The 72,089-nt window shown below is 37.9% G+C and overlaps 4 protein-coding genes across 5 annotated transcripts in view; 1 reads left to right on the top strand and 3 right to left on the bottom strand.

Moving 5' to 3' along the window:
• LOC145784737 (zinc finger MYM-type protein 1-like) overlaps positions 1 to 7,400 on the bottom strand; it is an 8,876-nt gene extending 1,476 nt beyond the window's left edge. Inside the window, exon 1 of the mRNA XM_082596590.1 lies at positions 5,697 to 7,400. Coding sequence (XP_082452716.1) covers positions 5,697 to 7,400 — 1,704 coding nt within the window. The remainder of the gene's footprint in view (positions 1 to 5,696) is intronic.
• A 10,601-nt stretch (positions 7,401 to 18,001) lies between these two features.
• On the top strand, positions 18,002 to 26,570 carry LOC145784271 (uncharacterized). The gene is made up of 4 exons (XM_082596059.1): positions 18,002 to 18,241; positions 23,115 to 23,228; positions 24,712 to 24,828; positions 25,485 to 26,570. The coding sequence occupies exons 1-4, from the start codon at positions 18,030 to 18,032 to the stop codon at positions 26,494 to 26,496; spliced, it is 1,455 nt and encodes a 484-aa protein (XP_082452185.1). The 5' UTR covers positions 18,002 to 18,029; the 3' UTR covers positions 26,497 to 26,570.
• Positions 26,571 to 27,317: 747 nt separating this feature from the next.
• On the bottom strand, positions 27,318 to 56,736 carry LOC145784272 (coiled-coil domain-containing protein 85C-like). Of its 2 annotated transcripts, XM_082596061.1 has the most exons (7): positions 56,485 to 56,736; positions 54,942 to 55,419; positions 44,427 to 44,512; positions 43,887 to 44,054; positions 36,832 to 36,918; positions 30,992 to 31,099; positions 27,318 to 29,712 (listed from the first exon to the last, which is right to left on the bottom strand). In XM_082596061.1, exons 1-7 carry the CDS (start codon positions 56,707 to 56,709, stop codon positions 29,632 to 29,634), a joined length of 1,233 nt encoding a protein of 410 aa, XP_082452187.1. In that variant the 5' UTR covers positions 56,710 to 56,736; the 3' UTR covers positions 27,318 to 29,631. The 2 variants fall into 2 exon arrangements, with proteins under 2 accessions (XP_082452187.1, XP_082452188.1); XM_082596062.1 differs by lacking the exon at positions 36,832 to 36,918.
• An 8,505-nt stretch (positions 56,737 to 65,241) lies between these two features.
• Positions 65,242 to 66,257, bottom strand: LOC145784736 (uncharacterized). Its single transcript, XM_082596589.1, has 2 exons — positions 66,117 to 66,257; positions 65,242 to 66,024 (listed from the first exon to the last, which is right to left on the bottom strand). The coding sequence occupies exons 1-2, from the start codon at positions 66,255 to 66,257 to the stop codon at positions 65,242 to 65,244; spliced, it is 924 nt and encodes a 307-aa protein (XP_082452715.1).
• Positions 66,258 to 72,089: the final 5,832 nt, after the last annotated feature.

Here is a 72,089-nt window from a genome sequence, read left to right as displayed (position 1 = left end):
CAATAAGCTCGAAATATAGCTTGTTTTACGTCCACACTACAATGTTTGACAAACGAAGGCACATTATTAGCGGCACAATACAAAGCTCTGATTTGTCTTTTTACATCACTATTGTCACACAACATGTACCGGAACCGTAATCAATAAGCACACCAAGATATTTGGCTGACTGCACAAACTCAACGTGTTGACCTTGAAGGGTCACAACAGAATCACATTCTAAGTTCATGCGTTTGTTACTGAAGCAAATGGAATATGTCTTTGATGCATTAAACATAATATCATGAAATTTGGCATATTTGGAGCAAAGTGACAAAATAGCTTCGAGACCTTTCAAACTCCGGGCAAAACAACACATACCGCTAGCAAACATTAGCTTGTTTAAACATGCACGACCGATGCAGCAGCCTATTGATAATGCATTTAGTCGCTTTGTTAAGTCATCTACATAAACAGCAAAAAGATAAGAGCTTAGGATTCCACCCTGTCTGACGCCGTGAGTAACTGTACATAAATCAGGGAAGGTAGATCCCCATTGTTGTATTCGCATGTGCTGGTTGCGGAACCAGTAACTTACTTACATGCGAATTCTACTGTACAGTACAAGGTATAGTTTGTGACGGTATCTTTTCTTGCAACATCAAGTCGATATCTTTTCTTGCTTTCAGTTTGTAATAGAGAAGGAAATCCTGATACGCACTCACTCAGACGCGAAAAGAAATAAGAATGTGAAGAGCTTTTCTGTTGTTGCTGAAAAGAATCTTTCTAATCCAGAACTGTGGAAATATAAATTCCTCCCATAAACTTTTTAAATCCCTCCTTGGTTTCTTACGTTTAAGTATCACAGTGGTACTCGGATACTGCATTCATGATTGCGATATCCATCCAACTTTCAAAGTTTTTGAATTCACTCCAAATCCAGAAAAATTAGTAAGATGACATGCGTGTCAAGTTATTAGCATGTAGGCCTACTACATCTATGACAAAAATAGAGAAAATGTTAATGCATATTGAAATTGTACAGCAGAACAAAAACGAACCAAACTTTTATTAAAATTCACTGCACAAGAAAAATTGTTTCTTTTGTAAGTCCTGTACGTTTCGTTCATTAGAGCAGCCCTATTGCCTAGCTTACAATTATGAACAGTTGAACAGTTTTGTGACCTGCATACATTAATTTAACAAACAATAAGAAAATTACTTGCCACATATACTGTACAAAAACTGTATGTATGACAATAAAAGCTTAATCTGCTGCTCAGCTTTCGTATCAACTCTAGCTAATTAGGCTGATCAATCTTAAAATTTACAGTTAATCAACAATGGTTTAGCAGCCTAATGTTTTTTTGTTAGTGCTGAATGCAGATACTAGTAAATATTAAACTGCTACTATATTTGCTTGTTTTTATTTATAAGGAGTCCTTGTAATTACATGGCACCCACCCTGCACCTTCAACTTATCGAGTCGAGGTTTCACCTACTCTGCGGCAAAAATTACAAGCCCTAAACGGTCAGAGTTTCACCAATTTCATTGAAATACAAGTTTGTCTATTTTTTGTAAATGAACAAAATAGCAAGTTCTGTGAGATTTTTCCAAGTAAACTGGTTAGATTTCCAAAACAATCCAATTCAAATCCACCGGCATATCAATGTGAAAACTCTTATCTAAATCCAATAATGTGCCAAATTTCCACTGTATTCGACTCCGAAAATCTGCTTTCAGTTCACCTTAGGAACAACTGATTTAAGGCATCTACATGTGTCGATTATTTATTAATCAACACAATAAAATAAATCTCAATATATATGTTATCTTTGTAATTTGTGCTGTGCTAAACATGCAAATGAAAGTGATCAACTGTGCATGTGAAGACCATGAAAGCTTTCAAGTGAGTGAGAAACATGCTGCGCTCAACTGCTACAATGACTCTTTCATAAACACAAAACATTAAGCTACTTAAAAATAAAATCCATCCGCCTGTTTTTAGACGGAATGGCCCGTTTCGGCGAGTCCGATTCGGCGAGTCCGATTCGACTAGTCCGATTCGGCGAGTTCCCTATTCGGCGAGAGCCTTTTTCGGCGAGTGCCCTATTCGGCGAGTTTTTGAAATTTTTAAAAGGAAATTATCGGGTACCGTAGCCTAATTACAATTGCCGTTTTTACATCGTTTTAACGTCGCTAAACGTTGAAATCGTGCAGAAAGGAATAAAAATAAAATGTTTGAACTATTAAATTAAAATTCGTCATATCAGTTCAGTTAGTTTTATTTCTGACCATCATATCAAAAACAATACACGTCAACATAGCAAAGGTCGAGAAAAATGTAGAAGCGACAAAACGCGAAGTTAAAACGTGCTTGTGACCGAAGTAAGTTATTGAGTTGAAAGAAATTTGGCACGGTCGCAACACCTTCGGAAAAATTTAAGATATGAAGGGTAAATAAAACAAAGACAATGTTACAAAAAAAATCATGTTTATGTCTATAAGTTAGTACTTTTGAATAGTTAAAATGATTAGTTTGGATCAACAAATGTGTGACCTACAGCTTAGATTGAAAGGAAATTATCGGGTACCGTAGCCTAGTTATCCCGACCAGCAAAAATTTGTTCCAAGAACCCAGTTAGCCTAACAGTTCATTTTTACATTGCAGTAACAGAATAAAAAGGCTAACCAAATGTGTGGCCTATCGTTTTAACGTCGCTAAACGTTGAAATCGTGTAGAAAAGAAAACTTTGCTGACTAGGATACGTTGAAACTGAAAAACATTCACAGAAGCCCTACGATACGTTGCATTTTTAAGATAATGTATCCAGACGTTGAATCAATGTACAAATGAAATGTTATGCTAAATGGGTTCTTGGAACAATTCGAAAGGCTTCTGTGAATGTTTCTCAGCTTCAACGTATCCTAGTCAGCAAAGTTCTCTTTTCTACACGATTTCAACATTTAGCGACGTTAAAACGATGTAAAAACGGCAATTTTTGCTGGTCGGGATAACTGGGCTACGGCACCCGATAATTTCCTTTCAATCCAAGCTGTAGGCGGCCTACAGTAGGCCACACATTTGGTTAGCCTTTTTATTCTGTTACTACAATGTAAAAATGAACTGTTAGGCTAACTGGGTTCTTGGAACAAATCGAAAGGCTTCTGTGAATGTTTCTCAGTTTCAAAGTATCCTAGTCAGCAAAAGCTCCCTTTTCTACTCGATTTCAACGTTTAGCGACGTTAACACGATAGGCCACACATTTGGTTAGCCTTTTCATTCTGTTACTACAATGTAAAAATGAACTGTGTTCTTGGAACAAATTTTTGCTGGTCGGGATAACTAGGCTACGGTACCCGATAATTTCCTTTCAATCCAAGCTGTAGGCCACACATTTGTTGATCCAAACTAATCATTTTAACTATTCAAAAGTACTAACTTATAGACATAAACAAAATTTATTTTATTTTTTTTTGTAACATTTTCTTTATTTTATTTTCCCTTCATATCTTAAATTTTTCTGAAGGTGTTGCGACCGTGCCAAATTTCTTTCCATAGGCGCCGACTTTTCAAAAAACCTTGGGGGGCGAGAAAGGTGATGACGTCATAACCATAACGCTATTTTACTCAATTAAAATAGTCTTTGATTAAGCTTAGTGTCTTGTTTATATTAACAAATAGGTCCCAAACTGAATTTATTAGAAGCGCTGCTTGAAAGGATTAGTTTTACGCATGCAGTACGCCTAGTCGTAAAAATTTTGATATTGTTAGCTCATAATTGGAACTGTTGGAAAACAAGCCGATTCATTTCCTTTTCGTGCGAGTGAATAACAACGATCAAGACAGTGAAGTTATCGAAATAAAACGCAAAAAATCATGATCTCAAGCAGAGTGAAAACCCGCTATCAGTTTTATTAACGTCGTTTCGCTAATTACTTTCAAAGCGTTAACAACTGCGAAGTGTTTTCTCTTCTGTTTTTTATCGAAAGTCTTTATAGTCTTTTATTGAATACAGTAGGCTATACTCGAGCGTGGCCTAGACTCGAGTAAAGGTCGAGATGTTCGCAAGTGATTTTCACCTCAAAAAGACAAGTTCAACTAACACGGGACAAGCTGTTGTCTCCAGCTCGGCAATTTTCAAAATGAACGCACTAAAAATCATTGTCGATGTAGATTACGTAAGTGTGAAATCGCGTCGGCCTAAGTAAAACTTTTGAATACGTTTATTTGCAGTGATTCAAACTTAATTTTCAAATTCAATGATTTCTTGTCAATTCTAAACTTTATGCACTTGTTGAGCAATATGCAAAGCTCACGAGACAAAACAGAAAGAGGAGATCATTTTTTTATTTTTGCGTGTAGGATATAATCGTTATTATTTTCACGTAACATTCCATGATCGTTGAAGTCGATGTCAAACCTTAGCGGCCGCATAAAACAATGATGTCAGGTTAGCTAGGTGATAATAGCGGTAAGAGACGTCGTTAATGCAGGCAATATCTGCGACCAAGACCATTAAACACCTTTTCTTTTATCGGTTTTCGATTTAATTCTCACACATTGCGAAGAAAACAATGCGTTCTGTTGAATCATAATTGTCTCACAGCGGGAAGGCCTCGTTGAAAATAGCGCGTCTAATTTAGCTGGTTTACTTAATATTGCAGTGAATAGTTACGTGACTATTCCAGCAGTGCAAGTTACTCTACCATCTACTTTGAAACTTCCATACCGTATGAGAAAGCCATGCGATCAGCTGCTGTTTTGCGGGCAAGAGCAACGTAGGCTTTTCTTGCTTTCGGCATTCTTTAAGACCGTTTAAATTATCTAAATCTCTTTCACGAAGTGTTTTATCTTTGAAACACCACTTGTCATCACCATTTTTGTTGCCCTTCAACCATAAATTTACGGGGGGCGCCGCCCCCTGGAAGTCGGCGCGTATGTTTCTTTCAACTCAATAACTTACTTCGGTCACAAGCACGTTTCAACGTTCGTGTTTTGTCGCTTCTACCTTTTTCTACGCCTTTGCTATGTTGACGTGTATTGTTTTTCATATGATGGTCAGAAATAAAAACAACTGAACTGACATGACGAATTGTAATTTAATAGTTTAAACATTTAATTTTTATTCCTTTCTGCACGATTTCAACGTTTAGCGACGTTAAAACGATGTAAAAACGGCAATTGTAATTACGCTACGGTATCCGATAATTTCCTTTCACAAATTTCAAAAACTCGCCGAATAGGGCACTCGCCGAAAAAGGCTCTCGCCGAATAGGGAACTCGCCGAATCGGACTAGTCGAATCGGACTCGCCGAATCGGACTCGCCGAATAGTAGCAGACCCGTTTTTAGAAGTGGCAAACAAATCAATCACTTGTTTATTAAAATCTTTTGTTTCAGATATCAATCGATTTTCAATTGAGAGCATTGCCAGTGCACTTAATCTTTCATTTGTCATAGAATTACGCAAAAATGTCTTTATTCTTTTCAGCGTTGAAAAGCTTCTTTCACTTTCAGCAGTAGTCATTGGCGTAGTTATCAAAATTTTTACCAGGTTTGTCACTTCACAAAACGTTGCAGTCAAATTAAATGACATAAATGATTGCAATAATCCTGTGAGGCTTTTAAATGATGCTAAATCAGAACGATTGTAAAGAACTTCCAATTCGCTTCTTAACTTATGTTTATCGAGAACTGGATATAAAGATGTTACCTTGTTCAAAACAGCAGCAGGAAACTGCTTTGAAAACAGAGTAAAGTTATTTACATCAAACAGCCTGCTAGCTTCTAAGTGGCCAGTAAATCGAAAACGCTCTTGACACTGGAAAAGAATTACATCACACACCGCTTTAGCCTCAGTGCTTCTTTCAAGATCAGTTCTTGATCTGCGAGATTCATATTTATCAGTGTCTATGTCATCACATATTTCTCTAACTTTCTGAATGTTTGCCTTAAAGGTTGTCACACAGTCAAAAACTTTCACTGAATCAATATTTCTTGTCTGAAGCTGCTTGTAGAGAATTTCAACATGTGGCATAATTTTTGTGAAAAACTTCAACCAAAACATAAATTCTGGATCATTGAGCATCCTTTTCAAACCAATAGCAGCAGAAACTGTCTCAGTTGAACGGCTGGTTGCTAACTGGCTGAAACATTCCATGAGCTCCTCTCTCAACTCATAAACCATATTCACAGTTCGTGTTTTGAAGTTCCACCGTGTAGAAGAAGGTGTAGGTATCCGTCGCTTAGTAGTAATATTTTCTAAAGTCGACATTCTCAAGGAAGACTTTGAAAAAAAACTTGGAATTCCAGCAAGACTAGCAAAAAAAATTCTGACTCTAGCATTTTGCGATGCTGCTTTCTCAACAATGAGATTGAGTTGGTGAGCATAACAGTGAAGAAAATATGCATTGCTGTACACTTCTTTTATTCGAGCTTGAACACCTGTCTTAACTCCGCTAAGTGCAGCTGCACCATCATATGTTTGAGCAACTAATTTATTAGGTTCACTTCCAATTAAAGGTCTCAGTTCATCTAATAAGAGATTGAATAAGGTTGCTGAAGTCAGATCAACAGGGTTGAAAAACCCCCAAAATCTTTCCACTGGTGTGCCTTCTTTCTCATATCTGAATGTAATAACCATTTGGGATTTTTCAGAAATATCTGTTGTTTCATCTGTCATTATAGCCAAAAATTTTGCACATTTTATCTCATATTCTATTTGCTGTCTGCAAACTTGGAAAATTGCATCTAGAATATCATTTTGGATGGTTTTTGAAGTGCCTTTAAATATGTCATTTGATTCAATGTGGGATTTCAGAGCAGAATCAAATTTAGTTACTAAATCAACCAAGCCACGAAACACTCCTGGGTTTAACGAGATAGCAGTTTCATTGTGACCTCTCAGAGGAAGTTCAAAATTCCCACAAAACTTAATAAGATCAACTAATTTTGATAGAGTTTCTCGATTTTTTGTAACCTTTTCATTGTGTCGAGCAATAACAATCTGAAATCCAGTATTCAACTGAGTGACAATATTCACTTGTCCCAAATAGGAAAGGTCTATGACATTGTTTACGTGTTTTGAGGAACTTTCATGGTTTTTAATGCTTCTTTGCAAATGAGATAAATCTTTTATTCCCATTTGGGTCCATGCTGTTTCGCCACCAAATAACAGACAAGGAAAACAGTATAAAGCATTGGTTTCATTACACCCAGTGAGCCAATCATGCTTTTTATAAATATCAGAATTAAACTTTCTGGTATACTGTTTTCCATTGCTTGAACCAGCAGCTGCAGCTTCGATTATCAAATCTGGACTGTGTCTTCCTTTGGTTTTAATCTGTACTTTCTCAGCCAATGTTAACTGTGAAAATTTAATGCTTTTTAAATATGCTACAGTATTGTATTCTGCCATCTCAAAAAAAAACACATATTCAAATTCAATTGGGCTTACAACACATAGGCCTACAAGTTAAAATGCCCTTCGCTGTACTAGTAGGCCTACCATACTTACTGTTGTTACATATGTTTGGCGAGAGGCTCATTTTCAGATACATACACAATATCTGTACCGGTTTGTAGATCAATGTATCATTACAGATTTATTTTTTCAGGTTTTCATTAAATTTTATATGAAAGGCAGCTCGCCTCAGTCATAGAGCTGAACAGTTTGGCCACAAAGTTCAAGTGTGTCCTGTCTCTAAGTAATTGCCCAATCGGCTCACTCGCCCTAGCAGTTTGGGATATGCGCCTATGCCCATTGCCAGACTATCCACAGTAGGCCATACATAATACATACTTTTAATTTTATACTTTTTTTCCAAAAAGCTGTACTGTAGCCAAGCCAACCTGGTTGGTTTGGTGCTGACTCAAGGTTGCCAGATGTTTTAAAATTCCCAGTCAAATTTCTGCTGAAAAGTAGCCCTCACAGGAGATAAAACAAGCCCAAAAGTAGCCCCAAATATGACAAAATTCCGCAAAAAAAAAAATGGTTAAAATGGAACGAAACCAAACCAAAAAGACCGTAACTACTAAAATTTTCCCGCGACTCCAAAACAAATCTAATCCAATTCCGCAGAAAAATCGCGGAACTGGCAACCCGCGGTGCTGTCCTGACACAGGGTAGCCACTTTAACAAGTCGAAATTCTGCCACTGAAATTGATTAGAATGCAACCGCCAACCAATCAGAACATGTTATAAGAGGCTACCGTCCAATTGTGATCCTTCTCGCACTCATCCAGAGAGTTAATGCTTGTTTTGAACTTTATTTGGTAATTACAGAAGAAAAAGAGCAATAGCAGTAGTGGGAATCGAACCCGCGTCAATGAAATGACTACTTTCTAGCCTTAACCCTAACCCCTAAGCCAACCATAGACATCTGAAGCCAACCAGCTGACAAAAAATCCATCACTTAATTTGCTTTCTATCATCTTCTTTTCGCCATTTTTTTACGTCACTTAAACCGTAGCTTGTGATTGGTTGGCGGTTTCATTCTAATCAATTTCAGTGGCAGAATTTCGACTTGTTAAAGTGGCTACCCTGACACAGCACCGCGATCATCCTATCTTGTCATTCTAAGCCAGCCAAAATACGTCATTGTCACATGACTTTCCTTTGGTTTGTTTGCTTTGATGACGTCGGGGCCTTGGAGCTGTTTTAGTTTTTGCGCCAGCCAAAGCGTCATCAAAAAGCAGTCATGTGACAATGAGGTAGTTTCCCTAACTTAGAAAGCGTTTCCAGTTAACAGAGCGAAAAAGTTGGAAAGGTCTACAAATCTAAACAGATTAATAAAAATAATGAAAAATCACAACGTTTGCTACATTTCTTATAACGGGAAGAACGAGGGAAAAATTTGGTGGCGCTGCAGCGCCACAGCACCATTACACGAGCCGCCACTGCCTAGGTGAATCACCAATGATGAAAGTCAATCGCAAAATTCTTCAGTGCAGGAGTTTTACCTTCCCAAACTATATTTTGAGGCAACATCTTATACAGAAATGATAACCATATATAGCAGTGAGTGCTTCACAATATCTTACCTCTCAAACAAAAAAGGATTCCTTCTCTTGAATGAACCTCCCCTGTCGGTTGCAAAGCCGAGTGGTAAGAGCCCTGGAACGGCAATCGAAAGGGTGCCGGTTCGACACCGCTCAAGAGCATGCGACTGTGTCTCTGGCAGGACACTTAAAGGCATGCCTGAAGGTGGACATGAAGATTGGCTTCCTTGCCCACCCGTTCTCTTAATCTAAATCTTTAACCACAGGTGTAAGCCTGGATACGACAAACAAACAAATCTCCCTTGACCAAATCATGCATTAACATTAATCGATTTGTGGAACATCCTCTTCATCTAAATTATCCAAGTCACACTCAATCTGTAGAGTCATGGAATTAAACAGACAACAGCAGCATCTAGGCGGATAGCCAGGCAAAAATAACAAATTGGTGAAGCTTTGTGCACAGTGTCACAGCATCGTGTCACAAGAAAATCCAAGCAAGCATAGCCCTACATTCTATTGTGTGAAATGCGATGTGCTGTTACTTAAATTAGTAGTGCTTTCATTACTTTGTCTTTTGCCTAACTCTCAGTGTACGTAATATTTTACAAGCCGTGTACAGCTCGGCTTGGCTAAGCGTTCTCCTTATTACAGTACAGTCAGGATACACGTAGCTGCGTCCGACAATATCTGCAACCTCCACTTGTGTTAACGCGCGTCTTTCTCCTCACTGTCCAACAGCAACAGACCAATTGTTCGGAGTTTTAGCGGTTTTCTATTTAAGAACGAAACATATACGAATAGGCTATTGGCACAGAATACTAAATAGACAGAACGCTAATAATTTTGTTTTAGTTAGTTTGACAATTATGGGTCTATGGTACTATAATAAATTCACAATGTTATTTACCAAACTATTTTGTGTCCACGGTGCAGGTAATCCAAAGTGACGCAATTAAGCGGATGATTCCAATATAAACAAAACGATACCACTGCAAAGGTCTAATACAAAGTTTTGCTGTGAAATAAAACAAATAACATAGGGGAAGGGAAGGTAATTTGATACGGAAGGTAATTTGATACACCCCCCTTACAGAAATATACAAAAAAAATTGATCGAAAATACTGCCACCAAGTGAAAAATCAGTGAAAATAATGCCAACAAAAATGATGCCATGCAGCTAGTTTGTGTTTTTGCAGCATAAAATGGCTGAGGTGTGTTTTTTGAATATTTTTGTAAATTTTTTACCTGTTGATTATTTTCGTCTAAAAAATTGAAGAAAGGCTCCAAAGATACGGAACTAAATTCATCTTATGTAGTTCATTAATAAGCCTTCAAGGGCATGTAATGTTTTTTTTGCAATGTGCATCTAAGAACACACCCATTAGGATTTTTGTAATTTTTTGAAAAAAGGTAAATTGATACATGCGCAGAAGGTAAATTGATACAGTGTATCAAATTACCTTCCTTGACTGTAACACATGTTGTCATTAGTCTGGTTTATCAAATAGTTTGTTTTGTCTAAACTAATATGATACTGTGGAGAACAGCAACTATGCATGGAAGTGGCTATTTTTACACACTTGTTGCAATGGTTACAATCAGGTTTTGCCACAGTTAGGATTAAAGTTAGGTAAGGTAAGGGTTGGAGTTAGGAATAAGGTTAGGGTTTTGATCTTTGCCCAGGACTAAAAAAATTTCCAAATTACAAGTTTTTGTATTGAACAGATTTAAACTTTTTTCAAATTAAGGCAGAGTAAATATAGCCACAGCCAGTATGTATACTCCCTTTCATAGTTAGGTGAAAAATTTAACACACAGGCTACTATCAAAGTGACATCATGTAATATTGACTTTTAGTTTTAAATTGTAGACTACATAGGAACAAATCTGTTGAGAGTACATCAAGAATTAATTAACTTACTCTTTTTTTATAACAGTATTTCAGTGATTGAATGTACCTGTGATAATAATTTATTCTACATCTTATCATTGAAAATACCATGCCTTCCAATTACAAAAGGAAAACAAATCGATGCAGTCGATCTCCCTTAGACATACTTGAACGCGCTGCAAAACAAGTTACTGAAGAGGGGTTGTCATATCGGAAAGCTGCATGCGATTTTGGAGTTGACAAGATGACACTACTTCGATACATCAAAAGGCAACAGTCAAACCCTAATAGTGCAGTTGGATACCGCTCAACAAGTCTTTCGAAACGAGTTATTCCAGAAAGTATGGAAAAAGAACTGGCTGCACATATCACTCATTTGGCAGATATGTATTTTGGCTTATCATTGGTGAAATGCAAACAACTGGCATATGAATTTGCAATGCAAAATAACCTAACGCTTCCAGATTGTTGGCACAAGGACAAAAAAGCTGGAAAACAATGGTGGATGGGTTTCAAGAAGCGACACAGTTTATCTATCAGATGTCCTGAAGCCACATCACTCGGCCGAGCAACAGCATTCAATAAGCAAACAGTAAAAGAATATTTCAGTAATTTATCTTGTGTGCTAGATAAATTTAAATTTACACCTGACCGAGTGTTTAATCTTGATGAAACCGGTGTAACAACTGTGCAAAACCCTAAGAAAATTGTCACTGCTTCTGGAGTAAAAAGTGTTGGTGCCATAACGTCTGGAGAGCGTGGAGAACTGGTCACAGCTGTTTACACGATTTGTGCTGCTGGATATGCTTTAGCTCCAATGTTGATTTTCCCCAGAGTTCGATATCGAGAGCACTTTATACGTGGAGCTCCACTTGGAACTGTGGGAAAATCAAACAAATCAGGTTGGATCAATGAGGATATTTTTATTGATTATCTTGACCATGTTGCAAATCTAACCTGCTGTTCTCCAAGCCACAAGATATTGATCATATTGGACAATCATGAAACACATATTTCACTTGCAGCTATCAATAAGGCCAGAGATCTTGGTATTGTTTTGCTCACAATTCCTCTACACACGTCGCACAAACTGCAGCCGTTAGATAAAACTGTGTTTGGTCCATTCAAATCTTGCTACAACAAAGCAATGGACAACTGGATGAGGTCCAATCCTGGAAAGACAATTTCTATTTATGACATTCCAGGACTAGTTAATGAAGCCCATTTAGCTGCAATGGTGCCAAGGAATATCTTGTCTGGATTTAGTGCGACTGGAAACTTTCCCTACAATCCAGATATTTTCACAGAGGCTGACTTTGCATCTTCATCGGTAACCGATAGAGATTTTACTCCCGAGGCTGGCAGCATTCCAGAAATCACACAATTGGTGCAAAATGAATTGGATAGTGACAAGACCAACAGTTTACAAACTCCTGTTTTTTATGGTGCTGCAAATGCAACTGATGATGGTGAGGGCTTTTGTACAAATGAATCATTATCTTCAGAAGTACCAGATATTTCAGCTTATGTTTCTCCTTCTGATGTCTTACCTATTCCAAAAGCAGCACCCAGAAAGCAAATGAACCGAAGAAGAGGAAAAACCAGGGTTTACACAGACACTCCTATTCGAGATGAAGTTGAGAAAAGGGCGATGGAAAAGACGGCAAAAAACACAAAACAAAGCTCTAAAAGAAATTTATTTGGCAAGAGTAAAAATTCAGTCCAAGTTGAAAGCACGTCTTCAGATGAACTTCATGTCCCATATGATGATAGCGATGCCTCCTACAAGGAAATTATTAAAGCAAATTGTGGTGACTTTGTAATTGTGTTAGTCTTTGGAAAGTCAAGATCCTCAAAATACATAGCCCGAGTCGATGATTTTGATGGTGAAGAATACGATGGGGTGTTTTTGCAAAAAGTGAATAGGAAAGTGAATGAAGATGATGTTGATGGACCAATTTTCATCATTAATGAGAATGATGCTGCCTCATTTGCACCGGAGGACATTGTATTAAAATTGCCAGCGCCAGTTACAGTTGGCGGTTCTGCAAGGAGATGCAACCAACTGCGGTTTCCTTTTAACTTTGAGAAATTCAATTTGGCCTAAGGAAATCTGTTTGTGATTAGAACTTTTATTGCTGTGTTGTAGGCTGAAAGATGTGTTGTGTATTTGTGTGTGATGCATTAGCTCATTCTCTTATTTAGACGTGGCCGGTCGTTTGGTCGACAGTAATTTGGTCGACAGACATTTGGTCCACAGAACATTTGGTCAACAGGACGTTAGGTCCACAGGACATTTGGTTGACTGGACATTTGGTCGACAGAACGATTCATTTTAGGGTTAGAGTTAACTAACCCTAACCCAAATGTCCTGTCGACCAAATGTCTTGTCGACCAAATGTCTTGTCAACCAAATGTCCTGTCGACCAAATATCCTGTCGACCAAACGTCTGTCGACCAAACGCCCTGTCGACCAAATATCTTGTCGACCAAATGTCTTGTCAACCAAATGTCCTGTCGACCAGATATCCTGTCGACCAAACGTCTGTCGACCAAACGCCCTGTCGACCAAATATCTGTCGACCAAATGACCGGGTACCTAATTAGATGGCGTGAAATAGATTGTAATTTTTTGTAAATATGATGGTTTGATATTGCTTTGTTTCTTTTTCGGTGTTAAGTAGTTTATATATGTCATTCCAACCTGTCTATAGCATGTTTGTGTTGGTGGAATTTGTTAGATTTTGACTACAACATTAATAATGCTTAAACTATCATTTAGTGCTTTGCTGTCAAAAAGGTTTTCTGCATTATATTTTCTGTATCAAATTATCTTCCGGGTGTATCAATTTACCTTCCATGGAAGGTAAATTGATACACTTGAGTGACGTTTTTAAAATTTGAATTAAAAAAATATTAAAAGACATACAAATGTAATTTTTTTTTTAAAAAGTGTGCAAAGGATTAGAGTTTCACATTAGCCTAAAACCGATAGTCAGTGTCACGTGATTTTCATGTGACAGGGAAAAATGTTAAAATCGTATCAAATTACCTTCCCTTCCCCTACGGTAACTACATTTCAACTATTTCTTTTCTCTGCATTATGACTACTAGGCCTACCTCTAGCTCTGACATTGCAACCATACTCAACAAATGAAATACTGTACATAAAACTCGGTCAGTGAAAGAATTTACATCATAGAAACGACGCTTTCGTTGGTGTTGTCCATCTGCCAATCTTCTTCGCCACACTCGACTTCCCAGAGATACCAATAAGATGAGGTCATCGTCTCTTCGTCGCCGAAGCGAAAACAATCCTTTAGCAATCCAATTTACGCTTCATTTAACTGACCAGCGTGATGACGTCGCACACAACTTCCGGCACAAACAAAAAGATATAGCCTAAAATATTCTACACTCAGAAAGAAATCATATCACTTCATCGGTCAATTTAAGAAGCATTTACACTGATACTATAAAATGAATTTATACAAAGTTGTTCAAATCTTGAATTAAGGCATGCAAGTGTCTTTTTTTCTAAAAAGCAATAAAAATGAATACCAACAACATATATCTAGCTCAAATAGTAAGTTACTAGGCTATATAAAAACGTGATTTACGGGACTCGATTTAAAAATGCTGTTGGGGCAGGGTCTAAACAGGGTAAGATTTCAAAAAAATTTTGGATTTATTTATATTTTGGGCTAAGGCAAAAATTTATCACCCATGCTAAGTTGAAATGAAAAAATTGCGTCAAAAGAGGCCACCCTACTGTGACATGCCACTACCACATCCCGGCTAGCGGGGCCTGTCGTTTTTACATTGATTCAACGTTTGCTATCGGTGTAGAGGTAACGAATTTAGCTGGCTGAGGTCTTATAATTATCGCTTTATCGACGTAACTTTATAGCAAAGCAAGCTTGATATCTGTAAAACATAACTTCCCTGGGTTTAATTGGATTTCCGCAAGATGATGATGATGTTGTATTTGCTTGTTTGTTTATTTTTTATTTTTGTCATTGTTTTGTGTCGCCAAGTTATAACTATTTTGTGAGTCGTGCAAAGCCTGGTGCGTTGCGCTTGAAATAGCTTTGCTCGTGGTAAGATTTTTTGTGGGGTTTTCCTTGCCTGCCTTGCTCTTCTTTGCTAGGATGTGTTCCCCTCACGACCATCAGCACTTTTGATAACGCACCATGGCCGATCTTAATAGCAAATGTATAAAACTACACCACTGTCGTTTCTGCGAACAGTTCATTTTATTTAAAAATGAAACACTGTATATAGTTTTTTGTATAATAAGCTCACCGTACGTTTAGTAAATGCTCGTGTTTTTGATTTTTCTTTTTTTGTATTGGTTTTGAGGTTCAGTCGTCCCCACATGGCTTCATCAGTGTTGTACGCGTCAATGAAATAGATTGACCGCGTCAGCTTTAATGCGAATTGCCTAAAAACTTCACAGCGTAAAGTACTGCGTCAGCTCTTAAAGAAATTGACGGCGTCAGCGCTAATTTCTAGCGCTATTTTAGCCAGGGTCTCACAAAACAGAAGTATTTCAACCAAGTTTAGGCTAACAATAGCTATAGCCTAAATGAAGAGCAGGTATTATGTTTTGAGACTGTATTGTAATTGGCTGCTTAGCCTATTATTGGTTATTGCCTTGTAGAAACACAAGCATTTCAAAATGTTTGTCCGACAATCTGCTGCGTTTGGGACGCATAATGTCCTTTCCAAGTGAAAACATGCGTTCCACAGCAGCGCTGGATGGTATTGGTGTATTTCAAAAACAAGCCTTGAAAACGTTTACTCGGAAAGGTAGGCTATCACTATTCCAAGCGTGCTGTGATGCAGCATATACAGTAGGCCTATATATCTTTTAAGGAGGTTCACTGCACTAACATCTCTCTTTTCAGGGGCATAGAGCTCTTGAAATAAAGTATCTTCCACCTCCGACATTCATTGATTTTTGCTTTCTCTATCTGCTCCCTCGTTCTCGATACTGTTCACGATATTAGTGATCACCATTTGGCAAACTTCTTCCACTTGTATTTCATGTAGCCATTACAACCAACGCGACAGCCGGTAATTTGGATGAGTCACGTTTTAAACTTCTGTGGTTTTGCCGCCGTTTCCTTTTGTTGGTTTGTTCCCGTAAACTATTAGTAACTTTATCATTGCTGTTGTTTTCCGACAATAAAAATAAATTGAATTGAATATACCATTCTTGAAAATATCAGCTAAAGATATAATATTATGGGTTGTTGCTGTTTTTTTTTTGTCCTAGGTTGTAACTTTTTCTTTTATTTCCCTTTCTATCTTAAAATTTTCTGAAGGTGTTGCGACCGTGCCAAATTTCTTTCAACTTAATTTTTATTTATTTATTTGTATCAGACAAGAATGCCCATATTCGAATAACTTACTTCGGTCACAAGCACGTTTTAACGTTCGTGTTTTTTCGTTTCTACCTTTTTCTCGACCTTTGCTATGTTGACGTGCATTGTTTTTGCTGTGATGGTCAGAAATAAAAACAACTGAACTGAACCAACCAACCATTTGGGTTGGTTGGTTGAGCGTTGGGCTCACAGTCGAGAGCCTGTGTGTTCGACTCCAGCCACCCGCACCTGCTGTTGTTTTTCTGGGCAAGAAACTTTACGATAATTGCCTCTACCCAGTGATCGATTTCGAGTAATGGGTAGTTCCAAATTTAAGTCATAAGCAGAGTAGACAACCGGAAACAGACATTGCCGTCGGCTGCAGCGTGAGTCAGGTGTACGTCGGAAGGCGTACACCGATGCATAGCGCTCAAGTCCGCTTTCCCGCAATGCAGGATAAAGATAAACAAACAAACAAAAAATTTCTCAGTCACGATTTCAACGGTTTCTCCAAGTTTAGAACAAAATTTTCATCTGGCAACACTTCCTTCTGAAACTCTAATGTTCAGAGTTGCCAATTTGGCTTTTTTGAAGCCAGATTTTGAGAACCTGGCTGTTTTTCAACTCGCTTGGCTTATTTTTTTCATGTTTCATCAATTTTTTGTCAAATTAATAAAAGGTCAACATATTTTTGGCTTAATTTTATCTTTCGCGATTTCTTTTAGGAAAAAAATTCGGTCTGCGTCAATTCGAGCAGTAATTTCTACCTTATATTTGGTTGTAGTGTCCGACCGAATTTCGTTTTGAAGCCGAAACTAGAAAATTTTCTAGTTGCTTGTCTTTTCATTAACTAAGTTTCTGTGTCGCTGAAGTCAAAGTTCGGTGGGACACTATTTGGTTGTGCACTTTTTATATGTGTATGCTTAATGAATACTAATTGCCTTGGCTTTTTCTTGGCTTTTTCAGCTGTTTTTTGCTGGCTTTTTTTAGGCTTTTTATGGTGAAGATAGGTTGGCAACTTTTCTAATGTTTTGGATTAATCGATTTCCATTTGCAGGTCCAGGTCCAGGAGCCAATTCCACTAGGTTTCAGGTTAGCAGTTAGGACTAGGTTTGCTTTTGCACAATGAAAGCACTGCAGATATAAAATTATCTGCAAGGAACGATTAGATGTTTTTAAATTATTTGTTACCTGTCAAAATTAATCTGGTCTCTCTTGCATTATGTCAGCTCCTTGAATGGCAGTGTGCTGTAGCTTCATGTGCAAACGTTGTGGAGAAATTTAATTTGTAGAAGTTTTATCATTTTTACTTTTTCAGCACTTCTATTTCATCATTTGCAACAAAAGATATAAAAATCTTTGTCTAGTTTTCTTTCACTTTGAAAGGTAGCCTACAGTACGCCCATGATAGTAGACAATTTTATCAACTTTCAACAAGATAGTCCAGGTGAAACAATTAGGTTACCAGAACACTTAGAGACGTCACACAACACTGGGATTGCTGGAAACATCCAGAAGCTCAGTTCATCAAAGACAGCATTGGTTATGATACATTCAACAACAATCATTTTTACAACTTTTTTTTATTGTATTGTAACATTTGAAATTAATAATAGTTTAAAAATACATTTTTGAAAAAGTATTATATTGATATATATTCTTCATCAATTTCATTAAAACTGATGAAGTGATGTTATTTTATTAGCAATATAACTTCAGTTATAATTGATTAAAATTTATTCTATATAGGTGTCTTCTAGCTTAGGCTAAACTGTTTTCAAAATGGACAATTTAAACACAACTTTGAAAACTGCTGCGGACAATCTCAACATGTATAATCTTGCATTTGACCTTGGAATTCTGTCAAAATTGTCTTACAAATACAATAATCAGCACAGAGTTTACAAATTTTTTCAAGCAATGAAAAAAGTTGAAAGAAATATGAGGAAATTCACTAATCTCAATCTTAGATGTTTCATACAAAATGAGTGCAGGTGGGTTAGTGTGGTAGCCTGGTAGGTCAGTACATCTTTTACTACTAGCCTGTATACGCAATTACGCATTGTATAGCAGATTGAATAACTATTATCAAAGTAACCTTTACAGCCTGTTTTAACCTTTGTGGGATCGTCAGTAAGCATCTTCTGACGATCTCGCAAAGGGAAAAACAGGCTGTAAAGGTTACTTTGATAAAATGATACAATCAACTTGAATTCAGAGGTGGGCACCCGCTACTTTTAAAGTAGCGCGCTACCGCTACTTGGACCAAAATAGCGCGCGCTACCAATTTACAAAAGTACCGTAGTGCACTACCGGTACCGCTACTCGGACAGAAGTAGCGCGCGCTACCGCTACTTCTTCCGCTACTTTTGTCTAAAATGACACTAGGAAATACTCTTCAAGTCCCAGTGACTCAAAACTGACCTTGAAAACGAATGCTATCATTCGTTTACACCAGTGGTTTTCAATCAGGGTTCCGCGGAACCCTAAGGTTCCGCCAGTAAGTCTAGGGGCTCCGCAAGTTTACATTCAAATCCGAGAGTCTATTTTATTATTATATGCATATTGTTTAAATACAATCAAATATTGATTAGGTTTGCAACTATTAATAAATTTGCTACACTTTAACACGTTCGCTGCAATCCCGAATTGTGCAAGAAACACCAGGCTCAAGTTTCTCATTGAATTTTTTATGAGAATAAATGTAATTTTTTACAGTTTGTATTTTTATGGTGCATAAATAAATCTGAACATGAGTATTTTAATTTAATTATATTAATCAAACGATATTTTTTGCATAAGGCAATTAAATTATTGAACAGGGGTTCCTCGAGCTTTTGGAATGTTTCATTGGGTTCCGTTCCACCACAAAGGTTGAAAACCACTGGTTTACACTGTCATTTTAACGTCGTTATAGAAAACACATTCTAAGGGAAGTTTATTGTTACGCATCTTTCAAAATCACGAGCATTTCAAAATGAGAGTCACTAAGTCCTGCCCGCTTTGGCTTAAGCACATCTTTTCCAAGAGAGAAAAGTCTCTCCACCGCAGCACTGGAAGGAATGGGGGTGTCTTATTTAATCAACAGACATTTTAACTCGGTATTCGAAAATCTCAAGGACTTGCTCTTGTCCGAAAAAAAGGCGTCCACAATTGTTGTTTTCTTCTGCACCGACGTTTCACGGGATTGCAGCTCCACACCAGAAAACGAGATTCTCAAAAGACCGACACTTGCAACCAAACTGATTATATAGCTGCTTGACTACGCCAAAAAACGAGTATTTTTTCATTTTAAATTAAAAGTAGCGGGTAGCGAGAGTGCGACTGAAAAAAAAGTAGCGCCTCTCTCGCTACCGCTACTTTGGAAAAAATAACGCCGCTACTCCAACTAATTAGTAGCGCAGCTACTGCTACTTTTGCCAAAAAAGTAGCGCCGCTACAAAAGTAGCGCGCTACTGCCCACCTCTGCTTGAATTAGCTCTGCTCGTCGTCGTGTGAGCTTCTGGGGCCGAGGGTCTATCCTTTTACCACCCCAGATTCACGATGTTCCCGGACTACACTGGAAGGCTGCTAGAGAGCAGCCAGTCTTTAGTTTCATCATCCATGATGCGCAGACCTTCCACTCCGTTAGGTGGCTTGAAGATGGTACAGTCATTGATGATGTGGTCTGCAGTCTGTTCCTCGGCACCACATTCACAGGAGAAGGAAGAAGCCATTCCCCATGCTCTGCTTAGCACTGCACTTGGCATAGTGCTCACTCTTTTATGGTATTTTACCATTTATCGTACTGTACTACATTGTATAGCAATAGTTTGTTGAGTTCCATATTTTTAGTACAACAGACTGGAAAAATTAATGAACTGGTATTGTGCTTGGTAATGAGGTTTTGATAACTTTTGCTTACTTTCTATGTGCTTGTGAATAAACTCACCTGAACATCAAATTACAGTTCTATCCTTAAATTTATTTTTATATTGTGTGTAAATGAAATCACTACTAGCCAAGCAGTTATATACCTAAAATGTTGCTTAGATAGAAGTATATATACTGATTTACTTGTAACACTCATTATGCTGAAACCTTATTAGGCTATGTTAGCAAAAGCAAGCCTATTGGAAACAAATCATGGCAGTTTTGCTTACTTGTAGAGGCTTTAAACCTACAAGATACGGTCTGGTTACCAAAAATGACACTGTGAAGATTGATCTTGGCATTTGTTTATTTATAAAGTTGGGTAGGCTACTCATCTGTTTGAGCTGTACTTTCTCTGCATGGCATAATGAGTTTCCACAATGATCCACTGTTCTTCATAAATTGACAAAATCCTAGTTTGTCCATGTTAAAATATTTTTAAAGATTTCCAGATGTGGACTTCCCCGGTGCCTCTGACCAGGAAGTCGCCCCATCACCACAGATTGTTCAATTCCATGCTTGCGATAGATATGCCTGATAAACGTCATTTGCCTTTTTATAACAAGTCTTATGAACAATGAACATGCCAAGATACACCTAGATTAAAAGCTAAACAAATATATGTATAGTAGCCTACAGCCACAGGCGTCATTTCAGGGGTGCGAAGGGTGCTTGAGCACCCCAAAATGAAAATCTGAGGTAACAACATAAATGCGAGAGCACCCCTGGGTCCTGGTTTGCATACAAAATACACCGATTCAAATGGAAATTTGCATTGCTAAATAACGTTTTTTTTTTCTTTCTTGAAAGTCGTTTCACCAAAGCGCAATATTTTCAGTGTTTTACATTTGTGTGTGGCACGCAGCGCCACACATATCAAGGGCAGACATGAATGTACTATTGCGTAACAATTAAGCACAAACACGCGCACTGCGTCAAGAAGTGCCGTTCGAGAGAAAACAATTTGTCTGGCTCGAAGAAAATTACTGTTTTCTACTCAAACGTCTACAAAAACATTCTGCAAACGGCGTCAGGTGCAATCGTTAGCCGTTTTCCTTGTTCATCATACCGAATGGCAGACTTGCTACGAGAGCTGCTAGAGAATCCCACAATGAAAGACGACGAAATTGCTGTTTTCTACTCAAACGTCTACAAAAACATTCTGCAAACGGCGTCAGATGCAATCGTTAGCCGTTTCCTTTCTTCATCATACCGAATGGCAGACTTGCTACGAGAGCTGCTAGAGCAGGGGTTCCCAAACTGGGGTACATGTACCCCCAGGGGTACATTTCGACTTTTCAAGGGGTACATTAGATTAAGTATAAGAATATTCTTTCAATAACTTCTAATCAGCCTTAAAATATTGCGAAGTTGCATATCTTAGGAATCCTTTCACCGCGAACGCTCAGACACTGCAGGCTAGGACAGGGATGCAAGAGGAACTGATTGAACTCCAACATGATGGCTTTGCATGCGATGTGTACTCTGAGAGAAACTTAAGTGATTTTTGGTTTACGATGTGCAAGTCGTACAAAAAGATTGCGGAACCTGCTATTCATGCATTGTTGTTGTTTCCATCAACATGGTTGTGTGAGTCAACATTTTCAGTGCTGCTTGGAATCAAATCAAAAAACAGATCACAGCTCAAAATACCTGAACATGATCTTCGTTGTGCTGTTGCTAATGTTTCCCCTCGTATTAATGAGCTTGTTGCTAAAAAGCAGGCTCATCCATCACATTAGCTAGGATTGCTAGGCTTATTCAGCCGACATATGGTTTGTTTGATTGATTGTAGTGTTTGTTTAACCTTGGATTACATTGTTATGAATAACTTTGTGTGCTTTGATTGGTACAAAATATCATGTATGCAGTCTTCTAATGCAGCTCTACTGTTAATTTGTTGCAATATCTAAACTTTCTAAAGCCAAAAATATAAGAAAATTTTGGGGGTACACGAGCAAATCTATAAATTGACCAAAGGGTACCGATGAACAGAAAGTTTGGGAACCCCTGTGCTAGAGAATCCCACAATGAAAGAAGCCGATGTTACGAAAGTAAGCCAATTTTATGATGGTGATTGGGAACGCAAGGATTTGCTGCGTGAACGCAAACAGTGGTTCGCTTGTTGCAAACGTGACGGTGATGTTGTGTTGTGACAGTGAATACGCTACGTCAGAAATTCATTGCACAGCCGTCAATGGTCGATATAATGCCAAATATATATGCAGCTTTGGTAACTTACATTGTTATGCCGACTTCTTCCTGTGAAGCCGAACGTTCCTTTTCGTTATTACGACGCTTGAAGACCTACCTTCGCAGCACTCAAACGCAACAACGACTGAACAATTTGGCCGTTATAGGTAGTTATCGCGAATTGGCGGAGAAATTAAACATGGAAGAACTTGTCACGGAGTTTGTTTCCAAGACAACGACCCGCAGAAACAAATTTGGATGTGATTAATTTATAGCAAGCCGCATTATAAGGTAGACGTGAACAAATTAAAGTCGAATATATTTCAATATTCAATGTAGGATCCCTTTCGCCTCGCATGTAATACTTGTTTTCATTTCTATCTGATCGTTTGACACACCGCTGCAGTCTATTCGATTACACATACGACAAAATTATCTTTTATGTTGATTCGACGTTTCATGACGTAGGCTAAACATGGTTGAATTTACTATTAGATTGAGTCATTTGTATTTTCCATCGGTCAGGTTTTCAATTGATTAGCCTATATTAACAATTTTCATAAGATAACTTAGAGCACCCCTAATTTCGACAAATTTAAAAAAAAAATTACGCCAATGCCTACAGCTACAGTGATATCTCGTTGAACAACTTATTAGTTGTGTTTATCTTTATTAAGCTTGCATACATGTATTCATCTGATGCTAATTTTTTAACTGAAATACGTGTTGTAAAAATTAAGATAGAATTTGTTTGTTTTACAGTTTGCCACCTTCCTTGCGGTTTACAAACGGTTTTATCCTTGAGCTGTCTTCATATTTCATCAAAGCTTTTTTGTACTTACATGAAGCAAGGAAGTCCTGCGTTGAATGTGCTGGGTATGACACACCAAGGGCTGGTTAAAAACGTTTTTTAGACATCATTTTTCAGTTTTTTATACTATTTTCGATCGTTTTGTACATTTTTTCAAGTACCGACAACTGTTTTCATTTATCATAACAAAGAACTGCAAAAGAAAGTATTAATTTATATATAGCTGTTAAATAACTTATTAAAAATTAGTTTGCTGCAGTTTTTCAAGTACTATAAGTCAGAGTTGTGGTCGCATGCTCAGCAAGTGGTACGGTACCAATGCACCACTTTTGCACCACCCAACTTCAAATGCTACTGAAGATGAGGACCGTTCAGTCCCAGCGGTGACCATGTTAACAATCAATCACCATTGTTACTTGTCTTAATTTCTTTTATTTGGTAGTTTCTTTGATTCCTGTCATTTCTTTCATAGCATATAGCCTATTATGACGAGTAGGTCTATTATATGAAGTATTATGATGTTCTTCGTAATCCCATTGGTAAACTTACAGTCTAGTCGACTGATACAAGTTAACTTATCGACAAAAAAGGAGAGTAGGCCACCACACTAATTTGGAAAATTCAAGTTCTTTCAATTTAATAAACTTGAATTTGCCAATTTAGTGTGGTATCTACTTTTTTTGCATATTTTATCACACTACGCAATGCGCATCGTCATGGATCATTGGTGAAATAAAAAAAAAATTTTAATGAAAAGTTTAGTGACGAAGTTTTATTTTCGGAACTTATCGATATCTTGATTATTTCAGGAGACATACTTCAGGGAAGAAGAAAGACATATTTTGTTCCAACATTTAAATTTTAGACAGATCGTTAGTGCAAAAAAGACAATTGTTTTTTTATATTTAAAAAACGAGCACAAAAAACGACTCACATCTGACACGTTTATCTATCTTGCTATGTTCAATCTGTATGAACTTGTTCAAATATACGAAAACAACTTCTTCATTGTAGATTGAGTGTAAATTTTCATGATTGTAGTATTATTTTATGAAAAAGTAGCAACACATTATACTGTTATGTTCATTTCTACCATTCAGGCCAAATGAAATTTATTTGAGTGAACGGTTGTATTTAGATTTTCAGCTGTCTTTGTGCAATTAACATTATATCAAAAACAATCTGAAGCACTCTTACTCATTTTGGCCACAAGTCATCCACATCAATATTGGATTTGGAACTGGTCAATTCAATCCACAACACTTTTCATTAGACTGTCATTCATTACTACACGTGTGCTTCTCTCTGTTTTTGTTTTATTTTTTGCTATTTGTTTTTTGGGTTTTGTGGCCGTGCTAACTACTGATATATAGCCTACTACATAATTTTTCATTCAGGCACGTTTTAAACCTTTCAAGGTTTTGCCACCTTTTCCCGTTCATTAACGTGTTGGTAGGTCTATATCGATTTTTGTAGTTAGTATCTTTTTCGTCCCGGACGCGTTAATGACGAAAAATAAAATGATTGATTGATTGTTTGATATTTCAGATATTCCTTGCAAATTCTTCGTGTGGCACATTTTGTCTCCTTGCACACTGTTGTGATTTCTGTGGTCAGCAATGTATGGAATATGGTGGGCGAATTGCAGAATGACATCAAAAACTGGTGAGGGTACCATGATTTACATACAGTTTAGTGGAGAATACGTACCATCAGGTTATGTTTCGCTCTGCTAGCTTATAAAGGCAAGCTTAATGCGCATGGATACACAAATGTTTTTGTTGATCAATTACCATATATCTTCTTCTTCGTGTGTCGCACGTCCGTAGCCCAGAGCATCACGCAAGCTCTTGCTCTATCGTTGAACTCGGCCAAATCCTGTGCAGAGCACCTTTCTTTTAGGTCAGGGCATTCGAGTAGATGTTGCATTGTTTGCTCCTGTCTGCATTTGCATTTTGTGCTCCCCATGGAATACCCCCAGTGTCTCATAATTACTATCTATACCTAGTGTCGCATTAGCAGAACGTTTTGCACAATATTGCTTCACTTCCATGATTGTCGATATTTTGCTGCTCAAATCCTAATAGATAAAAAGTGGCGTATGGAAACTACTCATAACATTTTAAAAGATTTTAAACTTGATTTCAAATGTATTTGACCAACCGTTGATGCTTGTGAAAACTAAGATGGTGCGGATTTAGGCCAGCTAACACTGTTTTGAGCAAGAATCACCATATCATATAAATGTACCGTGTCTTAACAAACTTCAAATATTGTGCCCAATTACGCCTGTAACTTTTATTTCCATTAATCTGTTACAGGTATGAAGCTCTTCTGTCGTACTCAAAAAACAAAAATATTCAACTTCCCCCGTTTCCATGTGAAGAAACTATTAACTTCCATGTTAACTCTCCCACCAGGGACAAGGTTGTGAAAGACATACCCAGTAAAGCGATAAGTGCCTTGCAAAAGCGCTTTGAAGGGGACAAGAAAATAAATTCAATACAAGCTAAGCTACTTTACCTAGCTGGCGATGACACGCAAGATCCTGATGTCACTGATGACGTGAGATCAATAATTCAAAAAGAAAACCCTAAATATTCAGTCGATATTTCCGACCACAACGATATTGGCCATGAGTTGGATGCTGACAGCGTTGCTTGTTCAGTCGCCACAAGTCACAGCCCATCGGTTGGGGTTGATGTTGGTGTGGCAGTGACGAGAAAATTGGTTGGTGAAGTCAACGACGAAGATTTAAGCGAGGTTACCGAGAAGAAAGCCGGTGAAGTTAAAGTTAAAAAGAAGAGTACAGGCAAATTGGGAAAGAAATCAAAGAAAAAGGTTAATAAAGAATCTGCTGGTGCTGTTGAAAAAATATGCGAGAAGAAAGTAAGTAAAAAAATCAAAAAGAAATTCAGTGAAAAAACTGAAAAAAAAATGTTAAAAAAAAGCCGAAAGAGTCCTATCAATGCAAGTGAAAATGAATGTGAAAAAAGCGGAACCAAAAAAAGGAAAAAAAAATCAATTCATAACAGCATACCTAAAAATGAGTTAGAGAATGACTCACCTGAGAAAATGGAAAACGAAAGCAAGCAAGCAATAGAAAATGCAGTTGAAGTCAACGGTGAACACGAATCACTTAAGAAAATTAAAAACAGAAAGAAACGAAAAAAAGAGCTTTTTTCTGAAACAAAAAGTTTTCGCCTTCCGACAGAAACTTCTGAAGGTGCAAAAAACGGCGATGACTTTGTCACTCTTTGTAAAAAAAGAAAAAGTAAAGATCTAAACGTACATTGTGCTAAGAAGAAGCGGTTGAAACAAATTTCAAGCTGAATCATATTTCACCAGCCGTATCTTCCACATTAGTTTTGTTGCTCACCCGATCATGAATAAAGCCAGATCGGATATTTCTATTTCACATGATGTTTTGAGGAATTTTTACACTTTTCGCAAACATGAGGTCCCACCTGGCAATTTAGTAAATAGTCCCCTCCAGCAAACATGTACGTCGGTATTGTAGCACGAGTGATTTAAAACAAATGTCTCTTAACTGCTTAGGTCGGATGATTGCTTAGTTTCATTATCATGTTGGTCGGTAACATCCGCTTTGTCACGGTAACTCGGAATGAAATCTACACCTTTTTAAGTTAAACAATAAAAAATAGTAAAGTAGTAAGATTTTAGTGTCGCTTCATCAAAATACTTGGTCGATATGCGCGCAGCAGTAATGGTGCCCCTGCGGTGAGACGGCGTTTTCTCTGCGATTCTTGCAGCTTACATTTCGTCTATCACCTCATCTATGCAATTGCGTCTATAGACGTTGAGTCAATGTAAAAATAACGGATTTCACTGTCTGGGTGAGTCATTACTATGAAGCCGATCATACCAAGAATATGAACTTTCTGGGGCATCTTAATTAATGCTTTAGTATCTACAGCAAGACAGGTGTGCCCAAGTGTCCGGGCTTTTCTTCTTCCGTTGTTGTTTTTACAGCACCTCACACAAGGCAGGGTGTAAACTATACACTGTAAAGCTCAGCTTTGAACATTAGTTTTCGCGGCATTACTGCATGTTATGCCCTCGCTGGGTGTATAAACCCTCAAAATATACATAAGTAATAAAATCCTATGCTTCATAAAAGCACCAGTAAGATGTTCGCTATTTTCAATTGTATTTTGCTGACTGACGTGGTTTTGACGTGACGTAAGGGATAAAGTAACATGAGCTCAACCACAAAATTATAAAAAATATATTCAATAACCGTTTCAGCAAACACCAACACAATGTGCAATCATGAATATACTTCATCAATGGAGTCGAAACATCAGTGGCTGGGTAATGGGGTGGGTTGGAACGCTATGAATCGACATACTTTTGCGCACGTCTGACATAGCAATCATACCCAGCACGATGTTTAAAGGAAAGCAGTTTGCAGACACGAAGAACTTCCCTTTCATGTCTGCTGATAAATTCGTAAACTAAACCACAAGTATTCGAATCGCACGGGGGTGGCTTTGAACTGCATTAGCTTACCGTTTTCACGTTTAAATGACTGAGAGTAATGCCTACTTTGTACCATTCCCACTTCGATCACACCGTAGCTTTAAAGTAACCAGGTGTCATCACATGGCTAAACCAGGACTTCCAGTCGCAACACGGCCATCAAACTCTGATTGCAAGTGCCGAGATTTTTTGGGCCGTTTAAGTCAATGACAGTTACTACAGGTTTGACAGGAAATACAGTGCAGTTGGCTGTTGAAGCGGTTACATTCAACAACGCTTTCGTGATCAATCTACATTCATGTGGAAAAGGCGTCGCTCTACATTTCAACAAATATGAACTTGCCCGATCACTTTCAATGCAGATATCTTCGAAAGGCGTTTGAGAAACCTTTAAGTAAAAATGATAGATTGAAGATTATTTAATTCTATTGATTCAGCGTCACGAGATTCACTGTGTCAAATTTTAACCATGAACCTCACAGGCAACTGATGACGCAAAAGTGGTTCAACGTTAAAATTTGGTGCGTCTTGATTGGGGAAAAAACGCCTAGAAAAACACCTTGAAAGGAAGACAATAAAAGCAGCATTAAAAAAGAAAATCGTGAAAACATCACATTGCGGTGTATGTGATACAACCATGGATACAACACTTCCTTTTTTTACATTTTGTTGGGGACAAGTTGAAATTGTACTAAATAAACTAATATGCTTTTTAGGCCATACTTGTGAAATCATTCTTCTCAACGTTGGTTGGGAAAAGCTTGCATAAGTTATCGGTGCAATTTACATCTGAATATAGAAATTCATTTTTGTTTAGGCAAAGTGTTCTTGAAATTTAATCATCACACAATGACCGAGTTTCCGATTAAGGGAACGTTCAAATATTACGTAACGCCTTCGAGGGGGGGGTTTATGCAAAGCGTTACGTTAGCGTCACATCGGGGGGGAGGGGGTTCAAGCAAAACGTTACGTAACGCTTTCGAGTACGGAATGGTAGTTTTTTGTGCTGAATTCGTAGTGAAAAACCGTTACATGGGGGAGGGGGGGGGGGGTTGAAAAAAGCGTTACGTTGGCGTTACATGGGGGAGGGGGGGGTCAAAAATTCGGAAAAAAAGCGTTACGTAATATTTGAACGTTCCCTAACTGGCTATGATAGAAGGAGAAATATACTGATCAAAGAAATAAATTATCAAATCCCATGATCTATCACCACTACCATAACATGCTTGCTTGATTGATCATAACTTAGTTCAGTTTTCCTGGTACTCTGTTTTAAAGAGCTCGATTCAAACTTTGTTGATTTCCCAGTTATTCAGATGTATAAGGCCTTTATTAGGGAGTGGGGGAGGGGTGACATTGCGGTATACATACGAGAAGAAGATGACAAAATCGGCGTCATATGATATTTGTTAACAACAGCATCTTAGTTAGGCTTCATAAGTTATGAATAATAACAATGATATAAAAGGGATTAAAATGGTTTACCATTTAAAACCAGACAAAGTCACATAGAAAGCTCTATGGCAGCCATTGCTTCGTGTTTTGCACAAACTGTCTGAGAATGCGATTTTGTAATCCTCCGTTGCTCTTCACAAGTTTAGTATTTTAGTTTATTTGTTCCAGAAAACCAAACACTAACCGATGTTTGACATTCATCACAACGATTCGGTGACGTCATTTGATTTTCCCAAAACTGGAGTGTTCTACGGAGCCACACAGAAAAGAAGTCGCCAAATAGTTCTCGCTAAGCCGAACCGAATTATTGCTTTGGTAACAACCTTGCAAATCCCAACCAATAAATTCAACGAGTTTTGTGTAAAATGTTAAACCTTTGCCCAGTGTCATCGCATCATCTGATTTGAAGAAAGTCAAAGCATTGTTCATAGATGGAAGAGCATTCCGCGCTCCAGTTTGACGTTATTCGCTTTGGTCTCTTCCACGACCTTTGAATCGTAACGTGAAAGGTCAAAGGTTACTGACACTCGCTGTTCGTGGAACTGTAGATTTTCCGTGCGCAGCCTTTTCGCCCAACTTCCTCCAAACCACCTGAAATGGTATTATATGAATTGCGTTTCATATGAAATGCGTAGAATTGGTAGTGGACAGTGGCGGGTCCAGGGGGGTGATTGCCCCCCGCCCTTCAAAACACAGAAAAGTAACTTTATTTACGGTATATTTGCAAGGTCGGTTTAATGTTGACCCACCCCACACGTTGTTATATTTTGTTGAAATCGCCTCCTAACGTTACTTGCTGAATCCGCCCCTGTTAGTGAATATAAAAACAAAGCTTTGTGTTGGCATTCATTGCCACAGATCATGCAACAGAAAACATAACTACACAGGTGCTTCAATTTGTGTTGCCGTTATAATCGGCGGGAGTAGTCGGGTCGGTTTGGCATTAATTCTACGAGAATGCACGACCACGACAACAACACGCCACAACATCAACTAAAAAGTTTAGAAACTGCTCCGTGATTTGTTGTTCAACTGTAAAAAAATATATTTATTCACACCATTGCTGAAGATTGGTGTCCCATCGTATCACATCACTAGACCGATCCTGCGACTGTATGTTTACACCACTCCTTTCCCCAACTACCAATGTTCGTCACTTTATTTGGCTCAACGTGAAATATTTATTGAATCATTATTTAAACCACCTATATTTCAAGGTTCTGAAAATTTTGAAAGGCTTCTAAAAGAAGTGGCTACGTTGATGGGATATTTTTTGGGACAGTACCATTTCAATTTGTTTGCACAACAATACAACATGGTTACCAGATATTTTATTTGTCTAATTGTCATTCCTCATTACGATTGCCACAACAGATTACTTACGCGTCAGACAAATGAGTCTCCGGACTGTTGGTTAAGCAAGAGAATAAAAATGTTTCGATAAAGCCAAAGATATCGCAAGTTTTCTGTTGTTGCACACATTTAAATTTTCTACCAAATATTCCCGGTTTGAAAAGATAGTCTTCGATTTTACAACACGCTTTAAAATTTTCAAAACGCTTAAACTATAGGCTACCCAGCAGCCTAGAGCCATCTACTAGCCTAGTCTCCCACTTTACAATAAGCGATGATTTTTCCACAGGCAAAGTGATAATTTCTCACTGGTGTAACGTTTTTTCAAAACTATCTTCCCACAAAACAAAATATTTAATTTATGACGGTGCTGAGGGGTACACCCAGCTCTACATATTTTAAATAACGTAATTTTCTTTTTAATTTAAATATAAATTTTCGATTTTGCGAAGCTGTTTGAATCAACAATGTTTGCACTCATCTAAACAAGAAACTAAAGCTCTCAAACCATCCTTACGTTGCACATCTCTCGGACCATCTCTTTTTCCTTGTCGTCAAGCACAGGGGAGTGTGGATACGTCGTATGGGCCGGGTCTTTGTCCATCCGATCGTGTAGTTCTAAGACCTGTCAATTAAGGTCCATGACGTCAATAAACTAGTGGAGTATATTTACCAAAACAAGAGTCCAAAAATATGTAAAATTCTAGCAATGCTTTATCAGCATCAAAATTCAACTGTTTTCAGCAACAGAGCAGAGATCATTTAAACTTTAAAACTCATCAGTGCACATCAACAACATGGAAAATTATAAAAAATCATGTAGTATTTTTTTGTACTCCGAATGTTGCAAGCATCATATCCTCCCACACAATAAGTCTATATTGCAGGCTGATAATGAACCATCTCAGCCTGGTTGCAATTGCAGGGTGAAGCCAGATTGTCCTTTGAATGGACAATGCTTGCAGAAGGCCGTTGTTTACAAAGCCACCATTGATAACGGCCCTAAGGTTCTTAATTACATTGGTTGTTGCGAGACTACCTTTAAAAAACGTTGTTCCAACCATAAATGTTCCTTTTTGGATAGATCTAAACGAAACAGCACGGAACTATCTCAGGCAGTTTGGGACCTTAAAAACAGGGGTGTTGATCCTAAAATAACATGGTCCATCCATTGCTGTGCTCGGCCTTATAGTGGAGGTGGTCGTAATTGTGGCCTCTGTTTGGCTGAAAAGCTGGCCATTCTGAAGGCTGATAGTAACCACCTTCTGAACAAGCGTTCTGAATTGGTGGGTAAATGTCGTCATAGAAACAAATTTAAACTCAAGTACTTCAAAATAAAAATTCTTTTTAATTGTAGGCCTACAGGTTCTAAATTTAAAAATAAATTTCATTTGATTTTTACAGGTTATAAATTTCAAACTAAATTTCATTTGGTTTTTACAGGTTTTTAAAAAATTAAATTTCATTTTGTTCAGGTTACTACAGGTTACTTTATCCTTATGGCATTTTGCTTCATTGTGATGTCACAGGTGTTGGCATCATTTTGCTCGGTTGCAAGCTGAACATTCTAATTGAGGCTTTGTAGTAACGGATGGAGGTAGCCCTTTGTAATTCTGAGGGTTTTTTGCAGATTGGATTATGGTTATAATATTTAATATCTTTTCAGGAATTACAGGTTTAAAAGTTTTTTGCAGATTAAATTACAGTTACAATATTTAATATCTCTTCAAGAATTACTGATTTATTGTTTTTGCATGTTTTTCAGAACTTCTGATGATCCGTTAAAGGTGAAACAGCTGGTTAAGGATTCAGATAGTAATAACTATATTTGATTTAGTATTTTTTTATGTTCAGAAATGGTAAATTATATTGAATATGAGGCTTTCGTTGTTCTTGTTTTGAAGAGCCGGTTGACATTGGCATTAAACTCCGATACTTTGACGAGAAAAACGAAAATTTTCCCTAGTGGTTGCAGGGGTGGATCGAGCAAGTAGTTTTAGGGGGAAAGGGGCCATTTAACAAAACACAATGATGTGTAAGTCTACATTAATCCGATCTTGCAAAAACACGATGATTACAGTGATTGTTCAGTGTTTTTTTTTTGGGGGGGGGGGGGCGATCGCCCTCCTCCCCTGGATCCACCACTGAGTGTTTTGCATTTTTGAGTTTTCAAAAAGATAAATTCTATCGAGCAGTACAACGGGTTTGAAGCTAAAAGTTTTTTAACCTTTCCACATTTCAACACCTGTGACATCGTAGCATACGGTACTAAAATCAGAAAATCTGTCGTCAAAATGCTTAGAGCCGAAAATAAAAACAATTAAGTTGTGCAACTTTGATATTGTAGAAAACCATTTGTCATGACTAGTTGGCGGTCATCACATTCGCCTCCTTGCCTTTTCGCACTAACACCACAAAAGGTCTCATAACGACGTTCGGCACCAGTGGCGGCTCGTGACTTTTGGCCATGGGGGTGCTGTTAAATATGACGTCATGAAGTGACAGGAACGGACGAGCGCCGAAGGCGCGAGCCTTCTAGGGGGGTCTGGTGGCATGCCCCCCCAGAAAATTTTGCACTTTTATATGCTCTAAAATGCCATTCCTGGTGTTTTCAGGACAAAAAATAAAAATTTTAAGCAGTTGAAAATGTGGATTTTTAGAACTTTGAAACAAAAAAAATGTTTTTTCGTAATACTTTAGCTGCCAGCGTTTTGAAAATATGAGAGGAGTTCTCCTCTTCCTCTTGTTGCCATGGTAATGAAAAAATAGGTTGCCAAACTATTGAAACGCACTTTGAAATTTCGGAGCAAATCGGTGTTGCAATTGATCGGCGAAATGACAATTGCATTTACAAGCGCCGCGCCAGTCAGCAAATCAGTTTTTTTTTTACATTGAATCAACTTGTTCAGACGTGAAGTCTATGCAAAGAAAAACGATAGGCCAATTGGTTGATTCAACGTATTCAGACGTTGAATCAATGTAAATACGAACTGTTAGGCTAATTGGGTTCTTTGAACAAATCCAATGGCTTTAGTAAATGTTTCTCAATTAAAACCTGTACCTAGTTAGCAAAGTTCCCTTTTGTACATGATTTCAACGTCTGGCGATGTGAAATGATACAAAAATGAAAAAATTTGCAGGTCAAGTGCCAGGCTACAGTGCCGACGTTGCACTTGGCCTGTTGCACCTATAGGCTACCATGTTTGGTTTGCCTCTATATGACATACATTCAAAAGTTTTGTTGACATCAAAAATTCTTTGACTGTTTTGAGTTACAGCATCTTTTTGTGAAAAAGGTTGTTTTGATATAAAACAATTATTTTGAAGAGTCTGTTTAAACTACTAACTTACAGGCTGAAGGCACTCAAAAGCAAACAGTGGATGAGATATATTTCAAATATCATATTTTTATTATTATTTATTTGCTTCAGACAAAGCTGTCCATATCCAAAACAACAAAATAATACACAAAATGCAAATGCACAAAGTGACAGAGAGCCACTTTGGATGCAGTCGGTTTAAAAGCTCACTAAATAGGCTATCTACTGTTACAAATTTACATACAATTGGAAGAATTGAAAGTATTCAGAACGATAAAAACAATCAGATGACATCAGGCCTGATATAAAGCAATTTGAGGAGTGAACGCAATGCATAAAATCATCAAATTTTTGAACATATTATTACCATAAAAATGTAGGACTAGCAGTAAAAATTGCCTTTGAACATTGATTTTGTTGTGATTTGCAGTAAGCAACTACCTGACAGCAAAATCTGTCATTTTTACATGGATTCAACATCTGCAGACGTTGAATCAATGTAAAAATGGTGGATTTTGCTGTCTGGGTAGTCATAAAACATTGAGAGCTATAAGCCTTATTGTTACTCAACGCAAAAAGAAAGTTTACTAGCTGGACGCATATTGGACATATGTGTCTAAGTGCCACTTGTACTATGAGACAACTTTTCTTCCTCCTGATCAAGACATCTTTCCGAACAGCTTTTCCTCTGACTATTTATGTCAAATACCGTGATATCTTCTTCAGCTCTCTTCTTTTATTCCCGCATCTACATGAGTTTAAAATATACTACTGTCTTATTTCATTTTTAGGCAAAAATTTTCACAAAAGTTGCGGTACTTGTTTGCATAAATACGAGCAGTTTCCTTTACAGTACAGTAGGCTATGCTATTATCAGGTACCGTACGGTACCATGTAAAACATCGTAATCTTAATGTTAAGCAACAGAAAGCAAGGTTGTTAAAACTAACATTTAAATTGGGTGATCATTTATTTTTTCTCACCTCATATTCCACTTGACTTTCACTTTCATATCCAAAATTACTTGTCTCTGCCAAAATACTTATATATGGTTTGACATATCAATGTTGGACAACACATTTTATAGATTGGAAAGTTTCAAATTAACTTATTTACAACCTAATTCAATAACGCAAATCTGCAATTTATATATACCATTAAGGTTTGATCTGGCATTATAGATTTGATGTTTCATACAGTAGGCTATGCAGTTTAAAGATTCATAGCCTATTCACTGTTGGCATATACCGGTAGCGGTAGTTCAGTTTATTTTTCATCATTAACGTGTCTGGAATGAAAATGGTTGTGAAAGCTACAATATAGACCTAACATCAATACGGTATACGAACATGCCAATAAACAGGAAACGGTACCGGTAACCAGTTAATGCTATGCATATTGCATAGGTCTATCTATACTGAGAAATGTTAAAGAAAATAAATGTAGCCTATGCTGTAAGCATCTGTTCTTAGTCCAACATCATTGTCTAAAACACTGACGTCTAGGTCTAACTCTACAAAAATACTTAATTTACATTAGTCTAACTTTAAACTGCTCAAAAAGCAACTGCAAGTTAGTGAGGGAGAACAGCACACATTTAGCTGCCTGACTAGCTTCGACTGACAGGGTTGCCAATAGTAATACCACTGGCTTACAGTCCAGCAGTTTCTGTCGTAAGAGAAATTTCAAGACTACAACATGGCAACTCTGGTACTGCAAAAAACGCAGTCCCTCTCCCAGCCAAAATCATCGCTTGTGAGAAATTCGCGCATGCGCAATACCGCACAAACTAGCCGAAACTGGGACTGCAGTACCAGAGTTTCCGTACCAGAATTTGTTTAATGCGGTGATTTGTGCTATTGTTTTCTAGATATGACGATAGGTTTGAGAAGATTTTCAAGAAATACACATATATTAGGTTCTTCAATAAAGGTTAGGTTATACATTAAGTTATATGTGCAACCAGTGAAATTACGCTAGGGGGTGCTGCAGTACCGCAGCACCTTCTGACGAGCCGCCACTGTTCGGCACTACACTTCGATATTACTGAACTAATAAGTTGCACAAAACCTTGAACTCATGATCATCCAACATGAATCTAGCTCTAGCGCATTGCGTGCAGTCGTGATTTTAAGATATTTAAACTGCCAAATTCAATTTTCCAGCCACTAGATGACACAACAGAGTTAATCTTGAGATGTAAATTTTATCGACGATCCAAGTGCTTGAAAGAACAGATATCAAATAGAAATCTGTCACCACTCCATCTGACGAAGTGATGAAATGTGAAAAGATTTCCTAAACAAGTCATCCTACACTATTGATGACAGGTATCGTGGCTAGCCTTTTCTCCCATGAGTTGGTCATTTAGAGCGCCTCCAATCGAACTTGTCATATACTCGATTGATGACAGAGGTGCCCTCTACCTCAACATCTGTCTATTCTGTTGGAATCAACTTCCCTAAATGTTGTTACTCCCATTTGCTACAAAACTCAACTATGGTAGCAGACCGGCAGTGCATGTGCATCGATTTGGGTGCAAGCAGATACAAATGTTTAAGCGGGAAACTATCGCTGACGTAAGCTTCCTGAAGCAGAATGGCGATGACCTGGTAAGATTCTAAAACTCGTTGAAGGCACTTCAATGATCTTCGTAAGACCTCCCACGTTCAGCTATAGGAGAGTGACTTTCTTCTCTTACGGGAGTTGAAGCCGACTTGCCTTGGTAAAGGGACATGCTTAAGTTAGGAACACGCCTGCAGTGTTGGAACGGGCAAGTCAACGTTAGTTTAACCACAATCTCTCAGAGTGTTGACATTTACCTCACAACAAATGTGAGTTACCAGGGCTCACAATAAAAAGAGGAAGTTGTCAACTTGAACCCGTTGAACAAAAGAAAATTTATCACATTACCATAAATTTGTCCAGCCATCAGATAGTCATGTGGTTGGAAGATAAGTGAAGAATATGTGACCGGCTGACAAATATGTCATAGCCATCATGCAAAGAAACCATTTCAACTAGTATTACCTCCTACCTTCAATGCATTTATGATCGCTTCAGGTTTTTGTAATGGAAAAGAAGTCGGAGACGAACCGTGAGTTTGAGGCCCAGATAAATAGTTCTGCGTGATAACATTAAATAGCAATATATTTCAACAACGTTCTATTTGATTGAGAACCTGCTCTCAATTATGGTATAACAGGCTGTAAAGGTTTTTATGTGACTAGTAACTATGCCTGATATCAACAGCGTTTCTTGTAGAATCTAACGAAAAACCTTCAACTTCTCATCATGCAACATGCACAGAAAGGTTTGCAGTTTGTCTCAGCAAATTTGCGTTAGATGTTAGAAGCTGGTGGTAGCCATGCTCCAGCGAGAAAACCAGTCAGTAACTCAAATTTGACGTCTGCGGAAAAAAGAAACTGCTCTATGATGACCTTTCTCGCAATTGCGAATTTTTTCTAAAACCAACACGCAATCGTGTTTACACTTGCAACAGCGACGTTTCTGGGGCATTGCATTTGTTAAAAAATGTAGAAAATCGATGTAAAAGAACACAATCAGATCATCACTAATGCCACTAGCATGATACACTTCCTAATTAGCCTTGAAATCCAGACTAAGCATTGCATGTCCGCTTGTGGTTGCTCGATCAGATACGTTGAGTGGTTAGCAATGGCTGGGATATGCATTAAGACAGATGCACTGTATTATAAACAAACGTTGAATTAATGTAAAAAAGACAGTTGATTTGCTGTCTGGGAAAGTCCAAGCAACAAATCTGATTAATTCACTGGAATTTAAAAAGACCCAATGAAGCTCAAATAATACAAGAATGGAATGTCATTAAAGTGCCATTGTAATAACCCTTCCATTATAAGCAAGCTCGACGAGATTTAGAGATGATCAAAACAAATCCAACCAAAACCACCTTTCCGCAAGGATTAGTTCTCTTCTCAATCAAGTGTGAAAACATTAATTCAATTTCGAAATGTCAGTTTCAAAAAGTGTATCACTGTCAACATTTGCAAAGCAACACCCAGTCAGCAAATCAGTTCGTTTTAACGTTGATCCAACGTCTCGTAGACCTTAAATCAATGTAAAAAGAGCTGGTTAGCGAAGTGATAATCTACTCATGCAAGAAGCCAAATTGTAGTCAACTCAGCTTCACGAAAATGCGCATTCAAACAATGCATGAAGCGTGAAAATCCATATTGTTGCTTTCAGTTTGCATATCATCAGACGACGACATTCATCAGAAAAGTCAACATTTTGTCGGAGAAAGTATTATAATTATTCATCAATGTACGTATTAAAGCACACATAAACCCCTTAGCAAAGTTACCTATTGGCAAATGGATGAAAATCACGGCAATGCATTTTCACTGTTTCATCCGACTGGATCATAAATTACGTTAAATACATGCAAACGTCTGACTAAAACCTGTCAAGTCTGCTCAATGTCAAATGCAGCCTGCAGCGGAAAAGATAGTAAGGTCTTTCTACTTGACATCAGCACAACATGGCTTCAAAATAAAACGCCAAAGTAAATTTGTTGAAACCCAAATTCCCTGTTTGTGTTGATGGATTAGTACAAACTATCGACACAAATTTTCCACCCGACACACACAAATCTTCCACCCAAACTATCGACACAAATCTTCCACCCAGATAACTCAGTTACCACAGAGCAGGCCAACAAGTTCTTTAAATTAAAAGCAGCGCAATCTCATTTTTGCAGTCGCATCGGGTAGTGAATATCAGAGCAGCATTGCTTCAATGTCGTTGAACAAAAAAAGATAATAGGAAATGCAAAGTCAATTGAAGTTTCACACTTCTTTTGTTTACTTCGAGGTCAAATGAGAAAGGTTTCCTAGAACGTTGTGAACGTGTCAAGCAAAGGAGAGAAGTTTAGGGAATTGACCAAGAACATTCAATCTTGTATGGCTGCAAACTAATCGGACAAACAAAGTCCCACGGACTTTGAATCAAAAGGATCGATTACAATTAAACCAAGATGCGTAGTTGATAACATCAAGGTCTTTGCACCATAGGTTCCACTTAATTTAAGAGGTATGTGAGTTTCAGTCAGTCGAAAAAGTTTTTTTGTGACATGTCAATGGAAGTTGTGTGCTTGCAATAAAAAACACAGATCAATACCAAAGCTGTGTTATTAAATAATGGAATCCACACAATAGTAAAAAAAATGCTTGGTGAAACAACAGATGGCATCACAGCTCAGTCTTCCAATCGATTTCCTGCTAATGTTAGACCAACTCAAATGTCCATATGAAAATCAAATTCCAACGTTGATTCAATATAAATAGGTGGCAAAGTGCACGACAATGTTATACAGGGATATCACCTTTGAGATCCCATTGACATAATTCATTGAGATTAAGCTACTTGCCTCTATGGCAATAACTGGACTGCACCCAATACGCAGTTGATGGAACCGCTGTAAATTTTCGCAGTAGCAAATCAGAAACTGCCGCCAAAAAGTTATCAACATTGTGAATGTAATCAGTATAGTGTACTACATAGATGAAGGAAAGTTTACAAGAAAAAAAAACGTTTATTCCACTTCAAAACAACGTCCATTGACGCTGTTTGATCTTCATTAAAATGCGATTTTCATTCATGGGAGTGAATAGCAGAAAGAATCAAAATTCATTAGAAATAGAATGCTGTTCAATATCTTACTGTATTTCAAGAAAATAATTAGATTTCTATAACGGACATCAAAGCATAGAAATCAAAAAGAAGACGAAGTCAACACAAAATACGTAGGCGTGCTAGAGTTAAAGGGGCTGATGGTGCAATTTAGAAAGGATAGTTCAGATCAGACGGATATTGTTCAAGGAGATTGTTCGAAAGCTCTCAAATGCTATCGAGTGGCGAAGCTCGAGATGGATTGGATTCTACAAAATGACAACCATAATGACACTTGATAAGCTAACTACAGCAATAAGTAGGGTAGCCAGGCAAAAACACAACGATTGCGAAATTGGCGTTTGCGACACTTCGTCGATACGGCAGCAATCAACAAAAACGTCCAGAAACTAAACTTTGATTAAAAGCTCTGAATGCTATAACAAACCAATTTAGAAATAGTTTGGAAACAAAGTGGTTTTCACGCAAAAGCTTCTTTTTTTGAGTTGTGTTGTCTTGTAATTCCAAGAATGCTCGTCCCAAAAAGCCGAAGGTTAATCATTGCTTAACTTCAAGCATTGTAAAACAGTATGTTTGGGGTGAATTGCTGTGGGGAGCTCACAATATCAAAACAGTTTCCGGATAGGGGAATTCGCAACTAAACCCTTTGCAGAAAAAATATCTGTCATTTTTGCTCTGTCTGACGTTGAATCAATGTAAAAATGACAGGTTTTGCTGTCAGAGAAGCAACACAATCGTGGGAAATTGTTTGTGCAAGACAATATTTCTGGGTTAAAACAATACGAGCAAATACACGTCAACAAACCGGCGAACCGGGAAAATTCGATTTTCTGACCAGTAGAACAACAATCGCAAGATGTGGTTTGGCTACAGTTTACATTGTGTCAACGTCCAAGAACATTTGTTCATATTAATTAAAAGATGAATACACAAAACGAGATATTTTTGAACAAATGCAATAAACAACATGGATCATAAACCGCTCGCCCGCGGTGCAGGTGGCGGCGAAAGTTTACTAATGAAAGGAGGCCCGCTGTGAGGGAAGGCCATCATTGAAAGAACTTTGTAATTACGTTAGAAAGTAATGACTGGCTGAAATTGAATTAAAGATTTCGCAACTGCTGGGGACGGGGTACAAACAAATAGAGACCATTCGTCTGAAGCGCAGGCGTAAAAAGATTCAGAAACGTTGTAACATGTAAAAACGAAAGCTTTTGTTGGCTGAGTCATCGTGATCAATTTACGTTCATATTGCTAAGTGTGCTTAATTTGCTGCCATTGAGACAAATCTTATCCGGATTTTGCAGCTTAACTAAGCGATGAGCATGAAGACCACACGCATTGCTGGCATTTAACCAACTAAATGCTTTCAACAATGACATTTCAAAAAAGGAAGCATTCAGCAGAAAATTGCACGGCGTGTTATTCGCTTTGCAGAACTGTGGTGTGGCATTTGCATACTGCACGAGTCAGTGTATGACGGCTGCACTTCGATTCTGAAAACAGTCCTAGACAGCATGTTCAGAAAGGTATAATGACCTAAACCATTATTGGCTTAAATTGTGCGTACTACGTGGACTCTTCAATGGTACAGCAACAATAATAGAGTTGGTTGTTGAGATCTTAAGCAAGCACACCAAGCTATCATACGAAATGATGATGATTAGTGAAATCAGATGCAAATGACTGGTTGAACTTGAAGATAAAGAAATTTCATGCCGAGAAACTAAGTCAGTGAAATTGTTCACCAGTAATCCACTGCAAGTTTCTAGCTTCTGTTCCAAAATTTAAACTTTTACATCGTTTTATTATTTGCTCACACCACACATGCATTTCTGATCCGTAATTAATGTCTTGAAAAATTGGCCATTTCCTGGTCGGGCTCTTTGAAGAAGTCAATCATGCGCGGTTGACGAAACGTTTAAGTAAATGTCATCAATTCCCAATTACAACTTCATGCGATAGTTTCATATTGCCCCAAAGCAAAGTGTCGCGTTTTAATAATAATGGTTTATAGTTGAGAAGGAGCGATCTTCCTGGCGTCAGCACTACCTGACTACTCACTATAGAATAGCGAGCATTGTGTTTCGCTAACCATACCAGCATAGCCTCCACACTAGCCAATAGGCGTCAAGACTTTTCCCAAAAACACGTGTTTGGATGGCTTTATATTGCTCTATACATCGCATCGATTGCTCTCAACGCTTTAGAAGGTCTGTCAGCGTACCCGCATTAGGCTATATTGAATTGTACAATTCGCAATAATGAAAGGTATTCACGTTATACATAACTGGTTGTGTAACACATAGCGGAGTTTTTATTTTTGCGTTAGTGCGAACGCTTGAAGGGGCTGCAGAGAGCAATGTGTACGGCAGTACCAAAAGTGTTATCAACCCATAAATGTGCAGGTAACGTAATATCAACTTGGTACAAAAAGGGTATCATTGCATCATTCGATGATAAAGGAAGTGCAGTGTGTGGAACGATATTATCGACAATCAAGACATTTTTTACGTCATTCAACGACAGACGTTGAATCAATGTAAAAATGACAGATTTTGCTGTCTGGATAAGAACTACGCAAAACCTCCTACTCCACAGCTCAACTTATGTGGCCAATCTGAACGTTGAACCGACGTCGAAGTAAACCTTCTCTTCAATCAGTACAAAGCGTTCTGGTAAGACCATGTTGACAGATTTGAAACAAGCAGCCTTGGAGATAATGAAATATCAAGCCGCAACCATAGCAATTCGCACAAGACATCGCATGCTTCACTTTCCTCAATTTTGGAAAACTAGTTTTGTTTTCACGATACAATGTTAGTGCTGTTCACCTATGAGAAAAAGAAAGTCGACAACATGGCAATACCAAATATTTACATTAAAGCGGCATTGGTAAAAGACGCAACTGGCGCGTGTGTTTTATCGATCTTTATCTAGCGGCAGCCATCGCTCAGATTGATCCTACCGAGTGTCTGATGGCAGATCAGTCAGGAAGTAATCGTCAAACAAATGCAATATTGCAATTGTCACAATAATTGCACAAACTGAAAATTAGCAACTATATACTTTTTAGACACAAGGAACGTTTTGAGACATTTTAACATTTCCAGTTGAGCCTCTGCGATGGGACTACGTGCAGCCAATCATCTTTTCAAAAAGATTTTTTGTACGACTGCAGTTCAGTTAATTGTATTTATACGATATTCTCTGAGTGAAAGTCGGCTACAAACAGCAAAGTCAAACTCTTTGTTTCAAGCGAACCCAGCAGTGAAGCCGACAAAACGAAGCCAACGAAAAGAATGAACTCTACTTGTCTTGTTACATGAACGTGGAGAGTACGTCACCGAAGCAGAGCTTGCGCAAGGCAGGCAAGTTTCGTGTCAGTCAATCGATATTACCGACGCAGGGCAAAAATCGAAACATCAGGCAACAAAATCCCTTTTTTTCATTGATTGAGAGTGTATAGATGTTGAATCGATGCAAACAAGGCGTGTTTTCTTGGTTGGAAAACAAAACAACTACACTGTAAAGTATGTATACAGGCCACCAAGGCAACAAATTCTATTCTAGAGTAACAGTTTTACGTCCACAAACGTAAAAGAATCAACTTTTGAGAACCGCACACGAAATAGATCGTCACAATGTCATAGTTGCTACCTTTCTGGATAGTGCTGAAAAACCCAATTGAATTTTTTGAATGCTGATACCAATTTCAATTCAGTTTAATATAAATGCAAACATGCCTTTAGTGGTCATTGCTTTGAAGCACATGGCAGGAAATAAATGGTAGGTTCCCTTATCAAATTATTAGCAAATGCGTTTAAAAAATAGCCTTTTAATGTTAAAGCTAATGGCAAACACAAATTTACCATTATTGTAAAAGTATTAAAACTGCGCGATGATTAATAACGAAGTTAGAAGAAAAAATGTTATCTACCTTGCTTTGATGCACATTGTACAATGTTGTACATCCTTACAAAAACAATACCATATTTACATTCGCTGATTTAGTATGCCAGCCAACACATTTAATGCATCAAAGCAGAGTTACGTTTTAGGCTTAAAAGTAATTTTTGTTCAGCTGGCAATTTAAAACCACTAAATTTATTACGTCAAATTATATTCTTTTCTACGATGGATTAGTGCGGAGTTACTTGCGGCTAATGAGATGATGCACAAATCAGTCAAATGCAGTGCTGCATTAAAAGAACCCAATAAGCAACATGCACGGACTTTTGATAAATAAATAAACAAACAAGTAATCCAACAGCTTGAGGTTAAGTGAGAAAAAATGGAAAGATATCGAATGAAACCAACAAAGACAGCAAAAGTTGCCTTTTTCACATTGTTTCAACGTCGCTAAAAACAATGTAAAAAGCAACTGTACTAGTCGGCTGAGATCACATCACTCACCGGTGCAGGTGATTTCCCGTACATTTGGTTGTTAGGTTCACTGGAATGGGAAGAAGTTGGAAGTACTGATGAGGAAAAAAATCGTCGTTCCAGCTTTCCAGGAGGAGCAAATCCATGGTTAGAAGGAGGAACAGGAGGATTCACAGAAGTGGGAGGAGGAACGGTAATCTGAAAATTATTCGGAAAAGTTACAAAGATATGAGAAATATCGTGATTCGTGTTTAAATGAAAATAACTAAAATTTCTCGTAAATTCACTTCCTTTAGATTGGAAGGTTCAAACAAATGGTTTTTGACAAACAAGAAAAATTAAAATAGATCAAGAAAAGAAATTATGCGTCATTCCTAGTAATAAGTCTTTAAAACTGTGTTTAGCCTATAAACAAAAAATGAAAAAAAAAAAATGATTTCGTTCCTGCAACCATTGTTATTAAGTTTACAGATAACTTTTCAGTTGCTGAAGCTTCGCATATACACTAACTTCAGCACACCGGGGTGCTTCAATGAAAAAAATCAATAAACAACCAGCCATTATGCTCACTCGTTTCACTCTTCCTTTCGCTTCTTCTTCTAGGTGGCGCACTTTGTGCTCCAAGTACCTCAAGTAGCTCTCTCCATGCGAAGGGTCTGTTGAATGAAGCACTGTGAGATTTTGACTGCTCTACTGCAGGCTACTTGCACAAATGCACAGTTGTGCACCAAATTATTTGTCACAGTTAAACTGTATCTTTCGTACAACAATGCCCTTTCAACCTTGATCAGTAGAGCAGCCAAATATGCAAAAATCGCCTTTTATCGAAGTGTTTTACAAACTTTAATTGTGTGAAGAAACACTTTTTAACAATGGAAACAGCAAATATTTTTTAAAATTGCGTAACTGAGTAACAGTTACGTGTAATGAAATGTAACTTTCGTATTCCTCTAAGAGTCTTCCGAAATTTGTTTAGTTGTTTGGTGTAATGGTGTACAGAGCTGTTTGCAATACAAATATAACGATTAATTTGTAATAGAAAATGGTGCTGATGTCTATTCGATTCATTTCATTTTGAAACAAAGAATAAATATTTTCCAAACTAAATTTGTTTTCAATATCCCAAGGAGATGCGAATGAACCCGAAAAGTCGTACACAGACCCTTGTTCAACATGGAAAACGTCTGCAGACGTTGAATCAATGTAAAAAAGACTGATTTGCGGAGTGGGCGAGGATAGTAAATCGATTAATTTTAAGCAACGCTACAGCTTCCATTGCTACAAACACATACCAGACCACGATTAAAAAACACGACTAAACTTCTAAACCACCGCTGGAAACTAAATCATTTGCAATTACAAAACAATATAAACTGACGACCATCCGTCAAAACACTGAGGAAGCGTTTTCCCGTCATGACAGGTGCTCTTAGTATGTCAGCAAAGGTCATGAACTCCAAACAAGCGTCTAAATTTTTCGTTCTTATTTCGTACCAGCAATGCAAGTTTTAAAATTCTAGTAAGCTTTGCACTTCAGTTACCTACTAATATTTTTACGAAATCTTTTTAACAAACACGCCATAAAATAAGTGGATTTAAACAGGGATGAAACCACACTCACTTTTGTCGTTGTTTCCTACTCACTCGTAGTTGAGAATCAAAAATCCACATAATTGAACAAAACATCTTGACATACTCGTAAAAATGTTGACATTCGATGCACTCCTACTATTTATCTCATATGCCTTTGCGGGCCAATTTTATTTTCCAAAGCAATGTTAAATAAATCAATTAGCGATGACAGCGAACTGCGATTTAAAAACAGTTGAGAAGCAGAAGTCTATGACATCAAACTATTGTATGGCGAGCCATTCAAAAATAAGTGTTGGAACTTAGACTACGGTACTTTGTTTTTACGTTATATCAATTGAAAAGAAATAAAAGTAAATGGACCATACATAAATAAAAAGTATTGTAAATAAAAAGTATATGCACCTCAAAACACTCAATCCTCTCGTTTGAAACTAAAACCAAAGGTCGCCAGTCCATGCAATTTGTTTTGGCCTGTCATCGGTTAACATAAAACTACAGGTAACATCAAAACAAGACCTGACGAGGAAACCGTATCAAATTTGGTAAGCTCTGAACAAGACTTGACTGATTTTTAAGATGACCAACCAGCTCAGGTGAGTTCGGGTCATCTGGTCACATCAAAGTACAGGACGAAAAAACACGCCGAAGCTTGTAAACATTGAAGAAACCGTCACACTATGCTTCAGCAACTGCAAGACAAACTGGTTTCTGCGTGAAACAGAATCACCAGATTTTCATGATCGACCTTATTGTTCCCAGACAGCAAAATCCATCATTTTACATAAGTTCCATTAGATTGAATGAAGACTAGATACAGGACAGATTGTTGAAGCGAAAGAAAACAAAGAGTGCTAAAGTAGAATGCAATTATCTACTTTTCAAGGCTGGCGTATGTTCATGAAGCAGCATTGAGATTAATTTATACGCAAAGTTTAACACGCAACAAAGATGAAAAACGCACCTGGTTTCAACTGAGGACTTGGCAGAAGTCACAATAAATAGAAAATATTGGAATGACATTTGGAGATTGGAATGGTGCCTCCTTGGTGCTAATTTATAGCTTAATCCTAACTAAATGAATGAATCACAAAAAGCGAAACTGCGAATGACAATTGTTATTGACGTGTGAAAAACAAATGACTTCCCACTGTTAGCATAAAAGGTTCTTTTACAATGCAGTCAACCATCTCTGCAAAACTACTACGGAAACCTCAAATCAATGCTTTTTGACCGCAAAACTTTATGATATGTTAGGCATTTTGTGAAAGGTTTGTATGCTCAGTATACTGCTTTGTCTGCCATCATTACTCATCAAATGAGGCGACGGATAAGCACGTTGTGGAAAACAATAGATTAAACCATGGATCATTAAACCAATGAGCCATTGACAGGACACCACCAAACAAAACCTTGCAATCGGTTGATTGTTCCGACGTCTTGAAACATAAACGACATTAAAAACGCACTCTTTGAACGGTGAGAAAATCATATCTCGTCACTGCACAGTGCACACATCACGAGTTTATGGGATAAGGATGCTAACTCAAAAGTTGGGGTGGGAAGATTTTTTAATCGTTTTAGAAAGCGCCTTGTACCAGGCCAAGCAAGAACTGTCATAGCAACCGGACACGCATCTTGTTCTCCATATAGCTCATAACGAGACAAGTAGTAACTAGAACTTTACTTATCCAAAGTGTGCATTGTACAAGACCTAAACACTTAAATTAACTTTCATTTTCTTGATATTTCTGCTCACACAGCCTGACGATGTCAAATCGGCATGGAACAAACAAAGTCTGTCGAATGAGAGCAACCTTAGAATTTCTAACTGTAATTTAATTTATTATAAAATTACACAGAAATATATAACGTTAGGAGAAATTGGAAAAATGGAAAGTCAACAAAAACTGAACAAAATTGTGTAAAGATTTAACAGCTAAAAGCATGAACACTTAGGCCTAGATCAGGGCCGGATTAAGGGTGTATGGGGCCCTGGGCTGAGTTGAAAGTGGGGGCCCTTATTAAGTGACATTTTTTGCTAAAAATAAATGGTGGAGTGGGGCTACGACACGGGCCCAGTTGCATGTATCTGTGGCACCGAGCCCCAAACAGCGGACCAGTGGCGTAACCAGAAAAAATTTTAGGAGGAGCCAAATATTTGATGAATTGAAGAGAACAACAAAGTGTTTGATTTAAAGCCATCGCCACTTGATGTGCAGTGGCGTATCCTGGTGGGTTGAAACAATAAAAGTGGTAGGGGGGTTAGAGCGTGCCGAAGGCACGCGTATTCTAGGGGGGTCCGGGGGCATGCTCCCCTGGAAAATTTTTGAAAAATTACACTCAAATAATGGATTATAGCGCTTTCTGAAACCACTTTTAGAGTAATATTTGTATGAAATTTGTTAGCAGATAAACAGCTATTAACTTATTAAAGATAACTCTTACACACGAACGGGCAAAAACTGCGGCTAAAATTAGAGAACACTAAAAACTCAGCTACACAAAAACTCAATAACTACACAAAAACCCAACAGAGTAAGCCATTCTGAAATTGCTTCCATAAATTAGTTCAAAGAAACGTAAATCGCGTAAATTTTGTGCGATTTACGATTTGCAAAATTTATTGGTGTCTTTCTGTGTGTCTAAAACAAGTCCTTGGGGGTGTTAATAGCCAGATGTCTTGGAAAACGATATGAATTTCTACAAACTTTATTAAATTTTCAACAAAGGGCTCAACTTTGGAATCCAAACTTGGAAAATTTGGGGGGGGGCATGGCCCCTTTCGCCCTCCCTGGCTACGCCTATGCAGCGGATCACCTTCTTGTTTGCCCTCGGCTTGCAACACGGTGCAGTAGATGGGACCTGTCAGTGTATAACTCCGTTGCGGAAGAATGTGTCAATCTGTGGTGTATCAACGAACTTTAGAAGACTCGATAGAAGAAGAACTGCATCATATCTAACTGACCATCTTGTATCAGATAATGTCTTCAAAACAGGCAAACCATCTAGGAATTTTCGATGGACTTGCCAACGATGAGTAGACGAGACGAGCCATGAATAAAGGCTTTGCAACAATTCAAAAAGCTCAGCGGCAGAACGGCATGTTTCTACAGGACATTTAGGCTGGCGATTAAATTAAGTGAATGTGCTGTGCAAGGGACATAATGAGCTACACTACATTTCTCGCGCAGAAAAGCTTGAAGACCGTTATACTTGCCACTCATATTGGCAGCATTATCATAACTTTGACCCGTAATCCGTACCATTTTCGGATATGAAAGTATCAAATAAATATGTTTTTTGTTAAAAAAATGAAGAAAAATTGAATAACTGGGGTTGGGCAGGGGTGCTGCAGCACCGCAGCACATTTGGGTGAGCCACCCTTGCTTGTTTGAGATACGAATTAAAGCAGTAATCTCCAGCTGTGCAACTAAAAAAATTAGTAGATTTTGTTCTTTGAGGTGGGGGCCCCCAAAAGTGGGGGCCCTGGGCTTCAGCCCAGTCCGCCCCCCCCTTAATCCGGCACTGGCCTAGATTTAAAAGAAAGCTGGCTAGGGTCAATGGTGGTTAAACTTGCATTCCCAATAGGATCACATTGTTAATGGCAATGTAAATGTTTCACCTGAATTTTCAACCAAATTCACGTTACACATTCCAGCCAGCTATTTCTTTTGTGCATTGGTTCAGTGTGTTTAATCATTGCAAACAATAACTGATTTCCCGGCTAGAATGACCATGTCAACGGTTGAAACCAGCCAACCACCCTGCTACCGAAATCCGTTCTTTTTACATTGATTGAACGATGAACATATGCAGATGAGTTATGCTAGCTACGCTACACAGCGTCTGTAGACGTTGAATCAATGATAAAATGATTGATTTCTGTCTGGGAGCTGTCCATTTGTGTAGCGCAAGGTTTCGCCACAGATGTGATGAAATTCAATAAGCCATCTAGGTAATACTACACCCACGGTTGTAAACAAGATGTGATCCTTTCCACCTTTCATAACAAACATGATAAATATATGACCGACATCATGCCAAGGGTGAATATTCACAATGGCTCACGTGTCAGACAAAGACTATCTATTCAGCGTAAAACCTTTCATCATTGGACGCCAATCAAACGTACTGGTGCCAACATACGTTCTGATATTTTAAGACTAGGACAGGTAGAAAACGATACTTCATTACGTCAGCAACCCTGACAAATTTTGAGTTGATCACGTGATGCAACAAGATTTCTTACAACGCCACAAAATGCCGCTATAAATGGATCGAGTTGAGACAATGTCACAGCCAATGTGTCGTACCATTGTCTTTCTTGTTGCACCTTATGCTGATACCACCCAGCAAGTTGAGTGTAACGGCGTCAGGTGTTATAACAACCACCTTAAACTGCTAATAATAGCTAATTATTATGAGCTGTGGTGATTTTAGCTATATAATTTACAGTAATACACTTAACTGTAAGCAGTAAGTGTGTGTGCGGTCGCTTGATAATTGACTACCATGGTACAATAAAGTAATTACGTGGCACTAAATAAGCTCAGAGGAAATGTCAATATCTCCTCATGTTTATCAGCTTGCACTAGAAAAAATTGGCGACATAGATTTCTTGATGAAATTTCGTTAAAGTATTTTTTAAGTTCCTTTTCAATCTTCAATTTGTCCAGAGGTCAACGAAACGTACAAGCGTTTCCTCCGCTAGTCAAGGTTTATTTTTTTACTTTACCTGCGAGTAATGAGAACCCTGGTTCGACGTTCGATGGCGAGCCGGTTGGACACGGCTTAAGAGCATGTGGCTGTGTCTTTGGCAACACACTTAAATGCATGGCGTCGATTGCGAAGTGGTAGACCTTCGACCATTAGAGCCCTTGATTTCTTTCATGATTATGAAAAGTAGCCTACGTTGCTCTAGAGAGAAATGCCTACGGCCTTTTTAGGGCTATGGCGTGCTGATCTGATCACATTTGAATAATTGCCACAAAAGCTAACAAACACAAAAACTGTTTAGCTGAAAAATGCCATTCACAACAGAAAAAGAAGAAATATTTGACTTAAAGTAGAGCAAAGCAAATTACAACTCCTTTCGGCGTGAACCGAGTGACACATATCAGTCCATCTAAAATACAGCTTCACAAAGCATATCGCATTTTCGTGTAGGTTTTAAAATTTCAAGTTGTATGATACGCAGTCAATAGGTTCGGACCGGCCTCACTTATTGTCTTTGGGGTTCAAATGTTAATCGAATTAAAAAAGGCTGACACACGGTAAACCAAGACCTTGAACGATTTAATGTCAAAAATGTGAAAAAATATTAGTTTTAGAAAGCATCACCCATTTCTAAATGCTTTCTTTCAAGATAGATGAATGCAGAAGTGAATTAAACAAAAGTTATCCACTATGTACGATTGTACGGTATTTCCAGGCGAACTGCAATAAGCAGTTATTGAATTAACGCCAGTGACATGCCAAGTCACACAACTGGAATGAGAGAGGAAACTGAGGCGAAGAAGCCGTGGCAAGCCTGACCACAGAAACTAGAATCGGGTTTGGTTGGTTGGAGAAGCTGATTTGGTGAAGAAAAATCAGAGGAAGGTGTTGGCTGGATATCAATTCAGCACTTTTTGACACTGAATATATATGTCAACCCACGCAATTCTCTTTGCCCACAAAAATTAAGCTTTCAAATGAGGAACATGACACGGATGTGTTCGACTTTTTTAGAGTGCATCGTTATAGTTGAACGAGCATGCGACAGCTCTATCACTCAGAAAAAGGATAAAGTTACATCCTTAAAGTAAAGTTAAACTAAAATATGGGTTTAAAATTCGTCTTCGTTCTGCAGATGCCTTGTTTTTCTTTAGAACAACATCTAACCACAGCTTGGGTGTTGAGTCGTAAGGCGTTGCATGCATGATTGCAGTGAAAATGATATATGAAGAAAATTACAGATTTCTTTCGCAAGAAGGCTGCGTTAAAGCGCAAAGAAGCAAAAACTGTGATACACTGTGCGAATGAGTGCAAAAAAAAATCAATTTCTTGTTACTAAGAAAAAATTAAGTATTTAATTATATCGAACAGGTGAAAGAGTTAAGTTACATCTACACAAAGGAGGCAATACAAAAACGTTAAGTGTGGATATCGTATTACACAAGAGTTAAGTCCACAGCTAAGTTTTCCTAAAGCTCTTTGTAGCATGCGAACACTCAGTCAAAAAAGTAATGGTAGGAAGAACCGTTGTATGTACCAACGAAACCTAACTACCGTGGCATTACCAAACTTTCTTTATTTTCTATTAAAAACGACAGCGGACATGAGAAATTATAATTTACGAGACCTATTGGACATTGGTGCTTGGAACTCCATAGCAAACACAAAACTAAGCACAGTAGCCATCAGCCCTATGTAAATCATAAAGGTGAGCATTAAGCCATCTCCTTCTAGTCTTCAGCTCTTACTGCTATATACTGCAACTACTGTTCTACAACGGTGGTACCACGAATAAAACGTTCCCAAGTAAACCGAGGCTTTCAAAGATAATTAAGTTTTGTTTGTATGTTAACATATTTGTTGACGAAATTCACGACTTTCCCATCATTGGCCAACAACCATTTAGACGGCGACGTCCGTAGTGCTCATGGTAGCTAGCACCTCTTTCCATGGTAGCTAACGTCTGCAGACGTTGAATCAATGTAAATGCTTGATTTGCTGTCTGGAGTTGGATTTATCTCTTGACAAAGAGCTTTTTTATATTGATTCAACGTCTGCATGGTCTGAAGGCTATGACATCTGCAGACGTTAAATCAATGTAAAAAAGATTGATCTGTTGCATGAGCAGCAAACAGCAATAGACCACAACTTCAATACCGAACCAGGTTGTCACAAGTAGTCGATACAAGATAAAGCATAACTGGCGCTGCGTTGTGAAATGAAACGTATTTTTCGTCACTTTTCACAGCGTAGCTACCGTGCTGTAGCTGCCGAGACGAATTCGACAGAGAAGATCCAGACGATTTTATTAAACTTCTTACAAAGTTTATACAAAGTGAGGAAATACAGAAAATGCTAAAAATGTCGTTAGACAAACAACTGGAAGTTGAGGTCTTATACATTAAAATTTAAGGTAATCCACTTGCGTAGCTTAGCTAACAAATCATTCAAATGATGGGAAAAAAGCTTGGTGGACACATCAAAGACAATAAAATCTACATAAAGGTGGTTATAAGGATTCAAAAACTTCCGATAATGGTGCTATATTACGCATACTACACATGTTGTTAATTGCAGTTTTCCTACTTATTGATACGCCTGTTTCCGATCATCAGCGTTGCAGGGTCTGCTACTATTCGGTGAGTTCGATTCGGTGAGTTCTATTCGGTGAGTTCCTAACCTTTAACCCCTAACCCCAAATCTCTAACCCTAAAACGGCAATGATAATTAGGCTACGGTACCCAATAATTTTAAAAAAAAATTTGAAAAAATCCCCCGTTAAGGGATCGGACTCACCGAAACGGGCCATTCCGAGCGTTGCAAGCACATGACTGACTATTTTCTTTAAAATCTGTTTGCAGTTTTGTATAAAAAGTATCAGAGAAAAATTATGTAAAACACAAGCAGCAAAAAAAATATTCAAATTAAAATATAAAAAAACATCCGCTAACTGGACCGGTCTTTAAAAGTAATGACATAAAGTCATTCCAGTTCCTCCAAGTAATGCAACCGGTTGATAAGCAAACAACAAGATATGGAACCAAGTGTGCAGTAAGGTGCATTAAATGTCATATGAAACATGGGTTATATTAAAGGCACTGTCTCAAGTATCATACGGGATAAACTGCACAAAAAAAAGAATGTCCGGTAACATTCAATCCATACTTCACACAAACTTACTCTTTGAATTCGGTCGTTACAACATTAAAAGAACACAAGGATTTAATATTAAAATCTTGTTTGCATTGAGCTACAAGCTAAGTGGCGAAAATTTGCTCTGTGGCTACACACTGTGTACATAGCAAAACTTGAGTAATAAAGCTATATTTGTCTTTACGTTTCACTAACTATTCTGAAGTATGGGAAACACAAGATGCTAAGCAAACAAAAAAGTTGATAAAAGACTTCAGCGAAAATCCACTATCGCGTGGAAGAATGCGAACGGCTAAATTTTTTCCTTATGAATTTGAAACAAAACTAATTAAAAATAAGTAAAAGAAACGAAATTCATTACAGCTTTGGGCCTTTGAACTGACAAGTAAACTCTGTCTCACTTCACATTAATAGTTCATTTGGTTCGCTCACCTATAGTGCTCCATGTTGCAACGCCCATGATGACAAACAATAAACTGGTCAGTTTGCCTATCATCTTGCTCGACAAAATAAATCCAAAATGATTAGGTGATCAACCACGTTCTCACTACCAAGCAAAGTAAGATAAAAGTCTGCCAAAAGGCGTCCATTTTTAGCCATCACCACAAGGCCCATGTCCTCACCACACAAGCAAGCGCTCCTTGAGGCTCACCATGCCAAGGTACAAGTGTCCCGAAAAATAAAATGTGAGTGGTGAAAGCTTCATACGAGATGCTGTCATTTTGAGTTATGTTTGGTTTATAGGACATGAAAATTGAAAGAGCATGTCGCTGCCAAACTACTACCTCTCAACTTTGATGATGGAGTAACTTTAGAAAGCATCATCATCATCAATCAATTTTGATTATACAGGTCATGTAATTGATCCTCGTGTTAAGGGTGAGGTCTGCTGTAGGTCGTGTAGAAAAATCAATAGGGGACGAAAGCTTTACGTGATCGTCCTCGCAAGTACCAACTTGGGAAACTAAACTTGCTACAACTGTCGCTGCAAAATCATCATGAACACCAACACCTACAATTTGTCTTTTAAACTTAAAAATAAATTAATTCTTTTAAGGTTCTTTAATAAGTAGAACAACGTTTACGCTGGCCTTCTAAGTTAAAGAAATTTTGATTGTGTGAAAGAAGGCCAATCTGCAACTAATACAGGCAGTGCTGTTACAAATACACACAAATTTTAATAAAAACATACAAAAAATTGAAGAATGATGTAGGCCACATAAGAAGCCATGTTTGTTGCTCTTATACTTGTGATTACTGGCTCCCAGCAAATTGTAGTGGAAAAGCTTATAATCACAAACTTAATCCTTGTGGCCATGTTAAGTGGCCTATTGACACAAAGGTCAGGAAGGGACAGCTATATCTATATTTCCTCAAAACTCAAGAAAAGGCCATTTTTACTGATGGTAGCCTTGTAGCAAATATTTATCAGCTATAATATGTTTAAAACAAGTCAACTATTTCGTTCACATTTGAACAAGTCAAAATATGAAATTCAAAAAATACATTTCAGCCTTTACCCAAGCATACAAGGTAATATTAATACGCATGTCACATATAGATAGAATACTGCTTGTTAAAAAATTACCCTTCAATAAAGTATTTTATTGAATGAAAACTCACCACTGGAGTACAAGTTATCCTTGGACGTTGTCTGTCTATGATCAGGACTGCAGTTGCTTGTTGTTGATCCATTACTGCTTCCATCGCCTGAGTCTCTGGTGCCTGCTACTGCCAACAAGCCATTGTGTGGGCAAGGTAAACTACTTTGACTATCAACTGAATTCCGGCTACCAGCTTGTTCATTGTCCAACATTAAACATAATTCTTTTAAATTCTTATTTTCTTGCGTAAGATTTAACTGTTTTTGTTCAAGTTCTCGTATCTGGTTCTGGCAAGCAGCCAATTCTTTTTGTAACACTCCCGTGCAATAGCGTCCAAACATTTGCCATTCTCTTGCAACACGCTTTGCTTTTTCTCGGTCATCATCAAGAAAACAACATATCCCTGCCAATTCTTCTTTTTCTTTCAATAGACATTCTTTTTCTTGCATCAGTCTTTGATTGACTTCTCGAACTCCACGAACCTCAAGCAAATGAACCTGCAGAAAATAAAAATGTAATTTCAAAATAGTATAGACAAATAAAACATAACAACCAGACGGCATTTAACATAATAACATGAAAATAAACTAAAAATTTCAAACGTTTTCGGCCATACTCAAATACACATGGGAGCCCTTTTCAAGTATCAGTCAGCTGGTTACTTAAAAGGGCTAACATGAGAATGGCCGAAAACGTTTGTAATTTTTAGTTTTAGTTTATTTTACCGCCTGGTTGTTAGGTTTTATTTGTCTATGGTTAAAAAAAATCACCTCTCTACCAAAATTGTATACAAAATAGTAGTCTATGATTTCATATCATCACGATATTTAACAAATATCAATCACAAACAGACCACGACAACTGCACTGCCGTGGTTCTATGAGCAATACTGTACTTGTACTGGTGAGTGTTATATTGGTAATTGTGTTATACCTTAACAATTAGAAAATATAAAAGTGTTTCATTGTTACTTTTAGTACAAAAGAATTTTACCACAGCGTACTATATGTGCATCATGCATGTACTATATTTGCAGACAGACACTTCAAACACACAATTTTGTAACTGTGCTCAGTTAAAATACAAAAACATCTATATAAATAACAAAGTTTTCACTACTATAACAGTGTATGAAGAGGCTTTCTGAAATTATAGAGATATGAGCAGTGAGTACCGGTATTTAGAAACATGAAATAGCTGCACTGCTGCATAGTAAAATGGTCAGTAAAAGAAAAGGAGCAAAAAAAAGAAACAAAAAAACTCAGCATTAAATAGAGTATACCAAAAATATACTGTCAATCTGTCATATACCAAACATTGTCTTCTTTGTATTTAGAACACAAAACATTATTTTCCTGTGACATCAGTCTGAGTATATTTCAATTTTCCTCTGACATATCAACTGATTTCAAAACATATGTATATACAGTATGATCAATGTAAAAACTTAATTGAAAAGTACCATGACATCCATAATCTACTTGAAGATGCATTTTTGCATGTACATGATAAAAAGGAAAGTCAAATGGAAATTTATTAGATTTATTGTACCTAACCAGTACCTGAAGTTTTTTATTGACTTCCTTCATTGAACGACTTCTTTCAATGAGTAATTTTTTGTGTTCATTTTCTGCAAATCTTAGTCTTTGAATCACAGAATCTAAGCCTTCCTTTTGAAGCTCATCATCGCTTGGTAATCGCAATGACAAGTCTCTTGAAGGAGAAGATCCAGATGATGTACTTGAAGATACAGACAGAGGAGATGATGGTGGGATATTGTAATCCATTAAAAATGTTTCATATAAAATACAAAAAATTATTCTATTTCTGAAATATATATGCAATTATAACTGATTCAATCAATCAATCCATTGTTTATTTCATTAATAAAACAAAACACAGAAAAGACATTTGTAATACAATAATGAATACAATGTTTAAGTTTTTTATTGATTGGGAGACAACGAAAAACCAATTATTGATTTGTAACTAGGTTAAAAACAAACCAGTACCACTGATCACAATGGAATAAATTAAAAAATGGCAAACATAGAAACCATTATCATGAATGTTTATTTTAGAATTAGGTCAATGATCTTCAAACTACTTCTGGATTTCCATTTGAAGGTTATATTGAGCACTAGAAAAGGAAACAGCAACAAAATATTTGAACAAATTTGACTTTGAATGAAGTAGCTTTGTAATGTTACATACATTTAAATCAAAAGCATCTTAGGCTGGCATTGGGAATCAAGGCAAATTTTAATACATCATGATTACTTTGCATCAATTATAATTATAAATAAAAAAAATACTACTGTTATGATGGCTTTATGTATTGCTGCTGTACAACTGCCATGGTCTTTTAGCTACAGAGCTCATTTTATATTAGGCTTACGATGTTATTACATATTAGCCTACCCAACCCAACTAATTCTCACTGTGTTATGCAAAAAAAAATTGGTACCATTTTAAGTCTTCGGTTTTACCAGACCTTGAATTTATCTTAGATCTACCAGCACCAGAACTGAAACTATTCAGCTGGCCATTTAGTCGATATTTATACATGTTTCTACAGCTGATGTATTTGACAAAATATTGTTTATGTGAAGCAATGTGGGTGGTACACCATACGTGAGTAAAGCTTTGCAAAAATCAAATATGGCATACAAATAATGGGAACTACTGACTCGATGAATTGATATTTTTTCACTGCTTCCAGCTGTCTTTAATGATGCATATGTAACTATATTTTTATGCATATCTTATTGTCACAATGGACATAAATTATCAGGCCGATACACCACCATCAACAGTGGAAAAATAAGTGTAATTAGGTCAGTTTGTTTGTATTTCTGACCATCACAATGGAACAATAGGTGCCAAACATAGCAACTTGCTTCTATAAGAACTAAAGTAGATTTAATTAATTTACACACTTAAAAATAGGCAAACTTAACTTCAACGCACCAAATAGCCCAATCTTTACAAAAGTATGGCCTTATCTCAGTTTTAGTTGAGTCACAAATATGATGATTACCCTACAGTTAGTCACCAGACTAAATCTACAATCTGTCTGATTTCAGAGATTATTAGCTTTAGTCAAAGTGTATACATATAGGCTAAAATAAGCTACCTAGTTCAGTTGTTTTTAATTCTGACTTGTGTTTATTTTCTACCCAGTACAGTAGTATTTTTCTGACCTTCAGCCTAGCATTTGTTCAGTACATGCACACCTGCTTGCTGAAGACACAACCTACTGATATAATAAATTGATAAAAAAACTTAATGCACAGTCACCCAACCTGCAAATACAGTGGCGAAAGCAGCAATTTTTCATAGGGAAGATTTTGAAAAAAAAAATTATGAAACTATTCTAATGATAACCAACATTAGTTTACAGCTGAAACCAAAGTGGGCCTATGACAAGTCATTCAACGTGTTGTGCACTTGTCATTGTGCTGATAAGGGCTACAAGATGGTCGAGAAAGCTTGCCGAACATCAGCATATGTTTTTTTTTGTTAAAAATTTGTTGGTTAATGCAAATATGCAATGTAAATCATAAATGCAATCCGCTGTCGATTCAGAATTTGCCCAGTGCTTCCTGTGGAATAAAAAGACAAGTTTCATTTGAGTTACGTTAAGATTGCATTTTGTACCGTAGCAAAAAAGAATTTGAAATTCTCGTTGCAATGCTTTGCTTTTACTTTGGGATAGAAAAAAGGTGGGTTAAAGCTAATAAAAATCTCCACAAATTCTGCAGTACAGTAGCATTAGGTTTACATTTATCACTTGAAATACTCTTGAGTGAAAGCAGTCAGTTTATCTTAAAATAAACACTTTTTACTCAATCCCATGCATTTTTATCTTAACGCTTTCTACCTTGTAGCCTACGATTCTCATGCATTGGCATTACATACTGGTACTTCTTTTCAGTGCATAGCCTAACTAAACCAACTCGTTAAGATCTCGAAATCAAAGAACATAAAATAATTTTTGTCAAAATAAAACAAAACATTGTTTTAAAAACGTTTCAATGTAACATTAAAGTTGCTCATGCTAGGACCTGGGAGATGTCCAATCAAACTGTGGAAACTGTTGCCTACTAAAAAATAGACTAGCCCTCAGCGAAAAGCAGATCAGTTATTCAAGCTGGTGGTGGGTCTGGGTCCACAATAGCCTCCAGTTTTGCTTCAAGCAGCTGCACTGAACATATAAACAACAACAGCAATCAAAAAATTTAGAAATTTCAAAACCAGCTTGGCTACTCAATTTTTCACTTTTTTGTTTTGCGGCAGATAGTTTCTTGGCTATAATTGCTGATCACAACAAAAATACATGTTTACAAAACTTAATTCACATGAAAACTAAGAAAAACAGAGAATGATGCTATGATAAGCCATAAAACAATACAAAATTTCAAATATCAAGCTCAACGGGGGGGATTTTAACACCAAAACCCCTTGGGTACGTCTCTGTGCAAATACCTTACAGCGTCTGTGTTTTTTGTCTGAAACAAAAACCTCTGCGTTTATGCCTATTGCGTCTTCGTCTTTTCAGTTCACAATGATCAAATGATCAATTTTCAACACTGAGCAGTGAGCAGTGAGGCTACAACACCTTTCTCTCATAATTCCGATTTAACTTATTAGCGGGCTCTAGCGGACAAAACAATATCATTAGCCTACCACACGAAGCTTACCGATTCAACCAGCATAGTTAGCAGACTGTGGTTATTTTTGCCTACGTTTATTTTTTATATTTTTAATAACGCAACATTACATTTAGTTTTATTATTAACGGAAATATGTTGAATCTTGTTGCGTTACTTGGCCTTCTGGTTCTTGTGTTTTTTGTCCACAGAAGTTCTACAGAGTCTGCAGAAGTTTCCATCTTTCGGTGAAGCGGTGGCCATGTGCTCCAACCAGTTGTTTATTTCAATATCTTGGACTGGATCGTCATGCTATTGTCTGATTGTTTATCTATTTTTTTAACGTAATATGCCAAATTGGATATTTTTTGTCACTTTAATATGGCTTAACGTGTAAAACATACGGTAACCCAAATTTATCATTTCGAGTAATGGGTAGTACCAAATTTCAGTCATAAATAGAGTAGACAACCGGAAACAGACATTGCAGTCGGCTGCAGCGTGGGTCAGGTGTACGTCGGAAGGCGTACACCGATGCATAGCGCTCAAGTCCGCTTTCCCGCAATGCAGGATAAAGATAAACAAACAAACAAACAAACTTATCATATTACTGGGACATACCACTACTACATCCCAGCTGGCGATGACTGTCATTTTTGCATTAATTCAACGTTAGCCAACGTTGGATCGGTGTGGAAGTGGCGAGTTTAGCTGACAGGGGTCTAAAATTATCGCTTTATCAACGCAACTTTTATCAAAGCACGCTTGATATCTTTAAGACATAACTTCCCTGGGTATAATTGAATTTCCGCAAGATGATGATGTTGTTTTTTGCTAGTTTGATTTATTTGTTTTTTGTCATTGTTTCATGTCGTCAAGTAATAGCCTATCTATTTTGTGAGTCGTGCAAGGCCTGGTGCGTTGCGCTTGAAATGGCTTTGCCCGTGGTAGGATTTCTTTGTGGGGGTTTTCTTTGCCTGCCTTGCTCTTGCTCTTTGCTATGAGCTAAACGCATCAAGACGTGTTCCCCTTACGACCATCAGCACTTTTGATAACGCACCATGGCCGATCTTCATAGCAACTGTCCATACAAATCTTCAATATATCAGCTAAAGTTATGTAGGCTAATAAAGTTATAGCCTATATATGTTTATTTGTTTTGTAACATTTTTTTTTTTTTTTTTTTTATTTTCCCTTTATACCTTAAATTTTTCTGAAGGTGTTGCGACCGTGCCAAATTTTTTTCAACTCAATAACTTACTTCGATCACAAGCACGTTTTAACGTTCGCGATTTGTCGCTTCTACCTTTTTCTTGACCTTTGCTATGTTGACGTGTATTGTTTTGATATGATGGTCAGAAATAAAAAAACAACTGAACTGAACTGAACTGTTTTCGTAGGCTTGTTGGAGCTCAAGTTGTCAACCTCCTAGTGGTGAGCCCTGGTAATTGATTCTTGCAATCAAGCGAATGACAACAAATCGAGACAGCAATTGTAGCTCACAGAACTCCATCCTGTACAGAGTGATGCCGACCCAGAGTATGTGCCCTTCGTGTCAAATAGCTGTTCAGGGCGGGCAACTTCAGTTGTCGTATGGGAAGGCATCACCTTGCTGCAGTTGAATGTGGAAGGCTTGACCAAGTCTAAAATCGACATCTTAGAACATATAGTGAAAGCCAATCAAGTAACGGCTATTCTTCTACAGGAGACACACGCCACCAACAGTGCTGTTCTGAAAATTTACGCCTCATAAGCAAGAAGAAGAAGTACAAACTCTCCACCGAAGCTCTAAAAAAGGTAGGATATCACATTGTAGCGATCCATTATTTCATCATGTAAGTTTTCCTGCCTTTTACTATAGTGAACTAGTTTAACCTAAATTTAATTCCTAGTGTTTGTGTAATTTCCATGTAATCTGTTCCCGAAGTTAATAAGAAAAAGGGAACTGATAATAACTTATAGCCTAAAATGGTTTGTTCGTTCTTTGACGAGAGCTCTATCAAATCGGACCAGCTCAAGCTGAGCTCACTTACGAAAAGATAAAATAGATTATGCAGTACGTATGTAACAATTTGACGACTGTTGAAATGTGAAAATTCGTAATCCTTGTTTCGTTATTCTACAATGTTTAAATTCCTTTTTGCTATAAACCTACAATATTATATGAACACCTTCTGATAACTTAAAATTATAGGCCTAATTCGAGCACCGGTAACAATTGTGTGGAAATTAGTTCATGGAGTCAGATAGCCAAATTAGATAAATAGAACTTTAATCAAGCATTTAGACAGCCTTAATATTAATTCAAAATATAAACAAACACTTATACTTAACCATAGACCTAAAATAGAAATGTAACAACATCACCCAAACCACACTTCATTTGGATCTCGTGCATGACGCAAAAAGTGCATCAAACCGAAACATTACCTCGTGATGCTGAGAGCGAGAGCTATATCAGCATGTAGCATGTGATACCTACAAAGAGCGATATCGGATAGGCTATATACCTTCATTTGCTAGAAATTTGCAACAAGTAAATTTCAACCCATCAGCTTTGCAGGCCTACAGGTAGGCCGATGACACACAATCTAAAAATAAGCTTAACTGAAAATGATAGACTACACCTGCTACAATATTTTCTTTTTTATATTCTGTAAATATTCGCCTACTTTGGTTGAATCCTATCCTTGGACTGAAATAACTGTTTTGGGAAATTAATAATGACAGTCACACGTATTTCTATAAAGCTTGAACCACAGCCGCAGACCGGGCTACCGAAATTGACGGAAGTAGCCTAACCTAATTAGAATTTGCTTGTTGAAGTGTTGTTTCCTGTAAATTATTCCTTCCATCTATTAGGAATCGGTCGTCCCCGGAATCGGTAAATGAAGAACTGTCTTTAAAGTGAGTTGCTGAAGTAAATTATTTTGTACTCAATACTTTAGTAAATTTTTGCTTAGGCAGCAAACTTTTTCGCTGAAAACATAGCCTACGTCAACATATCGATCAACAAACTCGCCAGAAAAAGATAGCTTACGATGGGTAAATTTTTACAATAGCCTATCTAGGCTTACCCTCAACCTGAAAGTGTTTACATTATATTTTTAATGGCTTATCATGACTCGTTTAGAATCCCGCATAATTTTCCACACCCAATCCAACTTTTCTGCTAGGACACGTTTTTGTTGTTGTAAAACATTAAACAAATTATAAAATTGCACAAATTCTTAAGGGGAGTTGTAGGCCGTGTAGCGCAAGAGAGCTCTGACGTCACGCGCCCCACGTCACTAGGATCGTATTCCAGAAGATTCTGGCCTTTGAGCGCATACCGCGGACTGCTCTTCACGTCTCGAAAATTCAATCTAGCAATCAACCTTTTGTAAGGCGCCTTGCCAAATTCCAATTATAGTTCATCGATACGTAAATCTGCCGTCGTGTTGTGTTGTATGATCGTGTGTAAAGCTCGCTATTCCAAACCAGAACCTTTCTTAAGCAGCTTAAACCACGATTCAAAAAATTCAGTACCGTATTATTGTTGCTATTGCTTCTTGATTGTGCTTAATTGTGCTTAATATATCTCGTAATTTCGTTTGATTTCTGATCCATTCGGCAGTCTTTTTATCTCTCCATGTTAAACCCATCATGATTCGTTCATGTGCTCTCTGCATAGTTCTTAGTTTAAATGTTAATTTCTTTGTAAGGTTCCAAGTTTCTGCACCATATGTAGCGGTTGGAAGGATGCATTGATCAAGCACAATCAAGAAACTAAAATGGTCCTGGGCAGGTCATATAGCAAGATATCAGGACAATAGATGGACTAAAAAATTAACAACATGGACACCACGAGAAACCAAAAGAAAAAAAGGAAAACCAAAAGTGAGATGGAGGGACGACATTGACAAACAATGCAATACAACCAATTGGTACCAACTAGCACATAATCATGTAAATTGGCATGAAAAGGGGAAGGCTTACGCTCTGCAGTGGGCTCTCACAGGCTGAAAATGATGATGATGATGATTGCTTCTACTGCTGCTGCTAGCATAACGTTTTTGGATCAGTAGGCTATAGGTCTAGTATTATGTTTAGAACTTGTATGCTATGATTTTGGTGCAATAGTAATATGATTTCTGACTCAAGACTCAATTCTCAAGTCGATTCCGGTTGTAATCGAGCCAGTTAACAATGTAGAAGCGACATTAGATTGTAGGCTATCCAGTTTTGGTGGTCATCCAGGTGTTTTTCTCCGTTAGTCATTCAGGTGTTTTTCTTACTTTTTGTGTTACTGGATTCTATTCCTTGAAAGCGCTACTCAGTCGAAGATTAAAATCAATAAACAAATAGCCTACACTTGTAAGCAAGCACTAGTCGGTTGAATTTGAGTCATTGGACGATACAGCAGTAAAGACGACTTCGTGTCCGATCATTCCTTGCCGACTTTGCCTAGAAATGTCGCCGTCCTACTCAGTGTTGGGCGCGATAACTCATTTTTCAGTCAAGCGATAACGATAATCGATCAACGAAAAATGCCTAAAGCGATAACGATAAACGATAAATCAAAAAAAAGTTAAGCAATAACGATAAACGATAAATTTATCGCCGATAATGTCCAATAACGATAAAAAAAAAATCCTGATAGCGCTGCCCTATCCCATGCAGCACGAACTGTTTTCATCAACATGACGAAAAATTGAATATAATACATAGCCTACTGTAAAGGGACAAAACTTATTGTAAGTTATGCATGAATAGAATCGCAACAGCGGCAGTGGGTATCGAATCTTCAACCTCTTGATCCAGAATCAAACCACTGAGGTAACCGCCGTGCTTATATACTGTAATTATACCTTCAGATGCCAGTTGGATGCTTTTATCAATTGAGTTACACTGCCGCTTACGTGCAGTAGGCAAAATAATTAAATCAAATGAAAATACCATAAAAAATTCCAAACTTTGTAGCCTATTTTGCTTTTTGCTTTAAGCATGGGTTCTTAAACTTTCTTCACAGTGTAGATTCAAACGATCTGTTATAGCCTGATGCTGCGGGTTCTTTTTGGCAATATCAAATTACACTAGCTTTCGGAACACAGTTCCCTAGTCATGTGCTGTGACGAATGGTGTTGAAGTCAGTGAGTGGTTTTTTAAAATGGCTCTTTGTTTAGCTTGAGGCTGCCGGCTGTTGAGTTTCTGTGCTGTTAGGCGTTATTGCTGTGAGGTTTTGTTGGATCAGTTGATTAGTAGATTAGGTGACGTAGTTCTTCCCTTTCGGCGCGGTTGTTGATTTTAGGATTTTGTTTGCTAATGAATATGGCCTCTTTGAAACGTAATTGTACCGCGTCATTTTCTCTTCCAATAATTTTAAATTCAAAGTCTGCTTGGCATTGTTGTTGTTGATCAAATACGGAACTTTTATCCGAGCTGAGATGTTCTTTGAGGCGGGAATGGAGTGGGCGAATCGTGCTGCCTATGTAGCTTTCCTTGCATTTTTTACATATAATCTTATAGACACAGTTCTTGGTGTTGCACATGTTGTCGTTCCGTAGTTGGCAGTTTTGCATCCGGCAGGGTTCGGGTTTTTGTGGTTTTTTAAGTGCGTTTCGGAGGGTTCGGGAGCGCCGAAAGAGGCGGACTGGTAAGTCCAGGTCTTTGAAAATTTTCTTTATTTTACGGTCCGCGTCGTCGCTCATATAAGGAAATTCGAAATGTATTGGGTTGTATGATGTCTGAGGGGGAGGGTTGTTTGCTTTGTCGATGTCGTCGTCGTCTGGGTGGTTGTTTAAGGAAGTCTTTGGGGTATCCGTTTTCCCTGATTGTCTTTTCGAATTCAGTCAGGTGTGGTGCTGCTTTATTGGGTGAAGAACATCTATCCCTTCTTCTCTGTATTTCGTTTAAGAGTATGGTCTTCTTAGTGCTTGTGGGTAGGGCCGAGTCGAAGTGTGGGAGTAATTTTGCCTTTGCTTTTTTCTGGTAGAACTCGTGGTGGACTGTGCCGTCTTTGTCGATTTTTATGGTGAAGTCCAGAAGTGAGATGGTGTTGTCTGCTGTTGGTAATTCTATTTCAAAGTTGATGGCTGGGTGCGCTTGGTTGAGAGCATTTTGGATAGCTAAGGCTTCCTTATTGTTGACTGTCAGCAAGAATGTGTCGTCAACGTATCGTCTGTAGAGGGTGAGGTTTGTCAGGTTCCGCAATGTTTGCTTTTCAAGGGTGTCCATGAAGAGGATGGCGAGGACTCCAGATACGGCGTTTCCCATTGGTAGACCGTCAACTTGGCTATAGAACTTCTCCTTGAATGTTAAGACATTGTTCTGAAGGATAATCTCGAGGAGGGAACCGATCTCTTCAGGGTGGAACGGGCTGCTTGTGTTCTTCCTGTCGATAGTTTTTGGATTACGTTGTTGATCGCTTCCTTTGGGGGGATGGAGGTGTACATTGCTGTCACATCCAGGCTGAAAGGGAAGTTGAATTTTATCAGGGTATCTCGTGGCATGTCTCTGAGTTGGTTGAGGAGTTCTTGGCTGTTTGTAAGGTGTGCCGGAACGTCTTTCAATAGGGGGTTGAGCAGGGTGCAGACTAGGTGTGACAGTTTGGCGGCTGGTCCGTTTTTACTTGAGACAATTGGACGGATCTTGATATCAGGTCCTTCTTTGTGAGTCTTGATCAGGTGGTAGAATCGTGGCATACTTGAGTTGTTGGTGATGTAAGATCTGGTCACGTGATGTGGTAGTTGGGCTCTGGTGGCTATGGTCCTCCACGTGCTGTTAAGCTTTCGTTCGATGGTTTGCGCTTTTGTGATCCTTGAAGTTTTGGGTCGCTCAGGTGTTGTTGGGCTGCTGCTTCGTAGCGTTCTGTTTCGATGATGCAAAATTCACCGCCCTTGTCGCTGGGAAGATAGGTCATGTCCTTGGCTTTTAAGCTTTTGATGGTCGAAAAGTCCTTCTTTGAGAGGTTACTACGTGTGTTTGTGACGGAAGATGTTTTCAGAATGTCTTGGATCTTGATTGACGCAATTCGTAGCTTGTGTTCTAGTTCTTCACTCGCTTGCGGTGGTTTGTGAAGGTCATCGTTGCGAGGGAACCGTGGTATTCTTGTCGATGGATCGTCGTCGCCATTGGTAGATCGGTGCTTATTTTCAGTGTATTCTCTCCATCGGGCTTGGTATGCCAGTTTACAGAAGGACGTTGTGATGCTCAGTAGGCTATGGTTCGTTCGTCTGGTTGCTTCTTGATGGCAAATTTCGGTCCTTTCATGAGCAGGGTTCGTTCTTGGTTGTTGAGGGAATTTGATAGGTCAGTGATAGGAAGGGATGTTCCTTGATTGTTTGTCGTGGTCATGTTATGCGATTGGTCCTTTGGTAGTCTCCGGTTTAGTCTGTTTTTGTTGCGGCTTTTACTGTCTTGGAATACTAATTTGCTGCTTTGGATTATTTGTTCCGCGTGGTCTGGTTCTTTGTCCTTGATTGTATCGTTGAGTGTGTATAGCTCTTTTACTTGGTTAGCTGATATCCGGTATAGGTGACGGATCATTTTGGAGATGATAAGGTCCTTTATTTGCCGCCTTGCATCTTGCCGTACGGGTGCGTGAACATTCCTGGTAGTTTCAAATTTTCGATTGTCTTCTTAAACTTTTTTTTAACACGGACCCCTTGAAAAAAATTTTGGTTTACGTGGACCCCCTTTTATGGCCTAGTCCGAGAAACTTTCTAAATCAGCATGAATTGGACATGATGTAGGCTAATAAAATTAAAATGACTTGGTAACAAAATTTATTTCCATTTGAATAAGGACCTTCTGATGATCCTCTTTTTAGGGTAAAACAGGCTGCAAGGGTAGGTATAGGCCTACAGAGTAGTAACTATACGTATTTGATTTGAGGTAACAAAATTTATGTTTTATTAAATTTAAGAAATAGCGAATGCAGATTGTTTTTCAATATCTTCGATTTAATTTCATTAATGTGAAGGATGCTGTTGTTTGTCTTCAACAAAAATATAAAATTGTGGCTTCGTCTTTGATAGGGCAACACCAACACGCATGCCATTCTTTGCATCCAACCGGCTTCGACTCTTTGTTTTGATAGCTACCAAGGAAGAAAATCATGACTCACATAAATAATTAAATATGTAGTCGCAAAAGGGATTGCAGCAGCCATGGCTCTGTTAACCAAAAGGAGATAGGCTATGCATAAACCTTTCACAATCTTAACTTAGCCTAGCTGACGTCTAGCTTAGTTGCAACTGACGGAATTTTTTTGCAATGTTCAAATAGCAGCAAAAACAACAATGTGGAAAGTGGCACAATCAACGTACGCAACAAAAAACTGTAGCCTACGTAGCAAATAGTAGCCTACAATGCGATAACAATTATCTGGAAACGCCAAACTAGAAATCATCAACGTTGTTTGAAGTTAATATCTTTTCCTTTAAAAAATTTATTCCATTTTTGAAATTATGCACTAAGACTTCCATTGGGTCTTCATGGACCCCCTAAAACTAGTCCGCGTACCCCTTGGGGGTCCACGGACCCCAGTTCAAGAACCCCTGGCTTAAAGGGCTGTTTACAGCAAAGTCAGCAATATAATTGAAAAAATTTCAAAACACGCAAAATGCTTGAAAATTTATCAGTAATCTTAAGCGATATTGGTACTGGTGTAGCGATTCATTATTTCATCATATAAATTCCCTTTCTTTAACTAAATGAACCATTTCAAACCATGCGTAATTTCCTAAAGAATTGTAATTTTCCATTTAATCTGCTCCCGAAGTCAATAAGAAAAACGGAACTGATGATTATAAAATGACTTGTTCGCATTTGGCGAGAGCTCAGTTAGACCAGTTCAGCTCTCAGAAAAACATTAAATTGATTGTTTAATTAAAATGTAATAACTCGTGATAATGTTTCACGATCCTGTAATTTCATTATTCTGTACTGTTTAAATTCAAATTGTGTTAATTGTGTTATAGACCTACAACATTATACGAACACCTTCTGATAACTTGAAATTATAATTCGAATAACAATTGTGTGGAAATTAGATAATGGAGTCAGACAGGCGCGAATCTAAGAGTTTTTTTCGGGGGGGGGGGCCAGAAAATTTGAAAATCAATTAAAAAGAAAGAAAAAGCTGAACAGATATGAGCAATGATACTACGACATATACAATATGCTATAAAATAGACATTAAAACAACCATTTTCATCAATTGTGATGCCGAAGGACTAATATCAGCTGTTTAGAAGCATATCAAACCATTTGATGCGGAAACATACAATTTCTACAATTTTTCACAAAATTTCGGGGGGGGGGGGCCGGGCCCCTTGGGCTCCCCCCATAAATCCGCGCCTGGAGTCAGATATATAAATTAGACAAATGAGTGTGAATATCCTTGAGACAAACAGAGTTTCATTAGACAGCCAGTTACCTAATAAATTAACGTTTTAAACCATCGCTTAACATTCTCACGCGTAAAATAAGTATAACTACACTGGTAGTAAAAATGTGCATAGGCTACTGTGAAATCCATCAAGCTTGTCCAATTAGTCGTGTTTGTTTTAGAACAATAACATGATTATCGTAATTTAGGCCTACTGATAATTTTTTTTGTTTTCTTTGTGAACACTATAATTAAAGCAATAGCAGAACGCTGAGTTGTTGAGATAAGAATTACAATATAGGCGCTGTAATAATGGGAATAAAAATATTTGATTGAGGTAGGCTATGTCGCATTGGTAAATGAGAAAGGTTAGCCTATGCTGTATTTAGATTCAATCTGTATTCAATTTTAGTTTCATTAACTGTGTGGCTAGTAAAAATATTACTTTTTATGGTCTTTCCACTTGTGTGTTGATCCGAAATAAAATTTATCGGCGATAATCAAATATTGCCTTTGGCGATAACGATAAAGGATAACTTAAAAAAAAATTAGCGATAACGATAGGCGATAAAAATTTATCGCCGATAATTATCGCCGGTAATTTATCGCCGATAATGCCCATCACTGGTCCTACTGATGGCTATGTATGAGCGTGTATGCTGAACAGCAGCCTACTAGGCCTATCAGTGCCGGTTTTTTGGGTGTGCAAACCGTGCGATCGCACAGGGCCCGCAATTTACTCAGAAAATGCAGTAATTTTGTTATTTCCAATGGAAAAATTCAACAAAGGAATTAGCAACAAGAAAACATAGAGACTCAACGGCAGTGGCGTAGCCAGAAAAAAAATTTGGGAGGGGGCCAAATATTTGATGAATTGAAGAGAACGACAAAATGTTTGATTTAAGACATCGCCACCTGATGTGCAGTGGCGCATCCTGGTGGGTTAAGCAAGGGAAGCAATAAAGCTGGTGGGGGGTTAGAGCGTGCCAAAGGCATGCTCTCCCCGGAAAATTTTTGCAAAATTACACTCAAATAATGGATTATAACGCTTTCTGGAAACACTTTCAGGGTAATATTTGTATGAAACTTATTAGCAGATAAACAGCTATTAACTTATTAAAGGTAGCTCTTATCTACACACGAACGGGCAAAAACTGCGGCTAAAATTAGAGAACACAAATAACTCAGCTACACAAAAACCCTACAGAGTAAGCGATTCTGAAATTTCTTCCACAGATTAGTTAAAAGAAGCGTAAATCGGGTAAACTTTGCGCGATTTACTACTTGCAAAATTTATTGGTGTCTTTCTGTGTGTCTAAAACAAGTCCTGGGGGGTGATAATAGCCAGATGTCTTGGAAAACAATATAAATTTATACAAATTATATTATATTTTTAACAAAGGGTTCAACTTCGGAATCCAAACTTTGAAAATTTTTGGGGGGCCATGGCCCCTTCGCCCCCCCCCCTGGCTACGCCTATGCTCAACGGGTGCAACCTATTTTGCCCCCTGAACATTTCGTACCCTGAAGAGATCAAGAAAAAAAACAACAAAGCAGAAGTCGCTGATCGGAATTGCCGCAAACATTTCAAAATTTCTCTCGATCTTTTCAGGGGACGAATTAGGTCGAAATTTGATTTTGTTACTCCGATTTCAGGGTACGGAATTGGGGTAAGAATTTTTTAGAGGACGAAATAGGTTGCATCCAAATCAACATAGAGACATAGCTTTATATTTCCGAAAAATGCTAAGGAAAGCATGATCTTATCCTTTTGCTATGCCACCGGACAGCACCATTTTACAGTAATATTCATACCCAAATTTTTGTTGAACATGCTCTCAGAATGCCCCAAATCAAAGTAATTTTTCAAAAATTTCTAGGGGAGGACCCCAGACCCCCAGCCACAGGGTGGCCTTCGACGATGACGCCGTCTGGCTTCGCCCGCCAACCGTAAGACCACCCCTTCCCCTTTCAAAATATCTAGCTTCACTACTGAATTGGATCATTCTCATTGGGGCCCGCAAAGTATATTTCGCACAGGGCCCGAAATACCCTAAGACCGGCACTGCTACTATAAACGTGTATGCTGAGCTACAGCCTACTAAAATGATAATCCGTTGAAAATTGACCATTGTAATAGCGTTGACAGGGAGGTACTTTTGGACCCGACATGACTTTAGGGGCCCGAAACCTTTCGAAGGGAACTTGAAGAAGCCATTGCATATTCATGGAATGTAGTGAGTTTTTATTAAAAGTGTCTTGATTTGGTGCCAAAGAATCTCATTGGTACCGGCCCAAAATATACTCTAATAATGGCCCTGAGGCTACCTAGTACAGTATGCAATGCTGAAACTGCTCAGCAATGTAATCATGCTATAATGTCGAAGTAGGCTAATGTTTGTCTTGGATAGGGGTGTCCAACTCGTAGCCCCCGGAAAAGTTCTGAGTGGCCGCGGGAAATTTTTCGAAATACCGTAACTTATATTATTAACTTAATCGGTCACGTAATTTATGGCAATTTATGGCACGTAATTTTCCTAGTCTTGGTAGGCTAGTTGGCATCTATCTGCAAGAAAAATCCTGCCTTGAAGACATCGAACTAAATCGCACTCAAAACGTGATTTAATGACGATATATACCAATATAAGAAGGGACAAACAGATGATGAAAGGTAGCTCAAAAATTTATAAACAAAAAAGCGAAAACAACAATGTCTTTATCGTCAAAATAGCAAGCAGGTAGTCTACAATAAAAATATGATCAGGGAAAAACACCTCAAATCAGAAATATCATTTTATAACTAGCTTGTCATAGGTGTTGGGCAAATGTGTAAGAAAATATGATTAACTACCTCAGAAGTTCTAACAAGGCAATGTCGCAGCATTTCGGTTCAAGCTAAAATGTACGTTAGTTCATGGACTTCTAAATAGTAGCATCTGGACTGGAAACGCAGTGACCAACAAAAGGCCAAACAGTTGGTACAACAGTGGGCCAACAGGGTTAGTTACTTGGCTGTTGGCCCACTGTTGGCCAACTGTTGTACCAACTGTTTGGCCTTTTGTTGGTCACTGCGTTTCCAGTCCAGATGTTACTATTTAGAAGTCCATGGTTAGTTCTGCACATTTCCTCCTGACAGCGTGTT

The sequence above is a fragment of the Aplidium turbinatum genome, chromosome 15 (assembly GCF_918807975.1).
Source record: "Aplidium turbinatum chromosome 15, kaAplTurb1.1, whole genome shotgun sequence".
Taxonomy (NCBI): Eukaryota; Metazoa; Chordata; class Ascidiacea; order Aplousobranchia; family Polyclinidae; genus Aplidium; species Aplidium turbinatum.
The sequence above is the reverse complement of the archived record's forward strand: the minus strand, read 5'-3'. Positions and strand labels throughout refer to the sequence as shown.

What these genes read in the sequence shown, in the direction of transcription:
- LOC145784271 (XM_082596059.1), top strand. Translation starts at nt 18,030, where the DNA reads ATGGACAATTTAAACACAACTTTGAAAACTGCTGCGGACAATCTCAAC. An exon ending in TCCTGCGTTGAATGTGCTGG is followed by an intron (nt 23,229 to 24,711) that starts GTATGACACACC and finishes TTGATATTTCAG; the next exon opens with ATATTCCTTGCAAATTCTTC. An exon ending in CAGAATGACATCAAAAACTG is followed by an intron (nt 24,829 to 25,484) that starts GTGAGGGTACCA and finishes AATCTGTTACAG; the next exon opens with GTATGAAGCTCTTCTGTCGT.
- LOC145784272 (XM_082596061.1), bottom strand. Translation starts at nt 56,709, where the DNA reads ATGGATTACAATATCCCACCATCATCTCCTCTGTCTGTATCTTCAAGT. An exon ending in AAGTCAATAAAAAACTTCAG is followed by an intron (nt 55,420 to 56,484) that starts GTACTGGTTAGG and finishes TATTTTCTGCAG; the next exon opens with GTTCATTTGCTTGAGGTTCG. An exon ending in CGAAAGGAAGAGTGAAACGA is followed by an intron (nt 44,055 to 44,426) that starts GTGAGCATAATG and finishes AATAATTTTCAG; the next exon opens with ATTACCGTTCCTCCTCCCAC.
- LOC145784736 (XM_082596589.1), bottom strand. Translation starts at nt 66,257, where the DNA reads ATGCCACGATTCTACCACCTGATCAAGACTCACAAAGAAGGACCTGAT. An exon ending in TCAACCCCCTATTGAAAGAC is followed by an intron (nt 66,025 to 66,116) that starts GTTCCGGCACAC and finishes CTTCCCTTTCAG; the next exon opens with CCTGGATGTGACAGCAATGT.